Genomic DNA, 72089 nt, shown 5'->3' with positions numbered 1-72089 from the left:
GAAACGCCTGGCTGGGAAATCAGAGACCTGACTACCTCTCTGGAGGCTGACGTGAAACGCCTGGCTGGGAGACCTGACTACCTCTCTGGAGGCTGACGTGAAACGCCTGGCTGGGAGACCTGACTACCTCTCTGGAGGCTGACGTGAAACGCCTGGCTGGGAGAGCTGACTACCTCTCTGGAGGCTGACGTGAAACGCCTGGCTGGCGGATCTGAAAAAGGTGCAGGAGAGCTGACAACCTCTCTGGAGGCTGACGTGAAACGCCTGGCTGGGAGAGCTGACTACCTCTCTGGAGGCTGACGTGAAACACCTGGCTGGGAGAGCTGACTACCTCTCTGGAGGCTGACGTGAAACGCCTGGCTGGCGGATCTACGAGAGCTGACTACCTCTCTGGAGGCTGACATGAAACGCCTGGCTGGGAGAGCTGACTACCTCTCTGGAGGCTGACGTGAAACGCCTGGCTGGGAGAGCTGACTACCTCTCTGGAGGCTGACGTGAAACGCCTGGCTGGGAGACCTGACTACCTCTCTGGAGGCTGACGTGAAACGCCTGGCTGGGAGACCTTACTACTTCTCTGGAGGCTGACGTGAAACGCCTGGCTGGACAGAGACCTGACTACCTCTCTGGAGGCTGACGTGAAACGCCTGGCTGGGAGAGCTGACTACCTCTCTGGAGGCTGACGTGAAACGCCTGGCTGGGAGAGCTGACTACCTCTCTGGAGGCTGACGTGAAACGCCTGGCTGGGAGAGCTGACTACCTCTCTGGAGGCTGACGTGAAACGCCTGGCTGGGAGACCTGACTACCTCTCTGGAGGCTGACGTGAAACGCCTGGCTGGGAGAGCTGACTACCTCTCTGGAGGCTGACGTGAAAGGCCTGGCTGCGGATCTGAAAAAGGTGCAGGAGAGCTGTGTGAGCAGAGGGATTTTCTTGCCCCAATAACCTGAGACTGGTATCGGTCCCAGAGTCAGCGGAAATGCCTCGCGCAAACAGATTTTGTTTCCGGGCTGCTGAAGGATGTTCTCATTTACGTTACATTTACGTCATTTAGCAGACGCTCTTATTCAGAGCGACTTACAAATAGGTGCATTCACCTTATAGCCAGTGGGTTAACCACTTTACAATTATTATTATTATTATTTATTTTATTTTTTGGGAGGGGGGTAAGGGATTACATTATCCTATCCCAGGTATTCCTTAAAGAGGTGGGGTTTCAAATGTCTCCGGAAGGTGGTGAGTGACTCCGCTGTCCTGGCGTCGTGAGGGAGCTTGTTCCACCATTGGGGTGCCAGAGCAGCGAACAGTTTTGACTGGGCTGAGCGGGAACTGTGCTTCAGCAGAGGTAGGGGAGCCAGCAGGCCAGAGGTGGATGAACGCAATGCCCTTGTTTGGGTGTAGGGACTGATCAGAGCCTGAAGGTACGGAGGTGCCGTTCCCCTCACAGCTCCGTAGGCAAGCACCATGGTCTTGTAGCAGATGCGAGCTTCAACTGGAAGCCAGTGGAGTGTGCGGAGGAGCGGGGTGACGTGAGAGAACTTGGGAAGGTTGAACACCAGACGGGCTGCGGCATTCTGGATGAGTTGTAGGGGTTTAATGGCACAGGCAGGGAGCCCAGCCAACAGCGAGTTGCAGTAATCCAGACGGGAGATGACAAGTGCCTGGATTAGGACCTGTGCCGCTTCCTGTGTAAGGCAGGGTCGTACTCTCCAAATGTTGTAGAGCATGAACCTACAGGATCGGGTCACCGCCTTGATGTTAGCGGAGAACGACAGGGTGTTGTCCAGGGTGTTGTCCAGTTCTCGCCATGGATGAGAAGCCCCTGATTGATCGTGCCCACCGGTCACTGCGCCCAAGGCCACAGGACAGTGAGAGGCCCCCGTGACATCATTCAGCACTTTTTCCATGAGAAGATGTCGATTCTCTGAGCCCACAATACCACTCTGAGCTTTCAAGGACAGAGCTTCTCTATCTACCAGGACTACTCCCCCCACTGTGTCCAGGCAGCGCTCAGCTTTCGGGCAGGCCAAACGACAGCTACGCGACCATCCAGGTGTGAAGTACGGACTGCGATTCCCGGCCCACCTGTGGCTTTCTCATGATGTAAAAGACTACACTTTTGACTCTCCACAGGGAGGCTATGGCTCACATCAAGAAGTCTTGAACTCATAGATCAGAAACAGTGGCTTGTTAATAGTAACAGTAAGAAGCTGTAGCAGAACTATGTTTAGTTCTAACTGTATTATCCTATACAGTTCGGGAGGAGGCGAACCCACTCAGGCTTATTTGATGTGATCGAATGTTTTGATCATCTAGTTTGCTTGCCTTACAAGCGTTCAGTCCCTTTTATTGAATGTTATTAGGGTTTACGTAATTCCTTTGTTTATGTGTTTATTTACTGTCTCATTTACCTACATGTTTGGTTATTTGTTTACAGCATCCGTTGTCTCGACTCAGTAAACAGTAAATGTGCCGTTTTGATTTTATTGAAACGTTTTGGGGTTGTTCTATGTTCTATTTAGGCTTATACCTCGTTTGGGGAGGTATTGTCTGGGGTGGGGGGGGGTTGGAGGAAGGAGGTTGAATTGTTTATGTTGTCATTCTGTCATTCTATTCAGCTTCTTTTTCCAAGTATCTTTATATTATATTACATAATATTATTATATTATATTATACATTATAACATTTTATAGTAACATTATTACTCTGAGAATTATTCCTGGGGATTATTAGAAAAATAAATCTAAAAACCAGTTTTTGCTTTGGCATTATGGGGTATTGTGTGTAGATTGACGAGGAACATTTTTATATAATCAAGTTTAGAATAAGGCTGTAACGTAACAAAAATGTGGAAGTCAAGGAAAGAAATTCCACAAATTAACTTTTAACAAGGCACACCTGTTAATTGAAATGCATTCCAGGTGACTACCTCATGAAGCTGGTTGAGAGTATGCCAAGCGTGTGCAAAGCTGTCGTCAAGGCAAAGGGTGGCTACTTTGAAGAATCTCAAATATAAAATATATTTTGATTTGTTTAACACTTTTTTGGTTACTACATGATTCCATATGTGTTATTTCATAGTTTTGATGTCTTCACTATTATTATACAATGTAGAAAATAGTAAAAAATTAAGAAAAACCCTTGAATGGGTAGGTGTCCAAATTTTTCACTGGTACTGTACATGTACAGTGGGGAGAACAAGTATTTGATACACTGCCGATTTTGCAGGTTTTCCTACTTACAAAGCATGTAGAGGTCTGTAATTTTTATCATAGGTACACTTCAACTGTGAGAGACGGAATCTAAAACAAAAATCCAGAAAATCACAATGTATGATTTTTAAGTAATTAATTTGCATTTTATTGCATGACATAAGTATTTGATCACCTACCAACCAGTAAGAATTCCGGCTCTCACAGACCTGTTAGTTTTTTCTTTAAGAAGCCCTCCTGTTCTCCACTCATTACCTGTATTAACTGCACCTGTTTGAACTCGTTACCTGTATAAAAGACACCTGTCCACACACTCAATCAAACAGACTCCAACCTCTCCACAATGGCCAAGACCAGAGAGCTGTGTAAGGACATCAGGGATAAAATTGTAGACCTGCACAAGGCTGGGATGGGCTACAGGACAATAGGCAAGCAGCTTGGTGAGAAGGCAACAACTGTTGGCGCAATTATTAGAAAATTGAAGAAGTTCAAGATGACGGTCAATCACCCTCGGTCTGGGGCTTCATGCAAGATCTCACCTCGTGGGGCATCAATGATCATGAGGAAGGTGAGGATCAGCCCAGAACTACACGACAGGACCTGGTCAATGACCTGAAGAGAGCTGGGACCACAGTCTCAAAGAGAAACCATTAGTAACACACTACGCCGTCATGGATAAAAATCCTGCAGCGCACGCAAGGTCCCCCCTGCTCAAGCCAGCGCATGTCCAGGCCCGTCTGAAGTTTGCCAATGACCATCTGGATGATCCAGAGGAGGAATGGGAGAAGGTCATGTGGTCTGATGAGACAAAAATAGAGCTTTTTGGTCTAAACTCCACTCGCCGTGTTTGGAGGAAGAAGAAGGATGAGTACAACCCCAAGAACACCATCCCAACCGTGAAGCATGGAGGTGGAAACATCATTCTTTGGGGATGCTTTTCTGCAAAGGGGACAGGACGACTGCACCGTATTGAGGGGAGGATGGATGGGGCCATGTATCGCAAGATCTTGGCCAACAACCTCCTTCCCTCAGTAAAGCATTGAAGATGGGTTGTGGCTGGAGTCTTCCAGCATGACAACGACCCGAAACACACAGCCAGGGCAACTAAGGAGTGGCTCCGTAAGAAGCATCTCAAGGTCCTGGAGTGGCCTAGCCAGTCTCCAGACCTGAACCTAATAGAAAATCTTTGGATGGAGCTGAAAGTCCGTATTGCCCAGCGACAGCCCCAAAACCTGAAGGATCTGGAGAAGGTCTGTATGGAGGAGTGGGCCAAAATCCCTGCTGCAGTGTGTGCAAACCTGGTCAAGACCTACAGGAAACGTATGATCTCTAATTGCAAACAAAGGTTTCTGTACCAAATATTAAGTTCTGCTTTTCCGATGTATCAAATACTTATGTCATGCAATAAAATGCAAATTAATTACTTAAAAATCATACAATGTGATTTTCTGGATTTTTGTTTTAGATTCCGTCTCTCACAGTTGAAGTGTACCTATGATAAAAATTACAGACCTCTACATGCTTTGTAAGTAGGAAAACCTGCAAAATCGGCAGTGTATCAAATACTTGTTCTCCCCACTGTATATACATGTGTAAAAGACACCTAGGTCTCAATATATCTTCCCATGACTGTGTTTTTGTATTTTAATGAGTATATGTTTGAGAACAAGTATTTGATACACTGCCGATTTTGCATCGGTACACTGTGTCCTTAGCCCCGGGCTGCCGAACACTGCTTTACGCCGAGGGAATGTAGCTAGCTGGCTAACCTCGTCCCACACTGCGTGGAAGTGTCTGGGAACGAGATTACTAACTAGCACAAGCTAGTGTAGCCCTAGAGGAAGAGAGAGAACCAACTCACGGGAATATCTCTCCTTCCAGCAGGTGGAGTTTTTGTATGGAGGTCAATGAGCTGGTCCAGGTTGGTCAACAAAATGAATGGCTTACGTGCTACGTGATGTTTACTTTGATCGAATAGAAGTTTCGTAATGCTTAAGTTGTTCTGAGTGTACTGATAAGTAGGACACGTGACATACCGACAACTTTGAGAAAAACACTATAGGAGATGGCTTTGCAAATTCATAACATGATGCTAGTAGCATAGCATATCTCTCCATTGAATTGACGAGCGAACTCCAAATATCCAAAGTGAAAAACACATTTAAGGCGGTACTTACTGGTGTTAATCAGATCTCCCATCTCCTCCTCTTCATCTTCATCTTTCAACGTGACAGTAATCTCTCCCTCCTTCTTCACTCCAAAATCCTGCATCCTCCTCTATCTCTTCCTCCTCCTCTTTCACTCTGAACGCGTCTTCCTCTTCTTTCACTGTAACGTCTTTCTCTTCTTCTTTCACGGTAACAGCTTCACCCTCTACTTGTTTTTGTATTGTAACATCCTCCTCTTCCTCCTCCTCTTTCACTAGAGCTTCTATCTCCGTCCAGCAGACCTCCTCTTCTTTAGCAGGAGAGAGTAGCTTAGTGACCTCATGGTCGGGGATGTTAGCTAGCTAGGCTAGTGCTAACTTAACCAGCCAGCTAGCTGACCAATAACAACACACCGTAAATATGAAATTAAATGGGATAACTAACTAGACGGCAGAAGTGGGTTTAAAACACAGTGGCTAATATACACCGAAAGCGTCTAGAGCTTGAATCTTTCGGCTGTTGGCTAATCAGCTACGGAGGTGGTTGACTGTTGCCTCCCGTCCACTAGATTATACGTCACGCTTTCAGCATCGCCTGAAAGACACACATCGCCATCTGCTGACTGGAGTGGGTATCGCAGTTGAGGAAATATTTTTATTGACAAAGTATATTTTAAATGTATATAATTATATAATACTATTATATTGAGACATATATATTGTTATTTAGCAGACGCTCTTATCCAGAGATGAAAAATGAGAAAAATGTTGTAAATTGATTTGCATTTTTAATGAGGGAAATAAGTATTTGACCCCTTTGCAAAACATTACTTAGTGGCAAAACCCTTGTTGGCAATCACAGAGGTCAGACGTTTCTTGTAGTTGGCCACCAGGTTTGCACACATCTCAGGAGGGATTTTGTCCCACTCCTCTTTGCAGATCTTCTCCAAGTCATTAAAGGTTTCGAGGCTGACGTTTGGCAACTCGAACCTTCAGCTCCCACCACAGATTTTCTATGGGATTAAGGTCTGAGACTGGCTAGGCCACTCCAGGACCTTAATGTGCTTCTTCTTGAGCCACTCCTTTGTTGCCTTGGCTGTGTGTTTTGGGTCCTTGTCATGCTGGAATACCCATCCACGACCCATTTTCAATGCCCTGGCTGAGGGAAGGAGGTTCTCACCCAAGATTTGACGGTACATGGCCCCGTCCATCGTCCCTTTGATGCGGTGAAGTTGAAAGATTACCACCTGTGAAAGATGACCACCTGTGATAGATTACCACCTGTGATAGATTACCACCTGTGATAGATTACCACCTGTGATAGATGACCACCTGTGATAGATTACCACCTGTGATAGATGACCACCTGTGATAGATTACCACCTGTGATAGATTACCACCTGTGATAGATTACCACCTGTGATAGATTACCACCTGTGATAGATTACCACCTGTGATAGATTACCACCTGTGATAGATGACCACCTGTGATAGATGACCACCTGTGATAGATTACCACCTGTGATAGATTACCCACCTGTGATAGATGACCACCTGTGATAGATGACCACCTGTGATAGATGACCACCTGTGATAGATTACCACCTGTGATAGATTACCACCTGTGATAGATGACCACCTGTGATAGATGACCACCTGTGATAGATTACCACCTGTGATAGATTACCACCTGTGATAGCGAAACACTGTCCTCTCCATTACTCCAGCCAAATAGTATCAAATACTTGTTCTCCCCACTGTATATGCAGTTATCTTAGCCAGCCAGCTAACTTTAGCTATTTAGCCAACTAGCTATGTTATTTCTCCCCACTGTATATATATTGTTATTTAGCAGACGCTCTTATCCAGAGCGACTTACAGGAGCAATTAGGGTTAAGTGTCTTGCTCAAGGGCACATCGACAGATTTTTCACCTCTACTGTATTTTAGTCAATGCCACTCCTACACATTGCTCATCCTAATATTTATATATTTCTTAATTCCATTCTTTTACTTTTAGATTTGTGTGTATTGTTGTGAATTGTTAGATACTACTGCACTGTTGGAGCTAGGAACACAAGCGTTTCGCTACACCCGCAATAACATCTGCTAAATATGTGTACGTGACCAATACAATTTGATTTGATTTGAATTCACCTTTCAGCAGGACAATAATCTAAAACACACACGGACAAATCTCCAATGGAGTTGCTTATCAACAAGACAGGGAATGTTCCTGAGTGGCAGAGTTACAGTTTGGACTTAAATCTGCTTGTAAATCTATGGCAAGACTTGAAAATGGTTGTCTAGCAACGATCAACATCCAATTTGATAGAACTTGAAGAATTCTGAAAATAATAATGGGTAAATGTTGCACAATCCAAGTGTGCAAAGCTTTTAGAGACTCACCCAAAGAGACTCACAGCTGTAATCTCTGCCAAAGGTGATTCTACCATATATTGACTCAGCGGTGTGAATACTTATGTAAATGAGATATTTCCTGGATTTTCATTTTCAATACATTTGCAAAAATGTCTAAAAACATGTTTTCACTTTGTCCTTGTGTGTAGATGGGTGAATATTATTATTTTTTCAATCCATTTTGAATTCAGGCTGTGACACAGCAAAATGTGGAATAAGTCAATGGGTATGAATACTTTCTGAAGACACTGTATAGAGTTATAGAGAGTGTTTGGAACCACCAAGACTCTTCTTAGAGACTTTTCCAGGCCAAACTCTGTGGAGTTGGTTGTCCTTCTGGAAGGTTCTCCCATCTCTGCAGCACTCCACCAATCAGGCCTTTATGGTAGAGTGGCCAGACGGAAGCCACTCCTCAGTAAAAGACACTCCTCCGCCCGCTTGGAGTTTGCCAAAAGGCACCTAAAGGACTCTCAGACCATGAATGCCAAGCCTCACGTCTGGAGGAAACCGGGCACCATCCCTACAGTGAAGCATGGTGGTGGCAGGCATCATGCTGTGGATGTTTTTCAGCGGCAGGGACTGGGAGACTAGTCAGGATCGAGGGAAAGATGAACAGAGCAAAGTACAGAGAGATCCTTGATGAAACCTGCTCCAGAGTGCTCAGGAACTCAGACTCGGTCGAAGGTTCACCTTCCAACAGGACAACGACCCTAAGCACACAGCCAAGACAACGCAGGAGTGGCTTCAGGACATGTCTCTGAATAACCTTGAGTGGCCCAGCCAGAGCCCGGACTTGAACCCGATCGAACATCTCTGGAGAGACCTGAAAATAGCTGTGCAGCGACGCTCTCCATCCAACCTGACAGAGCTTGAGAGGATCTTCATAGAAGAATGGGAGAAACTCCCCAAATACAGGTGTGCCAAGCTTGTAGCGTCATACCCAAGAAGACTCGAGGCTGCAATCGCTGCCAAAGGTGCTTCAACAAAATACTGAGTAAAGGGTCTGAATACTCCAACGTCGTTTTAGAGAATTTGATAGTTTGTCCAACCGGCCTCAGAACCGCAGACCACATGTAACCACGCCAGCCCAGGACCTCCACATCCTGCTTCTTCACCTCCGGGATCGTCTGAGACCAGACAGCTGATGAAACTGAGGAGTATTTCTGTCTGTAATAAAGCCCTTTTATGGGGAAAAACTCATTCTGATTGGCTGGACCTGGCTCCCCAGTGGGTGGGCCTATGCCGTCCCAGTCCCACCTATTGCTGAGCCCCTGCCCAGTCATGCTGTCACGATCGTCGATAGATGAAGCGGACCAAGGCGCAGCGTGATAACCGTACATATTTTATTGAAGTACACACACGAACAAAACAACAAACCAAACGATACGTGAAGTCCTAGGTTAACACCAAAAACAAACCTTACGGAACAAGATCCCACAAAACAAAAGTGCCAAAAGGCCGCTTAAGTATGGTCCCCAATCAGAGACAACGAGCTACAGCCGTCTCTGATTGGGAACCACCCTGGCCAACATAGATATACACAATCTAGAACACCCCATAGACAACTAAACATAACAAGTCCACACCCTGGCTCAACATTTAAGAGTCCCCAGAGCCAGGGCGTGACACATGTGAAATCCATAGATTAGGGCCTAATTAATGTATTTCAATTGACTGATTTCCTTCAATGAACTGTAACTCATTAAAATCTTTGAAATTGTTGCATGTTGCGTTTAATTTTGTTCAGTGTGTGTATATATACTGTACAAGATGTACTGTACCAGTCAAAAGTTTTAGAACACCTACTCATTCAAGGGTTTTTCTTTATTTTTACTATTTTCTACATTGTAGAATAATAGTGAAGACATCAAAACTATGAAATAACACATATGGAATCATGTAGTAAAGGTAAATCATGCTGGTTAAGATGGACTGTCGTTTCTCTTGCTTATTTGAGCTGTTTTTGCCATAATATGGACTTGGTCTTTTACCAAATAGGGCTATCTTCTGTATACCACCACTACCTTGTCACAACACAACTGATTGGCTGAAACGCATTAAGAAGGAAAGAAATTCCACAAATTAACTTTTAACAAGGCACACCTGTTAATTGAAATTCATTCCAGGTGACTACCTCATGAAGCTGGTTGAGAGAATGCCAAGAGTGTGCAAAGCTGTCATCAAGGCAGCTTGAAGAATCTCAAATATAAAATATATTTTGATTTGTTTAACACTTTTTTGGTTACTACATGATTCCATATGTGTTTATTTCATGGTTGTGATGTCTTCTACTATTATTCTACAATAAAAAATAGTCAAAATAAAGAAAAACCCTTGAATGAGTAGGTGTGTCCAAACTTTTTGACTGGTACTGTATACAGGTGTGTTTACGGACATATTCAATCTCTCCCTATCCCAGTCTGCTGTCCCCACATGCTTCAAGATGGCCACCATTGTCCCTGTACCCAAGAAAGCAAAGGTAACTGAACTAAATGACTGTCGCCCGTAGCACTCACTTCTGTCATCATGAAGTGCTTTGAGAGACTAGTCAAGGATCATATCACCTCTACCTTACCTGTCACCCTAGACTCACTTCAATTTGCTTACCCCTCAATAGATCCACAGACGATGCAATCGCCATCACACTGCACACTGCCCTATCCCATCTGGACAAGAGGAATACCTATGTAAGAATGCTGTTCATTGACTATAGCTCAGCATTCAACACCATAGTACCCTCCAAGCTCATCACTAAGCTCGGGGCCCTGGGTCCGAACCCCCGCTCTGTGCAACTGGGTCCTGGACTTCCTGAATGGCTGCCCCCCAGGTGATGAAGGTGGAAAACAACACCTCCACTTCGCTGATACTCAACACTAGGGCCCCACAAGGGTGCGTGCTCAGCCACCTCCTGTACTCCCTGTTCACCCATGACTGTGTGGCCGCCACACCTCCAACTCAATCATCAAGTTTGCAGACGACACAACATTAGTAGTCTTGATTACCAACAATGACGAGACCGCCTACAGGGAGGAGGTGAGGGCTCCTGCACCGGGGGCAAACTACCAGCCTTCCAGGACACCTACAGCACCCGATGTCACAGGAAGGCCAAAAAGATCATCAAGGACAACAACCACCCGAGCCACTGCCTGTTCCCCCCGCTATCATCTAGAAGGCGAGATCAGTACAGGTGCATCAAAGCCGGGACCGAGAGACTGAAAAACAGCTTCTATCTCAAGGCCATCAGACTGTTAAATAGCCTTCACTAGCACATTAGAGGCTGCTGCCTATAGACAGCGACTATAAATCACTGGCCACTTTAAGAAATGGAACACTAGCCACTTTAATAATGTTTATCTTGCATTACTCATCTCATATGTATATACTGTATTCTATACTATTCTCACGAGTATCTTAGTCACTTTAATAATGTTTACATATCTTGCATTACTCATCTCATTATGTATATACTGTATTCTGTACTATTCTACAGTATCTTAGTCACTTTAATAATGTTTACATATCTTGCATTACTCATCTCATATGTATATACTGTATTCTATACTATTCTACGGTATCTTAGTCACTTTAATAATGTTTACATATCTTGCATTACTCATCTCATATGTATATACTCTATTCTATACTATTCTACTGTACCTTAGTCCATGCCGCTCTGTCATTGCTCGTCCATATATGTATGTATATATTCTTAATTCATTCTTACTAGTTTTGTGTGTTATTGGGTATATGTTGTGGAATTGTTAGATATTACTTGTTAGATATTACTGCACTGTCGGAGCTAGAAGCACAAACATTTCACTACACCCAATAACATTACTGCTACCGGTACCCCCTGTATATACTAGCCTCCCTACTGTTATCACCCGCTATAACATCTGCTAAAACACATGTTGTTACCAATAACATTACTGCACCGGTACCCCCTGTATATATAGCCTCCCTACTGTTATCACCCGCTATAACATCTGCTAAACACATGTTGTTACCAATAACATTACTGTACCGGTACCCCCTGTATATATAGCCTCCCTACTGTTATTTTATTTTACTTCTGCTATTTTTTTCTCAACACTTTTTTTGTTGTTGTTTTATTTTACTTTTTTTTATTAAGAAATAAATGCGTTTGTTGGTTAAGGGCTGTAAGTAAAGCATTTTCACTGTAATGTCTGCACCTGTTGTATTCGCGCATGTGGCCAATAACATTTGATTTGATTTGATCTGTTGAACACGTGTATGTGACCAATACCATTTGATTTTATTTTATTTGAAATAACAGACCAGCTCTAAAAATAAGTGGTGGGAAAAAAATATGTTTGCACCCCCTCAATGGACACACACCCTATTTTAATTAGCTCCATGGCTCAGTGGACACACCCCCTATTGGCCCCGTGGGGGCTCCTTGGCGATGGGAAGCCCGGACCTGACACAGGCTTCCAAACAGCCTCACCGCCCTGGATCCAGAGTTTCTGGTGACTTCATCCCTCGGGTCACCGCCCTGGATCCAGAGTTTCTGGTGACTTCATCCCTGGGGTCACCGCCCTGGATCCAGAGTTTCTGGTGCCTCTCATCCCTGGGGTCACCGCCCTGGATCCAGAGTTTCTGGTACCTTCATCCCTGGGGTCACCGCCTGGATCCAGAGTTTCTGGTACCTTCATCCCTGGGGTCACCGCCCTGGATCCAGAGTTTCTGGTACCTTCATCCCTGGGGTCACCGCCCTGGATCCAGAGTTTGTGGTACCTTCATCCCTGGGGTCACCGCCCTGGATCCAGAGTTTTCTGGTGACTTCATCCCTGGGGTCACCGCCTGGATCCAGAGTTTTCTGGTGACTCCATCCTGGGGTCACCGCCCTGATCCAGAGTTTGTGGTGCCCATCCATCTGTTGGGTTGGTAGGATGTGGAAAGAAGTAGGTTTTAAATTCATACTTATTACGAATCTGCACTAGTTTGAAAATACTATTATTATTTAATGAAAGAAATGAAAAAATATCACTTTTTGTCTGGAAATAAAATAAACGTTTCTCTCAACTGCTATACCCACTCCAGTCAGTAGATGGCGATGTGTGTCTTTCAGGCGATGCTTCTAGTGTGACGTATAATCTAGTGGACGGAACGTTTCTTCAACAACGACGAGTCAGCCACCTCGAGAGTTTGCTAGCCAACATGGTCGAAACGTTCAAGCTGATCAGACTGTTTCAGTGTATATTTGCCTCTGAATTTTAAACATACTAATGTCTTATAACTAGTTTCCGCATTTAATGTCATATTTACGTTTAGTCAGGTAACGGTAGCTGGCTTCATAAATTAGCCTATCACTAGTCTAGTCGCTAACTGCTAGCTAGCTAACATCGCCGACCATGAGCTCACTAAGCTACTCTCTCTCCTGCTAAAGAAGAGGAGGTCTGCTGGACGGAGAAAGAAGCTCTAGTGAAAGAGAGAAGGAAGAGGAGGATGTTACAATACAAAAACAAGTAGAGGGTGAGGCTGTTACCGTGAAAGAAGAAGAGAAAGACGTTACAGTGAAAGAAGAGGAGAAAGAGGGTCTGTGGCTGAACGTTGTCGTGAAAGAGGAGGAGGAGAGGAGGATGTCACAGTAACAAAAGAAGAGGAGGGTGGTTGAGACTGTTACAGTGAAAGATGAAGAGAATAAAGACGAGGCTTTTTTTTGGAGTGAAGGAGGGAGAGGTAACTGTCACGTTGAAGGAGGAGGAGGAGGGGGAAGAAGAAGAAGAGGAGGAGGAGACGGAAGATCTGATTAACAACAGTAAGTAACGTTACTGTCTTGGAAGGAGCAGTTGTTGAACTGATGCGTGTTTTTTTTAAAATGATGTTCTGAGCTTAAATATGTCGTTTTTTTAATGTAGGAATTGATAAAGCTACTCTGTAAGATGTGTATACCATCAACAAGCTGGCCAACAACAAAACGTTATTTGCACGCAAAATCACAACTTAAATGTCTCACAGACTAGCCCTCATCAATACTGCAAATCCATTGTACTACTGTGGAGGATTCCTAGCCCAATATTGACTGCGGTCAAGTGATGCGACACTCGCAAACGCGGTCAAGCCATCTGCTCTTCAGTTTCTTCCTTAATTTGCGTGCGGCGAATACACTTTACAGAAATTGCGTTTTTCCGGTAGGATAAATTGAGTTGGATGGACTCTAATTCACAGAAAAGTCGAGACGATAGTGTTATGTATGGTACGACGTGCTGTACGTCGTACTGTACGTTGTTATGGTTTACGACAGTGTGCTGCGTTACGGATGAATGGGTTGTCAGAATGCGTGGCACATGTCATTAAACGACAGAGTGATGTTCAATGTGAAACTGTGCAGATGTCCGTTCTTTTACAACTAGGCTAGATATAACATTGGCGCTAAGATGGCTGAATTCAGTTTACCACCGCCAGCACCATTCCTCGCCGTGCCTGGCGAACCTCCAGTCCCGTGGAATAACTGGCTTGATAGTTTTAACACTTATTTAGAAGCTATGGACTTTTTTCTACAATCTCCGACAAGCGGAGGACAGCACTGCTCCGTCACTGCCTTGGTACAGAGGGACAGAGGATTTTCAGAGCGCTTGGATCGGCTCCTACATTCACTGCTGCAGTCAGCCTCTTACGGAACCACTTCGCCGGGAAAGAGCGAGTGCTCCTCCGACGCTTCCGGCTTACGGAAGAGACACCAACGGCCGGGTGAGTCCATTCAAAGCTACGTGGCTAATCTGAGGGATTTGGCTAGCTCTTGTAACTACGGGACACTTCGGGACCGAGATCATCAGGGATCAGTTGATAGAGGGGACGTTATGTGAAAAGACAAGGGAGAAACTGCTTTTGGAATCGGATAATTTACAACTAGATGGAGCTATTAAAATAGCACTCCAGGTTGAAGCGGCGTTGGAATGCTCTTCTATGCTAACAGACAGCTCTGCAGCATACACTCGGCCCCCAGCCATTCTCACACAGCAGCTTCAGCCCGAGCAGGCGCACTACAACGATCATGCCGCTGCGCACGCCTCCCGCGTCGATAGCTGCATGGACACAGACACCGACATGCCCGTGCAGCAGGCACACAGACAAACAAACAGAACTAGCTGTGGCAACTGTGGGGCTAGCTCTCACAATTCAAGGGCTTCAAACTGCCCAGCCCGTGGGAAAATATGCAAGAACTGTTCAAAATACAATCACTTTGCGAAGTGTGTCGTTCTGCCCCCTGCTACTAAGCTCCACCCAGAACAGGCCCTTCGTTTCATCTCACTCTCAACATGAACACACGGAATCCGAACCGTCTCCACCAACCATGTGTCATTCAGGACATGCACTGTGCAGCTGGGTGAGGTGGGTTTGCCTTTGCTGCTGGATACTGGCGCTGCGGTGTCGTTGCTCAACCTTGCCACTTACTACAAGTTTTTCAGTCACCTACCACTCCAACAGCCCTCCACTGCCCTGTGTGGGTACGGTAGATCTAAGATAGACATTGTAGGCACCCTCCAGGTCCCAGTACACTACGGCACCAAACATCTGCCATCATTCACATTTCATGTTGCAAAGCGGGGTGCCAACCTCCTGGGCCTCGACCTCTTCACAGGCTTGGGATTCACACTGAGAGATGACAGTGGGTCAGCTATCTACCAGGTTACCTGCACATGGCAACAGAACTGGCCGACTCTGTTTGATGGACTGGGCTGCCTCACAGCCTTTACTCCACAGGCCCCTAGTGAATCCGGAAGTGACCCCAGTCATGCAGCCCCTGCGGCGCATTCCCTTTGCACTGCGTGATGATGTCACAAAAGATCTCCAGTCACAGTTGGATGCAGGCATCATTGAGCCAGTCAACGCTGCCCCCTGGATTTCAAACTTGGTCATTGCAACCAAAAAGTCCGGTGGAATCCGGACCTGTGTGGATCTCCGTGCTGTGAACAAGGCCGTTGTCCCCGGATAAGTACCCCTTGCCTACAGCTGAGGAGAGCTGACCGCACAATTCCATGGCTCCACGATCTTCACGAAGCTTGACCTTCGTCAGGGTTATCTTCAGGTACCCCTCCATGCAGCTAGCAGAGACCTCACGGCCTTTGTCACACACGCCTGGCGTGTTCAGATACTACACGCATGCCTTTTGGACTTAGCTCCGCCCCAGCTGCTTCCAGAAGGTGATGAGCACCATCCTCGCTGGAATACCTGGGGTGGCGGTCTATCTGGATGACATCGTGGTCCACGGCCCCGAACCTCCACATCCATGATTATCGACTCCACAGAGTATTCAGTGCTCTACTGCGGAACAACCTGACCCTGAACGGTGGAAAGTGCACCTTTGCAGCTCCAGCCGTCGAGTTTGTGGGCTTCCGCCTGTCGGCCAAAGGCATTGCCCCACTCATGTCGAACATTGAAGCCGTCCACCGGATCCCGAACCGACCTCAGCCTCTCAGGTGGCCTCATTCTTGGGCATGACAGCTTACTACCTCCGGTTTCTGCCCCACTACTCTCAGACCACAGCGCCCCTTCGCCAGCTCCTCAAGAAGGATGAGCCATGGGCCTGGACGGCAGCCTGCTCAGACGCGGTCCGCTCACTGAAGAGCCAGCTCACCACAGCCCCAGTCTTGGCTCACTTTGACCCCGTCTGCCACACCATTGTCACATGTGACGCCTCAGCTGGAGCACTAGGAGCTGTCCTCTCCACAGCTGCAGAATGGCATTGAGAGGCCGCCGCCTCGCCTCAAGGGCCCTGAGCCCCACAGAACAACGGTACTCTGTGGGCGAACGAGAAGCACTGGCCTGTGTCTGGGCGTGCTGAAAGGTGGCACCTCTACCTATATGGCCGTCTGTTCACACTCCGAACCGACCACCAGTCCCTCACAACGCTACTGTCAGCATCAGGAACTGGCCACAAGCCACTTCGGCTGCACAGATGGGCCGACCGCCTCAGACAGTATGACTATCAGCTGAAGTTCACTCCGGGGAGGGATAACGTGGTGGCAGACCTCCTCTCACGCTCCTTTGACGCTCCCTACTCCAACCGTCTTGCCAGACGACAACGAAACAGAGCTTGTACAAATGCTCTACGCTCCTCTTCAGTCAGTCGTCTCACTGGAGGAGCTGAAGCAAGCATCGGAACAGGATCCCACACTGTCTACCCTGCGCACCTACATACGCACTGGATGGCCAGCACATGTGCCGGAAGAGCTGGCGACTTTCGCCAGAGTGAAGCTGAACTTTCTTGCTGGGAAGAAGTCTGTGTCTCTCGAGGGTTTTGCACTGTGGTCCCGAGTGGCCTGCGTGCGCGTGTTCTATCCATGGCGCACGAGGTCACTTGGGCATAGTCAAGGTCAAACAGCGATGTCGAGACCTTGTGTGGTGGCCAGGCATCGACCACGACATTGAAGCCCTGGTCAGGGATTGTGCTGCATGCCTCCTCAGTGGGAAAAACAGGACAGTCCGCCCCACCCCCCTGCAGCCTCTCGCATGGCCGTCCCACCCCCTGGGAGCACATCAACTGGACATCTGTGGCGAGATCCATGGACACGCAGTCCCTCACCATCAGCGCTTCCTGGTGGTGGTGTATGACCTCCACTCTAAGTGGCCAGAAGTGGTTCCTGTCGGAACTGTCACAGCACAGGCCATCGTGGACATCCTAGACAGCCTGTTCACAAGGTGGGGCCTACCCCTCACCCTTACCACGGACAATGGGCCCCAGCTAACCTCTGCCGAGTTCTCCTCATATCTCAGCAACAAGGGAATCAAACACATCCGCACGGCCTACTACAACCCACAAGCTAACGGAGGGGTGGAACGCTTCAACCAAACGCTGAAGAACGGCATCAGAGCGCACCTGGTCCAGGGGTGCACGTTCCAAACTGCTTTGAATCAAACGCTAATGCACTACAGAGCAAGCAAACACACAACAACACAGGTCTCCCCGGCATCCCTCATGCTAGGTCGTGAGATGGAACTGCCACTGGACAGACTCAGAACACAGAGAGTAGCAGAACCGGCGACTAGGCGCACCCAAGAACAGCAGGCAGTGACCAGGCACCAAAGAGCAATGAAACAGCGTTTTGACAAGGCACACAGGGTGAAGAAGTCGATCATTCAAGTGTCAGACTGGGTCCGAGCCCGACGGCCTCAGCGGTGCAACAAAATGGCCTCATTCTGGTCGGACCCCTTGCAGGTCAGTCGACAACTGGGGCCCGCCACATTCATGATGAGCAATGGATCACGCTGGCACGCCAGCCGCCTCAGAAAAGTCCCTGCCCCTCAAGGAACACGAAGGCACACAAAACGGACATGCAGGCCAGAGACGCCACCGGATGGACCTCCTCCACCACTACCACCTGAGCCCCAGCCTCTGTGGGTTCCCCCAAGGGCCAGAGCCACAAGCGGTGACGGTGGAAGAAAGGCCTATGCAGGCACGAACTCGCCCACTGCTTATCTGGGGGACTACTTAACCTCTTTTTCATTCTTAGGCTCCGTTAGGTGTCTTAGTCAACCTCAGGTTAATGGACTGAACTGGCTAGTTTGGAGAGTCCATCCGTTTAAGGGTTAATGTTTATTTCTTACAGGTATCACTCTAGGTTCTTGCCCTATGGACATTTTATATATGGTACCAGTCCCTGGTTTTGGAAAGGGGGAAATGTTATGTATGGTACGACGTGCTGTACGCCGTACTGTACGTTGTTATGGTTTACGACAGTGTGCTGCGTTACGGATGAATGGGTTGTCAGAATCGTGGCACATGTCATTAAACGACAGAGTGATGTTCAATGTGAAACTGTGCAGATGTCCGTTCTTTTACAACTAGGCTAGATATAACAGATAGCTACAAATCATTCCAAACAAACCGTTTGAAACACAATTTATTCAATCTTCCATAATAAAAATGATACCAAATCATTTATTTTCATATTTCGCGTGATAAAAAATGACTTTGTCATGGGTAGAGTGAGGCTGCAGTATCCTATCAGGGTGCTGTTTAAGCAAATGTTAAATTGTTAAAGCAAAATGTGTTTACAGTCATGACATACACTATATATACAAAAGTATGTGGACACCCCTTGAAATTAGTGGATTTGGCTATTTCAGCCACACCTGTTGCTAACAGGTGTATAAAATCGAGCACACCGCCATGCAATCTCCATAGACAAAACATTGGCAGTAGAGAATGGCCCGTACTGAAGAGCTCAGTGTCTTTCAACGTGGCACCGTCATAGGATGCCACCTTTCCAACAGGTCAGTACGTCAAATTTCTGCCCTGCTAGAGCTGCCCCGGTCAACTGTAAGGGCTGTTATTGTGAAGTGGGAACATCCAGGAGCAACAACGGCTCAGCCGCGAAGTAGTCGGGCCACACAAGCTCACAGAACGCGACCCGCTGAAGCGCGTAGCGAGTGAAAATCCTCGGTCCTCGGTTGCAACACTCACTACCGGGTTCAAAACTGCCTCTTGAAGCAACGTCAGCACGAGCTGTTCGTCGGGATCTTCATGAAATGGGGTTTCCACGGCCGAGCAGCCGCACACAAGCCTAAGGTCACCATGTGCAATGCCAAGCGTCGGCTGGAGTGGTGTAAACGCTACAGCATACGATGACATTCTAGACATTTTGTGCTTCCAACTTTGTGGCAACAATTTTGGGAAGGCCTTTTCCTGTTTCAGCATGACAATGCCCCCGTGCACAAATCTAGGTCCATACAGAAATCGTTTGACGAGATCGGTGTGGAAGAACTTGACTGGCCTGCACAGAGCCCTGACCTCAACCCCATCGAACACCTTTGGGATGAATTGGAGTCTGCTAAATGACGCAAATGTGCCCTTGAGCAAGGCACTTAACCCTAATTGCTCCTGTAAGTCGCTCTGGATAAGAGCGTCTGCTAAATGACTAAAATGTAAATGTAAATGTAAATTGGAACGCTGACTGCGAGCCAGGCCTAATCGCCCAACATCAGTGCCCCGACCTCACTAATGCTCATGTGGCTGAATGGAAGCAAGTCCCCCGCAGCAATGTTCCAACATCTAGTGGAAAGCCTTCCCAGAAGAGTGGAGGCTGTTATAGCAGCAAAGGGGGGACCAACTCCATATTAATGCCCATGATTTTGGAGTGAGATGTTGGACGAGCAGGTGTCCACATACTTCTGGTCCTACTACTACTACTACTACTACTACTAGCAGGTGTCCACATACTGTTGGTCATGTAGTGTAGCTACTACTAGCAGGTGTCCACATACTGTTGGTCATGTAGTGTAGCTACTACTAGCAGGTGTCCACATACTGTTGGTCATGTAGTGTAGCTACTACTACTACTAGCAGGTGTCCACATACTGTTGGGCATGTAGTGTAGCTACTACTACTACTAGCAGGTGTCCACATACTGTTGGTCATGTAGTGTAGCTACTACTACTACTACTACTAGCAGGTGTCCACATACTGTTGGTCATGTAGTGTAGCTACTACTACTACTACTACTACTAGCAGGTGTCCACATACTGTTGGTCATGTAGTGTACCTACACAACTAGCAGGTGTCCACATACTGTTGGTCATGTAGTGTAGCTACTACTACTACTACTAGCAGGTGTCCACATACTGTTGGTCATGTAGTGTAGCTACTACTACAACTAGCAGGTGTCCACATACTGTTGGTCATGTAGTGTAGCTACTACTACTACTACTACTACTACTACTACGAGCAGGTGTCCACATACTGTTGGTCGTGTAGCTACTACTACTACTACTACTAGCAGGTGTCCACAGACTGTTGGTCATGTAGTGTAGCTACTACTACTACTACTACTAGCAGGTGTCCACATACTTTTGGTCATGTAGTGTAGCTACTACTACTACTACTACTACTACTACTACTACTACTACTACTACTACTACAAGCAGGTGTCCACATACAGTGGGGAAAACAAGTATTTAGTCAGCCACCAATTGTGCAAGTTCTCCACTTAAAAAGATGAGAGAGGCCTGTAATTTTCATCATAGGTACACGTCAACTATGACAGACAAAATGAGAGAACCAAAATCCAGAAAATCACATTGTAGGATTTTTAATGAATTTATTTGCAAATTATGGTGGAAAATAAGTATTTGGTCACCTACAAACAAGCAAGATTTCTGGCTCTCACAGACATGTATTTTCCGTAAGGCGCACTTAAAAGCCTTTAATTTTCTCAAAAAACGACAGTGCGCCTTATAATCCGGAGCGCCTTTATATATGGATCAATTGGTTAAATGGTTGATCCATACTGGTTGTACACGGCGCTCAAGGCGCTCTGTCAAAATGTTTCAGTATGAAAAAAAACAAAAACAATTTAATAATAATGAAATGTTTCAGTAGGACTAGTAAACTACAAAGCCGCACCGCTTGCAGCATTACGGCTTATGTGCTTACTCACAGTCCCACACCACTTGTGTGTGTGTATAAAGACCCCAAAATGGCAGCTTTCAAGAGACACGCTTACGACGCAGAGTTCAAGCTCAAGGCTGTCGGTCACGCAGTAGAATATGGGAATAGAGCAGCAGCGAGAGAATTCAACATTTAATGAATCAATGGTACGGAAGTGGAGGAAGCAAGAAGATGACCTGCGCCAAGTAAAGAAGACTAAACAGAGTTTCCGTTCAATTCGGACACTGAAGAAGAAGAATTTGAGGGATTCGTGGACGGGGAAAGCTTTACGTGTTATACGTAACTGAACAATGTTGAGTTATGCACTAATGTTTGATTTAGTGGTATCAGACTCTTTCTTTTACTACGTGTTTACTGAATCAGGGGAAAAGTTCCCCTCCACGTTTGGGAGAAGAGTGAGCAAGGCTGGGAGATATTGTTAATATGCACATTTAACGTTTGAACAACGTTACCATGGGAGTGAACGGAGTTGTCAGAACGCTTAATAAAGTTTATCTGACTGTTTTGTTGACATTCCCTTTAGCACAGCTCCATCTAGTGGATGCGTAACGCAACCCCAGTCAAACGTTTGACTGCAGTATCTTCTATTCTATGCGCCTTATAATCCGGTGCCCCTTATATATGAAAACAGTTCTAAAATAGGCCATTCGTTGAAGGTGCGCCTTATAATCCGGTGCGCCTTATAGTGCGGAAAATACGGTATATATTATAGGAGATCTACACTGTAGATCGTCATTTATTCTTTATTTTTCCTATTGCCATTATTTAGTTATTTCTATGTTAATTTTATATCCTGAGATTTTAGAGGATTCTGAAAATATTTTTAGCAGGGGGGGTCATGTATTGTATATCAGTACATTTAGTTTATTTATGTTTAAAATACTGATACCTGTTACGTGCAAACAGGAAGGGGGGAGAGGGGATATCCCTGTCTTGTGCCCATTTCTAAAGCAATTTAATCAGATAATGATTGTACGTTGCTTTGGATATAAGTGTCTGTTAAATGGCATATATTATTTTAAATAAAGCAGACTCCTTAATGGCAAATAAACCTGGTAAGTGTCTCGCAGCTCTCACAAAAGGAATCCATGCTAAACCAGTGAAAAAAATGAATCCATGCTAAACCAGTGAAAAAAATGAATCCATGCTAAACCAGTTTAAACCAGTTCTCATTTTAAAAGATAGAAAAGCGGTTATTAGAAACAACCCAGGAGAGGAGAGGACCTACTGCTGCCACTGTGGAAGGAGAAACAACCCAGGAGAGGAGAGGACCTACTGCTGCCACTGTGGAAGGAGAAACAACCCAGGAGAGGAGAGGACCTACTGCTGCCACTGTGGAAGGAGAAACAACCCAGGAGAGGAGAGGACCTACTGCTGCCACTGTGGAAGGAGAAACAACCCAGGAGAGGAGAGGACCTACTGCTGCCACTGTGGAAGGAGAAACAACCCAGGAGAGGAGAGGACCTACTGCTGCCACTGTGGAAGGAGAAACAACCCAGGAGAGGAGAGGACCTACTGCTGCCACTGTGGAAGGAGAAACAACCCAGGAGAGGAGAGGACCTACTGCTGCCACTGTGGAAGGAGAAACAACCCAGGAGAGGAGAGGACCTACTGCTGCCACTGTGGAAGGAGAAACAACCCAGGAGAGGAGAGGACCTACTGCTGCCACTGTGGAAGGAGAAACAACCCAGGAGAGGAGAGGACCTACTGCTGCCACTGTGGAAGGAGAAACAACCCAGGAGAGGAGAGGACCTACTGCTGCCACTGTGGAAGGAGAAACAACCCAGGAGAGGAGAGGACCTACTGCTGCCACTGTGGAAGGAGAAACAACCCAGGAGAGGAGAGGACCTACTGCTGCCACTGTGGAAGGAGAAACAACCCAGGAGAGGAGAGGACCTACTGCTGCCACTGTGGAAGGAGAAACAACACAGGAGAGGAGAGGACCTACTGCTGCCACTGTGGAAGGAGAAACAACCCAGGAGAGGAGAGGACCTACTGCTGCCACTGTGGAAGGAGAAACAACCCAGGAGAGGAGAGGACCTACTGCTGCCACTGTGGAAGGAGAAACAACCCAGGAGAGGAGAGGACCTACTGCTGCCACTGTGGAAGGAGAAACAACACAGGAGAGGAGAGGACCTACTGCTGCCACTGTGGAAGGAGAAACAACACAGGAGAGGAGAGGACCTACTGCTGCCACTGTGGAAGGAGAAACCACACAGGAGAGGAGAGGACCTACTGCTGCCACTGTGGAAGGAGAAACCACACAGGAGAGGAGAGGACCTACTGCTGCCACTGTGGAAGGAGAAACCACACAGGAGAGGAGAGGACCTACTGCTGCCACTGTGGAAGGAGAAACCACACAGGAGAGGAGAGGACCTACTGCTGCCACTGTGGAAGGAGAAACAACACAGGAGAGGAGAGGACCTACTGCTGCCACTGTGGAAGGAGAAACAACCCAGGAGAGGAGAGGACCTACTGCTGCCACTGTGGAAGGAGAAACAACACAGGAGAGGAGAGGACCTACTGCTGCCACTGTGGAAGGAGAAACAACCCAGGAGAGGAGAGGACCTACTGCTGCCACTGTGGAAGGAGAAACAACCCAGGAGAGGAGAGGACCTACTGCTGCCACTGTGGAAGGAGAAACAACACAGGAGAGGAGAGGACCTACTGCTGCCACTGTGGAAGGAGAAACAACACAGGAGAGGAGAGGACCTACTGCTGCCACTGTGGAAGGAGAAACAACAATGGGATTCATTACAATTTTTAAAGCTTCTATGAACATTTTATATAAATCAGATTAAAACAACAGTTGGATGGATCCTATAGCCTTCTTAGACTCAATAACTCTGAAGCAACTATCAGCAAGAACAAATGTATCTAAACCTACAGTACTGCCGGGAATTGGAGTTGAGACTTGATTCCCTTTTCCTCAAGTGTCTGTCTGATCGGAATGAATTTCTGGCGTTTTGTTCCTCAGCCTAGCAGACAGGTCCTGGACAAATCAAATGGCCCTGGACCTTGATCTCCTTCCATACCCCCCCCCACCCCACCCCGTGCTCTCGGAATCTGGACTTTGGTCTGATAATTCCACTTCTTAAAGATTACCATTTAAGGGTATTTAGCATTTTTCTGCTTCACTCCAATTCAATGGGATTGCTCCAGATCCTCCAGTGATACAGCCCTCCGATATCAGCTTGATCATGCAGCTGGAAAGGTCTCTGTTGTCCTCATGTTCCGGTAGGGACAAAATTCTCCTGTTGTTTTGTCTCCATCTGTTTTCTAGCTGATCCAGTTCATCTTCTAAAGTTTGCAGCTTTGTTTCCAGAAGGCCAATTTTGTTGTCTTGTTTGTCCACGCATCTGACAGATTCCACATTACTGTCGAGCAAATCCACCCTTTTAACAACAGATTGCAACAGTTTGTTTATTTTGGTGCGCATTGAGAGCATTTTAGCTATGTTTTCCTGGATATATTCAGCTGGTGAGCATTGAGAGCATTTTAGCTATGTTTTCCTGGATATCTTCAGCTGGTGAGCATTGAGAGTATTTTAGCTATGTTTTCCTGGATATCCTTCAGCTGTTTGTTGTGGTGAGCATTGAGAGTATTTTAGCTGTGCTTTCCTGGATATCCTTCAGCTGTTTGTGTTGAGCATTGAGAGTATTTTAACTATGTTTTCCTGGATATCCTTCAGCTGTTTGTTGTGGTGAGCATTGAGAGTATTTTAGCTATGTTTTCCTGGAAATCCTTCAGCTGTTTGTTGTGGTGAGCATTGAGAGTATTTTAGCTGTGCTTTCCTGGATATCCTTCAGCTGTTTGTGTTGAGCATTGAGAGTATTTTAACTATGTTTTCCTGGATATCCTTCAGCTGTTTGTTGTGGTGAGCATTGAGAGTATTTTAGCTATGTTTTCCTGGATATCCTTCAGCTGTTTGTTGTGGTGAGCATTGAGAGTATTTTAACTATGTTTTCCTGGATATCCTTCAGCTGTTGTTTGTGGTGAGCATTGAGAGTATTTTAGCTGTGTTTTCCTGGATATCCTTCAGCTGTTTGTTGTGGTGAGCATTGAGAGTATTTTAGCTGTGTTTTCCTGGATATGCTTCAGCTGTTTGTTGTGGTGAGCATTGAGAGTATTTTAGCTGTGCTTTCCTGGATATCCTTCAGCTGTTTGTTGTGGTGAGCATTGAGAGTATTTTAACTATGTTTTCCTGGAAATCCTTCAGCTGTTTGTTGTGGTGAGCATTGAGAGTATTTTAGCTGTGTTTTCCTGGATATTTTCAGCTGGTGAGCATTGAGAGTATTTCAGGTATGTTTTCCTGGATATCCTTCAGCTGTTTGTTGTGGTGAGCATTGAGAGTATTTTAGCTGTGTTTTCCTGGATATCCTTCAGCTGTTTGTTGTGGTGAGCATTGAGAGTATTTTAACTATGTTTTTCTGGATATCCTTCAGCTGTTTGTTGTGGTGAGCATTGAGAGTATTTTTAAATTTTTTTCCTGGATATCTTTCAGCTGTTTGTTATGTTGAGCATTGAGAGTATTTTAGCTGTGTTTTCCTGGATATCCTTCAGCTGTTGTTTGTGGTGAGCATTGAGAGTATTTTAGCTATGTTTTCCTGGATATCCTTCAGCTGTTTGTTGTGGTGAACATTGAGAGTATTTTAACTACAGTGGGGAGAACAAGTATTTGATACACTGCCGATTTTGCAGGTTTTCCTACTTAAGAAGCATGTAGAGGTCTGTAATTTTTATAATAGGTACACTTCAACTGCGAGAGACGGAATCTAAAAAAAATCCAGAAAAAAAAATGGTATGATTTTTAAGTAATTAATTTGCATTTAATTGCATGACATAAGTATTTGATACATCAGAAAAGCAGAACTTAATATTTGGTAGAGAAACCTTTGTTTGCAATTACAGAGATCATACGTTTCCTGTAGGTCTTGACCAGGTTTGGACACACTGCAGCAGGGATTTTGGCCCACTCCTCCATACAGACCTTCTCCAGATCCTTCAGGTTTCAGGGATGTCTCTGGGCAATACAGACTTTCAGCTCCCTCCAAAGATTTTCTATTGGGTTCAGGTCTGGAGACTGGCTAGGCCACTCCAGGACCTTGAGATGCTTCTTACGGAGCCATCCTTAGTTGCCCTGTCTGTGTGTTTCGGGTCGTTGTCATGCTGGAAGACCAAGCCACGACCCATCTTCAATGCTCTTACTGAGGGATGGAGGTTGTTGGCCAAGATCTCTTGCGATACATGGCCCCATCCATCCTCCCCTCAATACGGTGCAGTCATCCTGTCCCCTTTACAAAAAAGCATCCCCAAAGAATGATGTTTCCACCTCCATGCTTCACGGTTGGGATGGTGTTCTTGGGGTTGTACTCATCCTTCTTCTTCCTCCAAACACGGCGAGTGGGGTTTAGACCAAAAAGCTCTATTTTTGTCTCATCAGACCACATGACCTTCTCCCATTCCTCCTCTGGATCATCCAGATGGTCATTGGCAAACTTCAGACGGGCCTGGACATGCCCTGGCATGAGCAGGGGGACCTTGCGTGCGCTGCAGGATTATAATCCATGATGGCGTAGTGTGTTACTAATGGTTTTCTTTGAGACTGTGGTCCCAGCTCTCTTCAGGTCATTGACCAGGTCCTGCCGTGTAGTTCTGGGCTGATCCCTCACCTTCCTCATGATCATTGATGCCCCACGAGGTGAGATCTTGCATGGAGCCCCAGACCGAGGGTGATTGACCGTCATCTTGAACTTCTTCCATTTTCTAATAATTGCGGCAACAGTTGTTGCCTTCTCACCAAGCTGCTTGCCTATTGTCCTGTAGCCCATCCCAGCCTTGTGCAGGTCTACAATTTTATCCCTGATGTCCTTACACAGCTCTCTGGTCTTGGCCATTGTGGAGAGGTTGGAGTCTGTTTGATTGAGTGTGTGGACAGGTGTATTTTATACAGGTAACGAGTTCAAACAGGTGCAGTTAATACAGGTAATGAGTGGAGAACAGGAGGGCTTCTTAAAGAAAAACTGACAGGTCTGTGAGAGCCGGAATTCTTACTGGTTGGTAGGTGATCAAATACTTATGTCATGCAATAAAATGCAAATTAATTACTTAAAAATCATACAATGTGATTTTCTGGATTTTTGTTTTAGATTCCGTCTCTTACAGTTGAAGTGTACCTATGATAAAAATTACAGACCTCTACATGCTTTGTAAGTAGGAAAACCTGCAAAATCGGCAGTGTATCAAATACTTGTTCTCCCCACTGTATGTTTTTCTGGATATCCTTCAGCTGTTTGTTGTGGTGAGCATTGAGAGTATTTTAGCTATGTTTTCCTGGATATCCTTCAGCTGTTTGTTGTGGTGAGCATTGAGAGTATTTTAACTATGTTTTCCTGGAAATCCTTCAGCTGTTTGTTGTGGTGAGCATTGAGAGTATTTTAGCTATGTTTTCCTGGATATCCTTCAGCTGTTTGTTGTGGTGAGCATTGAGAGTATTTTAGCTGTGCTTTCCTGGATATCCTTCAGCTGTTTAGCATTGAGAGTATTTTAGATATGTTTTCCTGGATATATCCTTCAGCTGTTTGTTGTGGTGAGCATTGAGAGTATTTTAGCTGTGCTTTCCTGGATATCCTTCAGCTGTTTGTTGTGGTGAGCATTGAGAGTATTTTAACTATGTTTTCCTGGAAATCCTTCAGCTGTTTGTTGTGGTGAGCATTGAGAGTATTTTAGCTATGTTTTCCTGGATATTTTCAGCTGGTGAGCATTGAGAGTATTTTAGCTGTGTTTTCCTGTATATTTCAGCTGGTGAGCATTGAGAGTATTTTAGATATGTTTTTCTGGAAATCCTTCAGCTGTTTGTTGTGGTGAGCATTGAGAGTATTTTAGGTATGTTTTCCTGGATATCTTCAGCTGGTGAGCATTGAGAGTATTTTAGCTATGTTTTCCTGGATATCCTTCAGCTGTTTGTTGTGGTGAACATTGAGAGTATTTTAACTATGTTTTTCTGGATATCCTTCAGCTGTTTGTTGTGGTGAGCATTGAGAGTATTTTAGCAATTTTTTCCTGGATATCTTTCAGCTGTTTGTTATGTTGAGCATTGAGAGTATTTTAGCTGTGTTTTCCTGGATATCCTTCAGCTGTTTGTTGTGGTGAGCATTGAGAGTATTTTAGCTGTGCTTTCCTGGATATCCTTCAGCTGTTTGTTGTGGTGAGCATTGAGAGTATTTTAGCTGTGTTTTCCTGGATATCCTTCAGCTGTTTGTTGTGGTGAGCATTGAGAGTATTTTAGCTGTGTTTTCCTGGATATCTTCAGCTGGTGAGCATTGAGAGTATTTTAGATATGTTTTCCTGGATATCTTTCAGCTGTTTGTTGTGTTGAGCATTGAGAGTATTTTAGCTATGTTTTCCTGGATATCCTTCAGCTGTTTGTTGTGGTGAGCATTGAGAGTATTTTAGCTGTGTTTTCCTGGATATCCTTCAGCTGTTTGTTGTGGTGAGCATTGAGAGTATTTTAGCTGTGTTTTCCTGGATATTTTCAGCTGGTGAGCATTGAGAGTATTTTAGATATGTTTTCCTGGATATCCTTCAGCTGCTTGTTGTGGTGAGCATTGAGAGTATTTCAGGTATGTTTTCCTGGATATCCTTCAGCTGTTTATTGTGGTGAGCATTGAGAGTATTTTAGCTGTGTTTTCCTGGATATCCTTCAGCTGTTTGTTGTGGTGAGCATTGAGAGTATTTTAGCTGTGTTTTCCTGGATATCCTTCAGCTGTTTGTTGTGGTCAGCATTGAGAGTATTTTAGCTGTGTTTTCCTGGATATTTTCAGCTGGTGAGCATTGAGAGTATTTTAGATATGTTTTCCTGGATATCCTTCAGCTGCTTGTTGTGGTGAGCATTGAGAGTATTTCAGGTATGTTTTCCTGGATATCCTTCAGCTGTTTGTTGTGGTGAGCATTGAGAGTATTTTAGCTGTGTTTTCCTGGATATCCTTCAGCTGTTTGTTGTGGTGAGCATTGAGAGTATTTTAGCTGTGTTTTCCTGGATATCCTTCAGCTGTTTGTTGTGGTGAGCATTGAGAGTATTTTAGCTGTGTTTTCCTGGATATCCTTCAGCTGTTTGTTATGTTGAGCATTGAGAGTATTTTAGCTGTGTTTTCCTGGATATCCTTCAGCTGTTTGTTGCTCGTGTTTGCATCTCCAAGTTGTTCTTTCTCTTCTTCTCTGAGGGAAGCCGTGGCTTGTTGTTGTTTGAGTCACAGTGTCGCTTTTTACCCACAGATTGGTTTGCTGTTGTAATATAACTGACCGCTCACTCTCTCCCGGTTGCTTGGAAATATATTGATATATCAATTTTAAAGGCTTAATGTAAACTATGTTGTCTGGCTTCTACATGTAGTCACAGTTTTGATGGTACAAAACGGTACATTCATGCGCCAAGTTTATTTTTAATGTTGAAATGTTGTGAAAATTGGCCTTGGGTTATTGAGAATCTGATTGTGATTTAAAACCTCATAGGAAGACAGTTTTTTTTTATCATGTGGATAGTCTCTGTTAAACTAAATACTATCTTTGTCTTTGGCAGGAGACAGACCAGACTTTGAGGATTTAGAGCCAGAGACGTCCAAAGCAGCAAGACGACACCACTGCTCCCAGTGTGGAAAAGTATTTTCTCGTTTAGCTTCCCTGAAAAGACACAAAAGAATACATACAGGAGAGAAGCCTTATCACTGCTCCCAATGTGGAAAGAGTTTTACCCAGTTGGGAACCCTGAACATACATAAGAGAACACACTCTACAGAGAAGCCTTACCATTGCACCAAGTGTGGAGAGGGCTTTTCCCATTTAAGGTTCCTGAAAATACACGGGAAAATACATACAGGAGAGAAGCCTTACCACTGCTCCTACTGTGAAAAGGGTTTTACCAAGTTATGGATTCTTAAAGAGCATGAGAGGTCACACACAGGAGAAAAGCCTTTCCAATGCTCCCAGTGTGGAAAGAGATTTACCCATTCACGGAACCTCAAAGGGCATCAGAGAATACACACAGGAGAGGAGAGGACCTACTACTACTGCTCTCAGTGTGGAAAGCGTTTTGGTTGGTTAAAGGACCTGAAAAGGCATGAGAGAACGCACACTGGAGAGACCCCTTACCAATGCTCCCTGTGTGTAAAGGCTTTTTCTCGTTTAGCGTCCCTGAAGATACATAAAAGAATACATACAGGAGAGAAGCCTTACCACTGCTCCCAATGTGGAAGGAGTTTTAGCCAGTTAGGAAGCCTGAACATACATAAGAGAATACACTCTGGAGAGAAGCCTTACCGTTGCGCCGAGTGTGGAGACTGTTTTTCTCATTTAGGTTCCCTGACAATACATGAAAGAATACATACAGGAGAGAAGCCTTACCACTGCTCCTACTGTGAAAAGTGTTTTACCAGGTTAGGGCACCTAAAAGAGCATGAGAGGACACACACAGGAGAAAAGCCTTTCCAATGTTCCCAGTGTGGAAAGAGTTTTACCCATTCACAAACCCTCAAAGGGCACGAGAGAATACACACAAGACAGGAGAGGACCTACTACTGCTCCCAGTGTGGAAAGAGTTTTAGTTGTTCAAAGTACCTGAAAAGGCATAAGAGAACACACACTGGAGAGACCCCTTACCACTGCTCTCAGTGTGGAAAGAGTTTTACCCAGTTAGGGTGTCTTAACAAACATAAGAGAACCCACTCTGGAGAGAAGCCTTAGCGGTATACAATATATACTGTATACAGGGGTATTTGGAAATGGCCACCACGGGATGGTTTTTCAATACCGTTAAATCTATTTCTTTGAAGTTTTTCAGTACATTATAATTTTTGTAGCTACTTTTTAAGTATAGTTAATACCTGCAGTCAACTTGTGATTTAAGAGATAAAGCAGATTCGTTCTTCATGTCACCTTGTCAACATTATTTTACATTATGAAGCTTACCGTAGTTCCCCAGAACAGTTGAAGCATGTCACGCGTTTGTTTGTAAATAACACAACCGGAGAAATTGAGAGCAGGCGAGTCCAGCTGTGTATTGACAGGGGTCGCGTTTTATAATGAAAGTCAACAGTGTTTATTTTTCTTAGCTTCAATAGAGTGATCAGGGACCTGCAACTATAGTTTTCCTTCCCAGAAAATACGTTGGTGCAACACATTCGGCAGAAAATAGCTTCATTTTCATCAGATGACAACAGAAGTGCAAAGCTATTTGGCTGGCTGCCACACAAGCAAATGAGCGTACAATGAAACAGCAAGGTATTTTTTTGCTAAAACAACACATGGACATATTTTCCGTATTTCTAATAATTATCATAAAAGGAAGGTAGCCAGCTACATGTCCTAATGTTTTGCTTAAAGTTAATATTGCGTTCACCTGGAGAACAGTCAGGCTGGCTACACCGAGAACAGTCAGGCTGGCTACACCTGGAGAACAGTCAGCTGGCTACACCTGGAGAACAGTCAGGCTGGCTACACCTGGAGAACAGTCAGGCTGGCTACACCTGGAGAACAGTCAGGCTGGCTACACCTGGAGAACAGTCAGCTGGCTACACCTGGAGAACAGTCAGCTGGCTACACCTGGAGAACAGTCAGGCTGGCTACACCTGGAGAACAGTCAGCTGGCTACACCTGGAGAACAGTCAGGCTGGCTACACCTGGAGAACAGTCAGGCTGGCTACACCTGGAGAACAGTCAGGCTGGCTACACCTGGAGAACAGTCAGGCTGGCTACACCTGGAGAACAGTCAGCTGGCTACACCTGGAGAACAGTCAGGCTGGCTACACCGAGAACAGTCAGGCTGGCTACACCGGAGAACAGTCAGGCTGGCTACACCGAGAACAGTCAGGCTGGCTACACCGAGAACAGTCAGGCTGGCTACACCGACAACAGTCAGGCTGGCTACACCGACAACAGTCAGGCTGGCTACACCGACAACAGTCAGGCTGGCTACACCGAGAACAGTCAGCTGGCTACACCGAGAACAGTCACGCTGGCTACACCGAGAACAGTCAGGCTGGCTACACCGAGAACAGTCACGCTGGCTACACCGAGAACAGTCAGGCTGGCTACACCGAGAACAGTCAGGCTGGCTACACCGAGAACAGTCAGCTGGCTACACCGAGAACAGTCAGCTGGCTACACCGAGAACAGTCAGCTGGCTACACCTGGAGAACAGTCAGCTGGCTACACCTGGAGAACAGTCAGCTGGCTACACCTGGAGAACAGTCAGCTGGCTACACCGAGAACAGTCAGCTGGCTACACCGAGAACAGTCAGGCTGGCTACACCGAGAACAGTCAGCTGGCTACACCTGGAGAACAGTCAGCTGGCTACACCTGGAGAACAGTCAGCTGGCTACACCTGGAGAACAGTCAGGCTGGCTACACCTGGAGAACAGTCAGGCTGGCTACACCTGGAGAACAGTCAGGCTGGCTACACCTGGAGAACAGTCAGCTGGCTACACCGAGAACAGTCAGCTGGCTACACCGAGAACAGTCAGGCTGGCTACACCTGGAGAACAGTCAGCTGGCTACACCTGGAGAACAGTCAGCTGGCTACACCTGGAGAACAGTCAGCTGGCTACACCTGGAGAACAGTCAGCTGGCTACACCGAGAACAGTCAGCTGGCTACACCGAGAACAGTCAGCTGGCTACACCTGGACAGTCAGCTGGCTACACCTGGACAGTCAGCTGGCTACACCTGGAGAACAGTCAGCTGGCTACACCTGGAGAACAGTCAGGCTGGCTACACCTGGAGAACAGTCAGCTGGCTACACCGAGAACAGTCAGCTGGCTACACCGAGAACAGTCAGGCTGGCTACACCTGGAGAACAGTCAGCTGGCTACACCGAGAACAGTCAGCTGGCTACACCGAGAACAGTCAGGCTGGCTACACCTGGAGAACAGTCAGCTGGCTACACCTGGAGAACAGTCAGCTGGCTACACCTGGAGAACAGTCAGCTGGCTACACCTGGAGAACAGTCAGCTGGCTACACCGAGAACAGTCAGCTGGCTACACCGAGAACAGTCAGCTGGCTACACCTGGACAGTCAGCTGGCTACACCTGGAGAACAGTCAGCTGGCTACACCTGGAGAACAGTCAGCTGGCTACACCGAGAACAGTCAGGCTGGCTACACCGAGAACAGTCAGGCTGGCTACACCGAGAACAGTCAGCTGGCTACACCTGGAGAACAGTCAGGCTGGCTACACCTGGAGAACAGTCAGGCTGGCTACACCTGGAGAACAGTCAGCTGGCTACACCGAGAACAGTCAGCTGGCTACACCGAGAACAGTCAGGCTGGCTACACCGAGAACAGTCAGCTGGCTACACCAAGAACAGTACCAAGTAGCTACACATAGTCTGATGCAGAAATTACAATAAGAAGCATTTTGGTAAACATTTACAAAACGCAGCAAGATATTGCTTATGCGTTTTATATATTTTTCCTGCATGAAAAAAACTGAATTCTGCATTTTGTTAACTTGTGGGTTTAACATCCTCAGAATTGAGCATGCATCAGTCCCAACAGCTGTGGTCCTTTGTAGCTCAGTTGGTAGAGCGTGGCGCTTGTAAAGCCAGGGTAGTGGGTTCGATTCCCCCCACCCATATGTAAAATGTATGCACTCACTAACTGTAAGTCGCTCTGGATAAGAGCGTCTGCTAAATGACTAAAATGTAAGTGTAATTATGATCCAATAGCCAGTAGCCTGCTGTAAGTGTAATTATGATCCAATAGCCAGTAGCCTGCTGTAAGTGTAATTATGATCCAATAGCCAGTAGCCTGCTGTAAGTGTAATTATGATCCAATAGCCACAGTAGCCTGCTGTAAGTGTAATTATGATCCAATAGCCAGTAGCCTGCTGTAAGTGTAATTATGATCCAATAGCCAGTAGCCTGCTGTAAGTGTAATTATGATCCAGGAGGGGATAAGCCCTACCACTGCTCCCTGTGTGGAAAGACGTTTTCCCAGTCAGCAGACCTGAAATGGAGAAGACAGGAGGAGAAGACCTACCACTGCTCCCTGTGTGGAAAGACCTTTTCCCAGTCAGCAGACCTGAAATGGAGAAGACAGGAGGAGAAGACCTACCACTGCTCCCAGTGTGGAAAGACCTTTTCCCAGTCAGCAGACCTGAAATGGAGAAGACAGGAGGAGAAGACCTACCACTGCTCCCTGTGTGGAAAGACCTTTTCCCAGTCAGCAGACCTGAAATGGAGAAGACAGGAGGAGAAGACCTACCACTGCTCCCTGTGTGGAAAGACCTTTTCCCAGTCAGCAGACCTGAAATGGAGAAGACAGGAGGGGAAGACCTACCACTGCTCCCTGTGTGGAAAGACCTTTTCCCAGTCAGCAGACCTGAAATGGAGAAGACAGGAGGAGAAGACGTACCACTGCTCCCTGTGTGGAAAGACCTTTTCCCAGTCAGCAGACCTGAAATGGAGAAGACAGGAGGAGAAGACGTACCACTGCTCCCTGTGTGGAAAGACCTTTTCCCAGTCAGCAGACCTGAAATGGAGAAGACAGGAGGGGATAAGACCTACCACTGCTCCCTGTGTGGAAAGACGTTTTCCCAGTCAGCAGACCTGAAATGGAGAAGACAGGAGGAGAAGACGTACCACTGCTCCCTGTGTGGAAAGACCTTTTCCCAGTCAGCAGACCTGAAATGGAGAAGACAGGAGGAGAAGACGTACCACTGCTCCCTGTGTGGAAAGACGTTTTCCCAGTCAGAGGACCTGAAATCACATGAGAGAATATAATAATAATATGCCATTTAGCAGACGCTTTTATCCAAAGCGACTTACAGTCATGTGTGCATACATTTTATTTATTTATTTTTTGTGAATGGGTGGTCCCGGGATCGAACCCACTACCTTGGCGTTACAAGCGCCGTGCTCTACCAGCTGAGCTACAGAGGACCAGAGAGAGGCTGTGTTCTGACTTGTGTTTTTGACTGAGAATTTGTGTTTTTTGTTTCGTGCAACACAAAACTAAATTGTATATATGAAAGCTTCCTCAAAAATAGGCCTACATCTGTTTTTATTTTTCATCTCAAGACATGGTCATATCTACATTCAGATTACAATTCATAAAATGTGTCTTTTTATTTTGATTATGATCGTGATTGGATACAACTATAAACTATATATGTTGTTTATTATGATTTGGAATGTAAATGGTTAAATGGATATATAAAACGCATGTGCATTTCTTAATGATAAACTTCAAAACCTCTTTGAATTTAGTAGTTTTGTTTTTAATTTAGATAATTCGTGTAGTACTCATCAAGCTAAATGAATATGAAAATGTGACGACGTTGTTCTGGTACCAACAAGTGGTTGACATGAAGAAACATTCACTACCAGCGGGAATGTTCCGAGAGGGTGCAAAGCCGTCATCGAGGCAAAGGGTGGAGAATCTCATATATAAAATATATTTTAATTTGTAAAACACTTTTTTTGTTTACCACATGATTTCGCATGTGTTGAGGTCTTCACTATTATTATACAATGTAAAAATTAAAAATAAAGAAAAACCCTTTGAATGAGTAGGTGTGTCCAAACTTTTGACTGGTAGTGTATATGATGTATTGTTACACCATGGAGGAGCGGTATGGAGGAGCGGTACGGAGGAGCGGTATGGAGGGGCGGTATGGAGGAGCGGTACGGAGGAGCGGTATGGAGGTGCGGTATGGAGGAGCGGTATGGAGGAGCGGTATGGAGGAGCGGTATGGAGGAGCGTGCACGGAGGTGCGGTACGGAGGAGCGGTACGGAGGAGCGGTACGGAGGTGCGGTATGGAGGAGCGGTATGGAGGAGCGGTATGGAGGGGCGGTATGGAGGAGCGGTATGGAGGAGAGGTATGGAGGGGCGGTATGGAGGAGAGGTATGGAGGAGCGGTATGGAGGAGCGGTACGGAGGTGCGGTACGGAGGAGCGGTACGGAGGAGAGGTACGGAGGGGCGGTACGGAGGGGCGGTATGGGAGGAGCGGTATGGAGGAGAGGTATGGAGGGGCGGTATGGAGGAGCGGTACGGAGGTGCGGTACGGAGGAGCGGTACGGAGGTGCGGTACGGAGGAGCGGTACGGAGGAGCGGTACGGAGGAGCGGTACGGAGGAGAGGTACGGAGGAGCGGTACGGAGGAGCGGTACGGAGGAGCGGTACGGAGGAGAGGTACGGAGGAGCGGTACGGAGGAGCGGTACGGAGGAGCGGTGCGGAGGAGCGGTATGGAGGAGCGGTGTGGAGGAGCGGTGTGGAGGAGCGGTATGGAGGAGAGGTATGGAGGGGCGGTATGGAGGAGAGGTACGGAGGAGCGGTATGGAGGAGCGGTACGGAGGTGCGGTACGGAGGAGCGGTACGGAGGAGAGGTACGGAGGGGCGGTATGGAGGAGAGGTACGGAGGAGCGGTATGGAGGAGCGGTATGGAGGAGCGGTATGGAGGAGCGGTATGGAGGAGCGGTATGGAGGAGCAGTATGGAGGAGCGGTATGGAGGAGCGGTATGGAGGAGCGGTGTGGAGGAGCGGTATGGAGGAGCGGTATGGAGGAGCGGTGTGGAGGAGCGGTATGGAGGAGCGGTGTGGAGGAGCGGTATGGAGGAGCGGTATGGAGGAGCGGTATGGAGGAGCGGTATGGAGGAGCGGTATGGAGGTGTGGTATGGAGGAGCGGTATGGAGGAGCGGTATGGAGGAGCGGTATGGAGGAGCGGTATGGAGGTGCGGTATGGAGGAGCGGTATGGAGGTGTGGTATGGAGGAGCGGTATGGAGGAGCGGTATGGAGGAGCGGTATGGAGGAGCGGTATGGAGGTGCGGTATGGAGGAGCGGTATGGAGGTGTGGTATGGAGGAGCGGTATGGAGGTGCGGTATGGAGGAGCGGTATGGAGGAGCGGTATGGAGGAGCGGTATGGAGGAGCGGTATGGAGGTGCGGTATGGAGGAGCGGTATGGAGGAGCGGTATGGAGGAGCAGTATGGAGGAGCAGTATGGAGGAGCGGTATGGCGGAGCGGTGGGAGACACACTTATTGGCACCCTTGATAAAGATGAGCAAAAACGACTCTATAAAATAAATAATTCAAATACTGAGCTACTTACATTTACATTTTACATTTTAGTCATTTAGCAGACGCTCTTATCCAGAGCGACTTACAGGAGCAATTAGGGTTAAGTGCCTTGCTCAAGGGCACATTTACGTCATTTAGCAGACGCTCTTGTCCAGAGCGACTCACAAATTGATGCATTCACCCTATAGCCAGTGGGATAACCACTTTACAATTTTTTTTGGGGGGGTAGAAGGATTACTTTATCCTATCCCAGGTATTCCTTAAAGAGGTGGGGTTTCAAATGTCTCCGGAAGGTGGTGAGTGACTCCGCTGTGGGGGGTAGAAGGATTACTTTATCCTATCCCAGGTATTCCTTAAAGAGGTGGGGTTTCAAATGTCTCCGGAAGGTGGTGAGCGACTCCGCTGTGTGTGGGGGGGGGTAGAAGGATTACTTTATCCTATCCCAGGTATTCCTTAAAGAGGTGGGGTTTCAAATGTCTCCGGAAGGTGGTGAGCGACTCCGCTGTGGGGGGGGGGGGGGGTAGAAGGATTGCTTTATCCTATCCCAGGTATTCCTTAAAGAGGTGGGGTTTCAAATGTCTCCGGAAGGTGGTGAGTGACTCCGCTGTCCTGGCGTCGTGAGGGAGCTTGTTCCACCATTGGGGTGCCAGAGCAGCGAACAGTTTTGACTGGGCTGAGCGGGAACTATGCTTCCGCAGAGGAAGGGGAGCCAGCAGGCCAGAGGTGGATGAACGCAATGCCCTCGTTTGGGTGTAGGGACTGATCAGAGCCCGAAGGTACAGAGGTGCCGTTCCCCCTCGCTGCTCCAAAGGCAAGCACCATGGTCTTGTAACGGATGCGAGCTTCAACTGGAAGCCAGTGGAGTGTGCGGAGGAGGGGGGTGACGTGAGAGAACTTGGGAAGGTTGAACACCAGACGGGCTGCGGCATTCTGGATGAGTTGTAGGGGTTTAGTGGCACATGCAGGGAGGCCAGCCAACAGCGTGTTGCAGTAATCCAGACGGGGAGATGACAAGTGCCTGGATTAGGACCTGTGCCGCTTCCTGTGTAAGGCAGGGTCGTACTCTCCGAATGTTGTAGAGCATGAACCTGCAGGATATTGTATGCAACAACAAAAGATGAAATTATATTTTATACTAATTCAACTGCTCAAAGAAAGAGATTTTGTTTAACACGTAATTCTCAACAGGTAGGGGTCTAAATTATTGTCACCCATGTTTTCAATAATCCAGCCCTCTCCCCTTGGGAGGAGAGCGACACTCAAAATGTTTTATGAGATTGGAGAACACATTGGGAGGGATCTTAGACCATTCCTCCATGCAGAATCTTTCCAGATCCTTGATATCCTTCGTCTGTTCTTATGGACTGCCCCTCTTCAATTCAAACCACAGGTTTTCAATGGAGTTCAAGTCCGAAGACTGAGATGGCCATTGAAAAATGTTGATTTTGTGCCCAATTAACCATTTCTTTGTGGCCAAGTTTCAGCCTTCTGGCTAAAATATCCTGGTACTGGGTAAAGTTTATTTATTTTATACAGTACTTTTTGCTCATCTTTATCAAGGGTAACAATAACTAGTCACTTGAATAATGTTTACATATATTGCACTACTCATCTCATATGTATATTCTGTATTCTATTCTATAATATTCTATTCAAAATTGAGAAGAAAAAAACGTTTCCCTAAACTGCGTTACCCACTCCAGTCAGTAGATGGCGATGTGGGTCTTTCAGGTGATGCTGCTTTCGTGACGTATAATCTAGTGGACGGGACGCTTTTTCAACAACTGCAGCCTCCTCGGTAGCTTGCTAGCTAACATAGACGAAACGTTCAAGCTCTTTAGACAATTTCGTTGTTTATTTGTCAATATGTTTTAAACACAGTTCTGTGGAAACAACTAGCTAGGTTACCACATTTACTTTCATATTTACGTTGTTATTGGTCAGCTAGCTGGCTGGTTAAGTTAGCACTAGCCTAGCTAGCTAACATCCCCGACCATGAGGTCACTAAGCTACTCTCCTCCTGCTAAAGAAGAGGAGGTCTGCTGGACGGAGAAAGAAGCTCTAGTGAAAGAGGAGGAGGAAGAGGAGGATGTTACAATACAAAAACAAGTAGAGGGTGAGGCTGTTACCGTGAAAGAAGAAGAGAAAGACGTTACAGTGAAAGAAGAGGAAGATGCGTTCAGAGGAAAAGAGGAGGATGCAGTTTTTGGAATGAAGGAGGAGGAGATGACTGTCACAGTGAAAGAAGAGGAAGACGTTTTTGGAGTTAAGGAGGAAGGGGAGATTACTGTCACATTGGAGGAGGAAGAAGAAGAACAGAAGACTGGAGATCTGATTAACACCAGTAAATACAGTGAGTACTATCTTAAAAACCGGGGCACAAACTCTGCAGTTGTTGAACTAATGTGTGAATTTAAAACGGCATTCTACACTTGAATATGTTTTTGTACTCTAGGAATTGTTCATGGCGTCCTCCAGTGATTTTTGAACTTTTCATGTTGAAAAGCGACATATAAATACAGTAAAGTATTGCAATGACCCAAGCTGGGTCATAAAGGAACAAAAGACGGACACCAGGTGTGCAGGGCAGAACACAGGTTTATTCCTAAACTGGGCTATTGTTCAGGCCGCAGCCCACGCCGCTAAATTCCGAACGTACACAAATACACAATGTCAAGTTAAGTGGCAGGCTCATCGGAGCGGATCAGGATCCCGAATAGAAATAGAGAGATGAGACAGTAACCCCTATTTATGCATTTCAAACCCCCGCGGGATTACCCATCATACCCCCCCGCGGGATTACCCATCCACTCCTAGAGTATATATATAAATACAGTAAAGTATTGTAACACACTGAAGGGAAAAAAAATATGAACTTGAAAGTAGTGTTTTACATCCTTGTGGATAAACAGACGGAAAAAAGGGACTTAGAAAACATCTACCAGGTAGAAACACAATCATGTTGAAGACCCCCTACAACCAACTGATGTCTGATGCCACATCATATAGTATATTATTATTATAACCAACTGATGTCTGATACCACATCATATAGTCTATTATTATTACAACCAACTGATGTCTGATACCACATCATATAGTATATTATTATTATTATAACCAACTGATGTCTGATACCACATCATATGGTCTATTATTATTATTACAACCAACTGATGTCTGATACCACATCATATAGTATATTATTATTATAACCAACTGATGTCTGATACCACATCATATGGTCTATTATTATTACAACCAACTGATGTCTGATACCACATCATATAGTCTATTATTATTATTACAACCAACTGATGTCGGATACCACATCATATAGTCTATTATTATTATTATTATTATTATTATCATAGCCAACTGATGTCTGATGCCACATCATATAGTATATTATTATTATCACAACCAACTGATGTCTGATAACACATCATATAGTATATTATTATTATTACAACCAACTGATGTCTGATAACACATCATATAGTATATTATTGTTATTACAACCAACTGATGTCTGATACCACATCATATAGTCTATTATTATTATTACAACCAACTGATGTCTGATACCACATCATATAGTATATTATTATTATTACTACAACCAACTGATGTCTGATGCCACATCATATAGTCTTATTACTACAACCAACTGATGTCTGATACCACATCATATAGTCTATTATTATTACAACCAACTGATGTCTGATACCACATCATATAGTCTATTATTATTACAACCAACTGATGTCTGATACCACATCATATAGTATATTATCATTATAACCAACTGATGTCTGATACCACATCATATAGTCTATTATTATTATTACAACCAACTGATGTCTGATACCACATCATATAGTCTATTATTATTACAACCAACTGATGTCTGATACCACATCATATAGTCTATTATTATTATTACAACCAACTGATGTCTGATACCACATCATATAGTATATTATTATTATTACTACAACCAACTGATGTCTGATGCCACATCATATAGTCTTATTACTACAACCAACTGATGTCTGATACCACATCATATAGTCTATTATTATTACAACCAACTGATGTCTGATACCACATCATATAGTCTATTATTATTACAACCAACTGATGTCTGATACCACATCATATAGTCTATTATTATTACAACCAACTGATGTCTGAAAACACATCATATAGTATATTATTGTTATTACAACCAACTGATGTCTGATACCACATCATATAGTCTTATTACTACAACCAACTGATGTCTGATACCACATCATATAGTCTATTATTATTACAACCAACTGATGTCTGATACCACATCATATAGTATATTATTATTATAACCAACTGATGTCTGATACCACATCATATAGTCTATTATTATTATTACAACCAACTGATGTCTGATACCACATCATATAGTCTATTTTATTACAACCAACTGATGTCTGATACCACATCATATAGTCTATTATTATTATAACCAACTGATGTCTGATACCACATCATATAGTCTATTATTATTATCAACCAACTGATGTCTGATACCACATCATATAGTCTTATTATTATTATTATTACAACCAACTGATGTCTGATACCACATCATATAGTCTATTATTATTACAACCAACTGATGTCTGATACCACATCATATAGTCTATTATTATTACAACCAACTGATGTCTGATACCACATCATATAGTATATTATTATTATTATTATTATTATTATTATTATTATTATTATTATTATTATCATAACCAACTGATGTCTGATGCCACATCATATAGTATATTATTATTATTACAACCAACTGATGTCTGATACCACATCATATAGTCTATTATTATTATAACCAACCAACTGATGTCTGATAACACATCATATAGTATATTATTATTATTACAACCAACTGATGTCTGATACCACATCATATAGTCTATTATTACAACCAACTGATGTCTGATACCACATCATATAGTATATTATTGTTATTACCACATCATATAGTCTATTATTATTACAACCAACTGATGTCTGATACCACATCATATAGTCTATTATTATTACAACCAACTGATGTCTGATACCACATCATATAGTCTATTATTATTATTATTACTACCAACTGATGTCTGATACCACATCATATAGTCTATTATTATTACAACCAACTGATGTCTGATACCACATCATATGGTCTATTATTATTACAACCAACTGATGTCTGATACCACATCATATAGTCTATTATTATTACAACCAACTGATGTCTGATACCACATCATATAGTCTATTATTATTATTACAACCAACTGATGTCTGATACCACATCATATAGTCTATTATTATTACAACCAACTGATGTCTGATACAACATCATATAGTATATTATTATTATTATTATAACCAACTGATGTCTGATACCACATCATATAGTCTATTATTATTACAACCAACTGATGTCTGATACCACATCATATAGTCTATTATTATTACAACCAACTGATGTCTGATACCACATCATATAGTCTATTATTATTATTACAACCAACTGATATCTGATACCACATCATATAGTCTATTATTATTACAACCAACTGATGTCTGATACCACATCATATAGTATATTATTATTATTATAACCAACTGATGTCTGATACCACATCATATAGTCTATTATTATTACAACCAACTGATGTCTGATACCACATCATATAGTCTATTATTATTACAACCAACTGATGTCTGATACCACATCATATAGTCTATTATTATTATTACAACCAACTGATGTCTGATACCACATCATATAGTCTATTATTATTACAACCAACTGATGTCTGATACCACATCATATAGTATATTATTATTATTATAACCAACTGATGTCTGATACCACATCATATAGTCTATTATTATTACAACCAACTGATGTCTGATACCACATCATATAGTCTATTATTATTACAACCAACTGATGTCTGATACCACATCATATAGTCTATTATTATTACAACCAACTGATGTCTGATACCACATCATATGGTCTATTATTATTACAACCAACTGATGTCTGATACCACATCATATAGTATATTATTATTACAACCAACTGATGTCTGATACCACATCATATAGTCTATTATTATTATTACAACCAACTGATGTCTGATACCACATCATATAGTCTATTATTATTACAACCAACTGATGTCTGATACCACATCATATAGTCTATTATTATTATTACAACCAACTGATGTCTGATACCACATCATATAGTCTATTATTATTACAACCAACTGATGTCTGATACCACATCATATAGTATATTATTATTACTAAACCAACTGATGTCTGATACCACATCATATAGTCTATTATTATTATTAACCAACTGATGTCTGATACCACATCATATAGTCTATTATTATTATAACCAACTGATGTCTGATACCACATCATAGGGTCTACATTTTATCTCTGGGACCCTTAGGATGACATCAGAGCAAGATTACTGAATGTAAGTACATTATTTACCTTCAGAGGTGAATGTATCAAACCAGTTGCCGTGATACGTTTTTTGTTGTTGTGCACTCTCCTCAAACAATAGCATGGTATTTTTTCACTGTAATAGCTACTGTAAATTGGACAGTGCAGTTAGATTAACAGGAATGTAAGCTTTCTGCCCATATAAGACATGTCTATGTCCTGGAAAGTTTGCTGTTACTTACAACAGTCATGCTAATCACATTAGCGCACGTTAGCTCAACCGTCCCGTATACGGGTCACCGATCCTGTAGAGGTTAACTCATGAGTTCTAGAATATCCATTGTCCTATTTTCCAACAAGTTATTTACAACTATTATTATATCAATCCATCATGACCCCAAGTTGTTCTGCGTTGGGGCTTAGTTCAGCTTCATTTCCATGAACCGATTCGCTGAACCGATTCCATGAACCGATTCGCTTCTTTTTCCCATTCCAGCAACATTTCCCAACATTTTCTTTCCAAGTGAACTTGAGTCTCACTGTAAATAGGAGGACCGGTTCTCCTAGTTTCATTTGAATTGTTTTGAAGCCTCTGTGTTTTTCTTCTACTTCAGTGGTGTCGGTCCGGATATATGGAAATCTTTCACCTTTCATAGATTAAGTTTTCATTTTTTTCTCACCAGCGTCAGAATGTCATTTTTTTTGTCTGAAGGAATCTAGCTAATATACCTCTTGGCGGAGCTCTCGTATCTGGCCCAGTCGATGGGCGATTTCAATGGCAAACGGAACAATGTTTTTCTTCCCCCAACATCTGGCCGATGGATTTTTCTAGAATCATTTCAGCGTCATCTACTGTTTCACAGCCCTCTACAAACTTGAAGAAGCGCAAATTATTTCGCCCACTTCTCCGTTCTGCATTTGTTCCTTGTCTTTCAGTTTTGAGATGGTCTTTTGGTCATTTTAATCATATCAAGTAGTGAAACCATATCACCTCATTCTTGCCCACTCTTGCTTCTTCTTCTTCTAGCCTTGTGTTGATGGCAGCCATATCTTCTAGCCTTGTGTTGATGGCAGCCATATCTTCTAGCCTTGTGTTGATGGCAGCCATATCTTCTAGCTTTGTGTTGATGGCAGCCATATCTTCTAGCCTTGTGTTGATGGCAGCCATATCTTTTTGGATTGGAGTGACATCACTGCTAATCTTTTCATCTTTAGCAGTTAGAGCCTTATTTCCTTGACAAACCTCCTTCAGAATTCAACAGGGTTCCTTTATCAACAGGTTGTGGTCCTATATCAACAGGTTGTGTTCCTTTATCAACAGGTTGTGTTCCTTTATCAACAGGTTGGGTTCCTTTATCAACAGGTTGGGTTCCTTTATCAACAGATTGGGTTCCTTTATCAACAGGTTGGGTTCCTTTATCAACAGGTTGTGTTCCTATATCAACAGGATGGGTTCCTTTATCAACAGGTTGTGTTTCATTCAGGTCGCTGTTTAACTAAATACTTTGTTTGTCTTTGGCAGGAGAGAGACCAGACTCTCACTCTGACACCAGTAAGAGTCCTTCAGGGGAACCAGACCCAGAGACTCCCAAACCAGTGAGACGCCACCACTGCTCCCAGTGTGGAAAGAGTTTTTCACGAACTCATGAACTAATATTACATGAAAGGACACACACAGGGGAAAAACCACACAATTGCTCCCAGTGTGGAAAGAGTTTTGCCCAGTTAGGGAACCTGAAAAAACATAAGAGAATACACTCTGGAGAGAAGCCTTACCCATGTTCCCATTGTGGAAAATATTTTAGGTTGTCAGAACACTTAAAATCACATGAGAGGACACACACAGGGGAAAAAACACACAGTTGCTCCCAGTGTGGAAAGAGTTTTTCCCATTTAGGGAACCTAAAAAAACATAAGAGAATACACTCTGGAGAGAAGCCTTACCCCTGTTCCCATTGTGGAAAGAATTTTAGGTTATTACAAAACTTAAAATCACATGAGAGGACACACACAGGGGAAAAACCACACAATTGCATCCAGTGTGGAAAGAGTTTTTCCCATTTAGGGAACTTGAACAAACATAAGAAAATACACTCTGGAGAGAAGCCTTACTGCTGTTCCCAATGTGGAAAGAATTTTGCTTTGTCAGAAAGCTTAAAATCACATGAGAGGACACACACAGGGGAAAAACCACACAATTGCTCCCAGTGTGGAAAGAGTTTTTCCCCATTCAGCGACCCTCAATCAACATAAGAGAATACACTCAGGAGAGAAGCCTTACCACTGTTCCCAATGTGGAAAGAATTTTGCGTTGTCAGATAACCTGAAGGAGCACGAGAGGACACACACAGGAGAAAAGCCTTACCAATGCTCCCAGTGCGGAAAGAGATTTTCAAGATCATCAGACCTTAAAAAGCATGAGAGGACACACACAGGAGAAAAGCCTTACCACTGCTCCCAGTGTGGAAAGAGTTTTACTGACTTAGATAGCCTGAACATACACAAGATAATACACTCTAAAGAGAAACCTTACCATTGTTCCCAGTGTGGAAAGAGTTTTAGCAAGCTAGGGAACCTGAAAAGGCATGTGGACATACACACACAGGGGAGGATAAGCTCACAGTTTGGAAAGAGTTTTAGTTAGGGAACCTAATTGTGGAAAGACATTTTCCCGGACAGGGGATCTGAAATCACATGACAGAATAGACAGGCTGTGCTCTGACTGATGGTTGACTGACTGTATTTTATTTTGATTATGGATTTTGATTCATTGAATACAAGTATGAACCCTTATTATTCCACCAGGTGCTGACTTGTAAAAATAAAAAATTGAAATTTGATTAATGCAACATTATCTGAATAAAAATGTATATAACTATGTTTGGTTTCATTGAGTTAATTTGTGTACTAGTCTCCAAGCTAAAGGTGTATGCACATGTCATAATGATCTGATAAATTGTTAACATGAAAAACATTCACTACCTCATGAATGTTCCCATCAGTATTATTCCACCATGTCGGAGACAACACCGGTGCTGATTTGTAAAACACATTTGATTTAATGCAACATTTTTATCTGAATAAAAATAAAAAGAGTATTTTTTAAACCGTGTTAGCCACTAATGGACATTCATTATATACGTCTATGGACTAACAGAAATGAGCTCTTCTGATTGGGTGAATGGATGGCTGGAAGGTAGATGACACAACGTGTCAGTCAGAACATCAGGAGAGGTCTTCTGATTGGGTGAGTGGATGGCTGGAAGGTTGATAACATAACGTGTCAGTCAGAACATCAGGAGAGGTCTTCTGATTGGGTGAGTGGATGGCTGGAAGGTTGATAACACAACGTGTCAGTCAGAACATCAGGAGAGGTCTTCTGATTGGGTGAGTGGATGGCTGGAAGGTTGATAACACAACGTGTCAGTCAGAACATCAGGAGAGGTCTTCTGATTGGGTGAGTGGATGGCTGGAAGGTTGATAACATAACGTGTCAGTCAGAACATCAGGAGAGGTCTTCTGATTGGGTGAGTGGATGGCTGGAAGGTTGATAACATAACGTGTCAGTCAGAACATCAGGAGAGGTCTTCTGATTGGGTGAGTGGATGGCTGGAAGGTTGATAACATAACGTGTCAGTCAGAACATCAGGAGAGGTCTTCTGATTGGGTGAGTGGATGGCTGGAAGGTTGATAACACAACGTGTCAGTCAGAACATCAGGAGAGGTCTTCTGATTGGGTGAGTGGATGGCTGGAAGGTTGATAACACAACGTGTCAGTCAGAACATCAGGAGAGGTCTTCTGATTGGGTGAGTGGATGGCTGGAAGGTTGATAACACAACGTGTCAGTCAGAACATCAGGAGAGGTCTTCTGATTGGGTGAGTGGATGGCTGGAAGGTTGATAACACAACGTGTCAGTCAGAACATCAGGAGAGGTCTTCTGATTGGGTGAGTGGATGGCTGGAAGGTTGATAACACAACGTGTCAGTCAGAACATCAGGAGAGGTCTTCTGATTGGGTGAGTGGATGGCTGGAAGGTTGATAACACAACGTGTCAGTCAGAACATCAGGAGAGGTCTTCTGATTGGGTGAGTGGATGGCTGGAAGGTTGATAACACAACGTGTCAGTCAGAACATCAGGAGAGCTCTTCTGATTGGGTGAGTGGATGGCTGGAAGGTTGATAACACAACGTGTCAGTCAGAACATCAGGAGAGCTCTTCTGATTGGGTGAGTGGATGGCTGGAAGGTTGATAACACAACGTGTCAGTCAGAACATCAGGAGAGGTCTTCTGATTGGGTGAGTGGATGGCTGGAAGGTTGATAACACAACGTGTCAGTCAGAACATCAGGAGAGCTCTTCTGATTGGGTGAGTGGATGGCTGGAAGGTTGATAACACAACGTGTCAGTCAGAACATCAGGAGAGCTCTTCTGATTGGGTGAGTGGATGGCTGGAAGGTTGATAACACAACGTGTCAGTCAGAACATCAGGAGAGCTCTTCTGATTGGGTGAATGGATGGCTGGAAGGTTGATAACACAACGTGTCAGTCAGAACATCAGGAGAGCTCTTCTGATTGGGTGAGTGGATGGCTGGAAGGTTGATAACACAACGTGTCGGTCAGAACATCAGGAGAGGTCTTCTGATTGGGTGAGTGGATGGCTGGAAGGTTGATAACACAACGTGTCAGTCAGAACATCAGGAGAGGTCTTCTGATTGGGTGAGTGGATGGCTGGAAGGTTGATAACACAACGTGTCAGTCAGAACATCAGGAGAGGTCTTCTGATTGGGTGAGTGGATGGCTGGAAGGTTGATAACACAACGTGTCAGTCAGAACATCAGGAGAGGTCTTCTGATTGGGTGAGTGGATGGCTGGAAGGTTGATAACACAACGTGTCAGTCAGAACATCAGGAGAGGTCTTCTGATTGGGTGAGTGGATGGCTGGAAGGTTGATAACACAACGTGTCAGTCAGAACATCAGGAGAGGTCTTCTGATTGGGTGAGTGGATGGCTGGAAGGTTGATAACACAACGTGTCAGTCAGAACATCAGGAGAGGTCTTCTGATTGGGTGAGTGGATGGCTGGAAGGTTGATAACACAACGTGTCAGTCAGAACATCAGGAGAGGTCTTCTGATTGGGTGAGTGGATGGCTGGAAGGTTGATAACACAACGTGTCAGTCAGAACATCAGGAGAGGTCTTCTGATTGGGTGAGTGGATGGCTGGAAGGTTGATAACACAATGTGTCAGTCAGAACATCAGGAGAGGTCTTCTGATTGGGTGAGTGGATGGCTGGAAGGTTGATAACACAACGTGTCAGTCAGAACATCAGGAGAGCTCTTCTGATTGGGTGAATGGATGGCTGGAAGGTTGATAACACAACGTGTCAGTCAGAACATCAGGAGAGCTCTTCTGATTGGGTGAATGGATGGCTGGAAGGTTGATAACACAACGTGTCAGTCAGAACATCAGGAGAGCTCTTCTGATTGGGTGAATGGATGGCTGGAAGGTTGATAACACAACGTGTCAGTCAGAACATCAGGAGAGCTCTTCTGATTGGGTGAGTGGATGGCTGGAAGGTTGATAACACAACGTGTCGGTCAGAACATCAGGAGAGGTCTTCTGATTGGGTGAATGGATGGCTGGAAGGTTGATAACACAACGTGTCAGTCAGAACATCAGGAGAGGTCTTCTGATTGGGTGAGTGGATGGATGGAAGGTTGATAACACAACGTGTCAGTCAGAACATCAGGAGAGGTCTTCTGATTGGGTGAGTGGATGGCTGGAAGGTTGATAACACAACGTGTCAGTCAGAACATCAGGAGAGGTCTTCTGATTGGGTGAATGGATGGCTGGAAGGTTGATAACACAACGTGTCAGTCAGAACATCAGGAGAGCTCTTCTGATTGGGTGAATGGATGGCTGGAAGGTTGATAACACAACGTGTCAGTCAGAACATCAGGAGAGCTCTTCTGATTGGGTGAGTGGATGGCTGGAAGGTTGATAACACAACGTGTCGGTCAGAACATCAGGAGAGGTCTTCTGATTGGGTGAATGGATGGCTGGAAGGTTGATAACACAACGTGTCAGTCAGAACATCAGGAGAGGTCTTCTGATTGGGTGAGTGGATGGATGGAAGGTTGATAACACAACGTGTCAGTCAGAACATCAGGAGAGGTCTTCTGATTGGGTGAGTGGATGGCTGGAAGGTTGATAACACAACGTGTCAGTCAGAACATCAGGAGAGGTCTTCTGATTGGGTGAATGGATGGCTGGAAGGTTGATAACACAACGTGTCAGTCAGAACATCAGGAGAGGTCTTCTGATTGGGTGAATGGATGGCTGGAAGGTTGATAACACAACGTGTCAGTCAGAACATCAGGATAGGTCTTCTGATTGGGTGAGTGGATGGCTGGAAGGTTGATGACACAAAGTGTCAGTCAGAACACAAGGAGAGGGTTTGAGAGCCTTTGACCTTTATATTTTAATTAGTTTGCTTCTTTAGTCATTTTCTAGTGCCTTCAGATGGTATTCATACCCCTTGACTTATTCCACAATTTGGTTGTTACAACCTGTATTCAAAATAAATTAAATTATTTGTTACATGTTTTTAGAAGTTTTGCTAATTTAATTTAAGGTGACAGTGACACCATTCAATACCGCCTTGCACACACTTGTCTATGTCTAGCTGGTCTAGGGTGTAATCATTAGTCCATCAGTTGCAAACGAGAATCTTTCAACAGAATCATCGGAATGAACACACCCCTGATCACCCGCACACACAGTTCCCTTTCATAGCAGCCACATACAAACAGCATGATCACTTTCATAGCAGCCGCATACAAACAGCATGATCCCTTTCATAGCAGCCGCATACAAACACATGATCACTTTGCTCATGGTATAGTTCCTTCTCACATCTACGCGCTCTCCTCCTCTCACCTCTTCCCTTCTCTTGTGGACTTCAATGCACAACACATCAGCTGTATGTGACCAGGCAGAAAAACCTTTCCAAGCCAAACCGCTACACAGCCTACATCGTTGTCCCCATATTAGCTAAAGTAACGTCCTAGTCAACATATCTAAGAACTAACGCGTGAGTAAACCCGCTATAATCATACAGTAACATTACAGTGTATAGTCAGTTAGCAGTTTAGCAGATAATCCAGTGCTTTATGGTTATGGTTCAGCTGTATAGGATAATCCAGTGCTTTATGGTTACGGTTCAGCTGTATAGGATAATCCAGTGCTTTATGGTTATGGTTCAGCTGTATAGGATAATCCAGTGCTTTATGGTTATGGTTCAGCTGTATAGGATAATCCAGTGCTTTATGGTTAAGGGTTCAGCTGTATAGGATAATCCATTATGGTTATGGGTTCAGCTGTATAGGATAATCCATTATGGTTATGGGTTCAGCTGTATAGGATAATCCAGTGCTTTATGGTTATGGGTTCAGCTGTATAGGATAATCCATTATGGTTATGGGTTCAGCTGTATAGGATAATCCAGTGCTTTATGGTTATGGGTTCAGCTGTATAGGATAATCCAGTGCTTTATGGTTATGGGTTCAGCTGTATAGGATAATCCAGTGCTTTATGGTTATGGGTTCAGCTGTATAGGATAATCCAGTGCTTTATGGTTATGGGTTCAGCTGTATAGGATAATCCAGTGCTTTATGGTTATGGGTTCAGCTGTATAGGATAATCCAGTGCTTTATGGATACGGGTTCAGCTGTATAGGATAATCCAGTGCTTTATGGTTACGGGTTCAGCTGTATAGGATAATCCAGTGCTTTATGGTTATGGGTTCAGCTGTATAGGATAATCCAGTGCTTTATGGTTATGGGTTCAGCTGTATAGGATAATCCAGTGCTTTATGGTTATGGGTTCAGCTGTATAGGATAATCCAGTGCTTTATGGTTATGGGTTCAGCTGTATAGGATAATCCAGTGCTTTATGGTTACGGGTTCAGCTGTATAGGATAATCCAGTGCTTTATGGTTATGGGTTCAGCTGTATAGGATAATCCAGTGCTTTATGGTTATGGGTTCAGCTGTATAGGATAATCCAGTGCTTTATGGTTATGGGTTCAGCTGTATAGGATAATCCAGTGCTTTATGGTTATGGGTTCAGCTGTATAGGATAATCCAGTGCTTTATGGTTATGGGTTCAGCTGTATAGGATAATCCAGTGCTTTATGGTTATGGGTTCAGCTGTATAGGATAATCCAGTGCTTTATGGTTATGGGTTCAGCTGTATAGGATAATCCAGTGCTTTATGGTTATGGGTTCAGCTGTATAGGATAATCCAGTGCTTTATGGTTATGGGTTCAGCTGTATAGGATAATCCAGTGCTTTATGGTTATGGGTTCAGCTGTATAGGATAATCCAGTGCTTTATGGTTATGGGTTCAGCTGTATAGGATAATCCATTGCTTTATGGTTATGGGTTCAGCTGTATAGGATAATCCAGTGCTTTATGGTTATGGGTTCAGCTGTATAGGATAATCCAGTGCTTTATGGTTATGGGTTCAGCTGTATAGGATAATCCAGTGCTTTATGGTTATGGGTTCAGCTGTATAGGATAATCCAGTGCTTTATGGTTATGGGTTCAGCTGTATAGGATAATCCAGTGCTTTATGGTTATGGGTTCAGCTGTATAGGATAATCCAGTGCTTTATGGTTATGGGTTCAGCTGTATAGGATAATCCAGTGCTTTATGGTTATGGGTTCAGCTGTATAGGATAATCCAGTGCTTTATGGTTATGGGTTCAGCTGTATAGGATAATCCAGTGCTTTATGTTTATGGGTTCAGCTGTATAGGATAATCCAGTGCTTTATGGTTATGGGTTCAGCTGTATAGGATAATCCAGTGCTTTATGGTTATGGGTTCAGCTGTATAGGATAATCCAGTGCTTTATGTTTATGGGTTCAGGACACTCAGCTAAAAGCAGTAGAATGTCACAACACACTTTGGAGACATTTACAGTATATGAGTGATTATGTGTCATAACCTACTAACCTTTCGGTTACTGGCACAACGCTCTTAACCACTAAGCTACCTGCCGCCCCAAAGTCTCGTCTAACGCTTGTTTCTTGGTGAACGATTTACTTTCCATATTTCTTCATGCACAATACAAACAAAAAAACATGATGGGTGATTGGGCGGGGGGTTCGCACATTGTAGTCGCTGGTTCTAATCCCCGAGCCGAGACGGTGAAAAATCTGCCGACGTGCCCTTGAGCAAGGCACTTAACCCTAATTGCTCCTGTAAGTCGCTATTGGTTTAGTTTCTAACCAAGCACACTGGTTGTTCATTCTGTTGGTTTAGTTTCTAACCAAGCACTCTGGTTGTTCATTCTATTGGCATAGTTTCTAGCCAAACACACTGGTTGATCAATTGATAATGATGGTAAAACAGGTCCCAGTTGATATTGATGGTAAAACTAACTCAAAAAGGGCACTAAAATGATCAGGGTGAAATAAACGGTAAATCCAAAGGTATAAATCATGAAGTGAAGAGGTATAAATCATTCTAGCCCCATCTTAACTTAACCCCTTATGTACCATTCTAGACCCATCTTAACTTAACCCCTTATGTACCATTCTAGACCAATCTTAACTTAACCCCTTATGTACCATTCTAGCCCCATCTTAACTTAACCCCTTATGTACCATTCTAGACCAATCTTAACTTAACCCCTTATGTACCATTCTAGCCCCATCTTAACTTAACCCCTTATGTACCATTCTAGACCAATCTTAACTTAACCCCTTATGTACCATTCTAGCCCCATCTTAACTTAACCCCTTATGTACCATTCTAGACCCATCTTAACTTAACCCCTTATGTACCATTCTAGCACCATCTTAACTTAACCCCTTATGTACCATTCTAGACCAATCTTAACTTAACCCCTTATGTACCATTCTAGCCCCATCTTAACTTAACCCCTTATGTACCATTCTAGACCCATCTGAACTTAACCCCTTATGTACCATTCTAGCACCATCTTAACTTAACCCCTTATTTACAATTCTAGCCCCATCTTAACTTAACCCCTTATGTACCATTCTAGCCCCATCTTAACTTAACCCCTTATGTACCATTCTAGCCCCATCTTAACTTAACCCCTTATGTACCATTCTAGTAGCAAACCAACAATTGGCCACTAGGTGTCATTATAGTAATTAAAGCGATTCCATATAAATATATAAACATGTTCCATATATTTATATTCAGTAGTAAATCACCAAAATAAGTTCTATACATATTTTATTTTACATACAAACCAAATGCTAGGCTAGAAGCATGGGGTGATAATGTCTTGATGATTCTTTCTAGTGGAGATTAGTTTCTGAATTGCCTGGCAGGGCTGTGGGACAGTGGATGTGTAGGAATAATTCAAATGGAACTGTTAACAGGCATTACCCGGGATTAATGTGAATAACTAACAGCTATCAACCAATCAGCATCCAGGATCCACATTTTGTTAAATAATGAGGGATCTAGTCTGGATTCAACCTCATAGGAAAACAGTTTTATCATGGAGGTTTCATTCCGGTCTCTCTGTTTAACTAAATACTCTGTTTATCTTTGTCTTTGGCAGGAGAGAGACCAGACTCTCACTCTGACAGCAGAAAGAGTCCTTCAGGGGAACCAGACCCAGAGACGCCTAATCCAGCGATGCCACACCACTGCTCCCAGTGTAATATGGGTTTTAAGTGGTTATGGAAGCTAAAAGAGCATGAAAGGAAACACACAGGAGAAAAGCCCTTCCACTGCTCCCAGTGTGGAAAGAGATTCTCACGATCACATGACCTAAAATCACATGAGAGGACACACACAGGGGAAAAACCACACAATTGCTCCCAGTGTGGAAAGCTTTTTTCCCATTTAGGGAACCTGAACAAACATAAGAGAATACACTCTGGAGAGAAGCCTTACTCCTGTTCCCATTGTGGAAAGAATTTTAGGTTGTCAGATAACCTGAAGTCGCATGAGAGGACACACACAGGGGAGAAACCTTACCATTGCTCCCTGTGTGGAAAGGATTTTACCAAGTTAGGGAACCTGAAAGATCACGAGAAGAAACACACAGGAGAAAAGCCTTACCACTGCTCCAATTGTGGAAAGAGATTTTCAACATCATCGGACCTAATAAAGCATGAGCGGACACATACAGGGGAGAAATCTTACCATTGCTCACAGTGTGGAATTAGTTTTTTACGATCACATGACCTAAAATCACATGAGAGGACACACACAGGGGAAAAACCACACAGTTGCTCCCAGTGTGGAAAGTGTTTTTTGCAGTTAGGGAACCTTAACAAACATAAGAAAATACACTCTGGAGAGAAGCCTTACCCCTGTTCCCATTGTGGAAAATTCTTTAGGTTGTTAGATAACATGAAGGCACATGAGAGGACGCACACAGGGGAGAAACGTTACCATTGCACCCTGTGTGGAAAGAGATATGCACGATCATATGACCTAAAATCACATAAAAGGACCCACACATGAGGAAAAAACCACACAATTACACACACAGGGGAAAAAACACACAATTGCTCCCAGTGTGGAAATAATTTTACCCAGTTAGAGAACCATTGTGAAAATATATTTTCAGGATCACATTACCTAAATTCACATCAAATCAAGATTTATTTATACAGCACATTTCAATCAATGTGCTTTACAGAAGAAAAAAAATGAACAAAACATTTTAAATGAAATATTTACACAACAAACATAAGATAAAAACTAAAGAATAACAAAAGAAAATGAAGGACTAAAAAGCTCCCTGAGGAAAAGCAAAGCTAAAATGGTGTGTCTTAAAATCTCTTTTAAATATGTCCAGTTTCGTTCCCCCTCAGGTTCTCTGGCAGGCTATTCCAGAGGCTGGGGGCATAGTAACTAAAGGCTGCCTCTCCATGCCTCCTGGTCCTGGGCTTTGGGATAGTTGAAAAGGCCAGTGCCAGAGGACCTGAGGGACCTACTGGTTACATAACTCAAAATTATTTCTGAGGTGTATTGGGGTGCACAATCGTGGATTGATTTAAAAACCAATAGAATAATCTTTAAATTAATTCTAAAACTCACAGGCAGCCAGTGAGACCTTAAAACCGGTGTAATGTGTGCTCTCCGTCTGGTCTTGGTCAGTACCCGTGCTGCAGCATTCTGTATGTTTTGCAGTTGACCAATGGCTTTCTTGGGTAGACCAGACAGGAGAGCATTACAGTAGTCAAGCCTGCTTATAATAAAAGCATGGATGAGTCTCTCTGTATCAGCCTGAGAGAGAAACAGACGCACCTTGGTAATGTTTCTCAGGTGGTAAAAAGCTATTTTGGTCACATTCCTAATGTGAGTTCAGAAACTAAAATAACATCTAGGTTTTTTTACCTGGTGTTTTTATGCCTGTGAATTAACATGTGACTAGATTCTCTGTGCTTTGGCTCCAACAATAATTACCTCAGTCTTGTCTTGATTTAGCTGGAGGAAGTTGTGAACCATCCAAGTATTTAAATCAGTCATACAGTCTAATCATTTATCTGTGGAGCTAAAATCCTCTGGAGACACAGAAATGTAAAGTTGTGTATCGTCTGAGTAGCAGTGAAAATCAATGCTGTGCTTTCTGATAACGCTGCCAAGGGGTAACATACATGTACTGAACAGTACCGGACCCAAAATCGAACCTTGTGGAACGATTTTAATAGCTAGCATTTCGATGAATAGATTTTACATTTGATATTTTAGTCATTTAGCAGACGCTCTTATCCAGAGCGACTTACAGTTAGTGAGTGCATACACATTTTTTTTTTTTTTTTTTTCATTATATAAATAGGTACGCTTTAAGATATGGTGACAGAGGACACCCTTGTTTAACTCCTCTTGACAGTACAAAACGAAGTAGCTACTATTTACTATTTACTATTTTACACCTGGGGTTCCTATACATTACTTTTACCCATTTTAAAAGATGCTCACTGAAATTGAAAAAAAAAATCCAGGCATTTATATATAAAATCCAGTTTTTACTTTATCAAAGGCCTTTTCAGAATCCGCTATGAATACCAGGCCGGGCTTCTTAGATGTTTCATGATGTTCTATTATTTCTAGTAGTTGTCGTATATTGTCTCCAATGTATCGTCCATGTAGAAAACCTGTCTGATCGGGATGAACAATACCTGGTAAAACCTTTTTAATTCTGAGCGCTACGCATGTCGCTAGTATTTTTGCATCACAACACTGAAGTGTTGGCCTCCAGTTTTTTTCGGTGGACTGGATCTTTATTTTTGCCAACTTCATCTAAGGATGTAGAGTGAGTTTCCTGTAAACACTATATGTTATATTCCTTTTCTTTTAGCTACATAAAGACTGATCTTATTTTCTTGTAATCTGCTAAACCGTTACAATTATACCTGGCTATACTTATTTCACCCCTTACTATAACTAGATACTATTCTCAGTCTAAATCTACCACAATTTGTGCTTGTAAAGTTACTGCCGTAAGAGGTATTATGATGGTCAGAATAATAGAGATTTCCAAAATGTCTGATGTTTAGAATTCAAGAAACAGCTTCTAGCAAAAAATATTGTTTGATTCCCCGTTTGCCCGTTTGCCTGTGAGCCCAATGTCACAGATGATAGAAAATTGAGTCAAGATATTATATGTGTAGTAGATCTGAGTAGGTTGATGTGTGTTATATTGGATGTGATTTAGTGAGGGGGTGTATGATAATATACAGAGGACCTATGGATCTGAGTAGGTTGATGTGTGTTATATTGGATGTGATTTAGTGAGGGTGTGTATGATAATATACAGAGGACCTATGGATCTGAGTAGGTTTATGTGTGTTATATTGGATGTGATTTAGTGATGTCTGGATAGGACTAAGACTATAATAAATAAATAACCTGGACAATTTGCATGGTTGAGTGTCTATGTGTGTAGCATGGAGTTAGTATAGCCTGATGATAACTGTAATCCATATCGAATCGACATCGTAGTTGCACCATAGCTACATTAAACATCATTTTCATATAAAAAAACCACATCCCAGCATTTCCATAGTAATTGACGTTTCACGTGATCATGAAAGAGACGTTGCATTACTATAGAGAACGGCTTCACTACAGTACCAATGTATCCCGTGACAAGATGTTATAATTCCCCAGCGTCCCTGTTCTGATATCTAAACATAGATAAACATGTAGACAGACATACAAAAGATAGACAAACAGAAAACATATTAAATTATAGAAAAGTTCTCAACAATAGAGAGAGAGGGGGACGGAGAGGAGAGAGAGAGAGAGAGAGAGAGAGAGGGACGGAGAGAAGAGAGGGAGAGAGAGGGGGGAGATGAGAGAGAGAGAGAGAGAGAGAGAGAGAGAAAGAGACGGAGAGAGAGAGGAGAGAGAGAGAGAAGAGAGAGACAGAGAGAGGGAGAGAAGAGAGGGAGAGAGAGAGAGAGAGAGAGAGAGAGAGAGAGAGAGAGAGAGAGAGAGAGAGAGAGAAAGAGAGACGCTGTGTGCGCTTATCAACTCCATAGTGTTCAGATATTGACAGTAGTTTTTTCCGTAACGTTAAATTTAGTAGAAACATGGTGTTATGGAGTTGTGTCTCCGTTTATAAAGAGTTTGTCCACAATGAGAACGGCTCTGTTGCCTCTGGATACGGTTGACTGGTTTTGGAAAGTTGGGACTCGCAAAATTTGGTTTATGGTAGAACAATCTCTGCAGCACTCCACCAATCAGGCCTTTATGGTAGAGTGGCCAGACGGAAGCCATTCCTCAGTAAAAGGCACATGACAGCCCGCTTGGAGTTTGCCAAAATGCACCTAAAGGACTCTCAGACCATGAGAAACAAGATTCTCTGGTCTGATGAAACCAAGATTTAACTATTTGGCATGAATGCCAAGCTTCACGTCTGGAGGAAACCAGGCACCATCCCTAAGGTGAAGCATGGTGGTGGCAGCATCATAGTGTGGGGATGTTTTTCAGTGGCAGGGACTGAGAGACTAGTCAGGATCGAGGCAAAGATGAACGGAGCAAAGTACAGAGAGATTGTTGATGAAAACCTGCTCCAGAGCGCTTAGGATCTCAGACTGGGGCGAAGGTTCACCTTCCAACAGGACAATGACCCTAAGCACACAGCCAAGACAATGCAGTAGTGGCTTCAGGACAGGTCTCTGAATGTCCTTGAGTGGCCCAGCCAGAGCCTGGACTTGAACCTGATCGAACATCTCTGGAGAGATCTTTGTTGAAGCACCTTTGGCAGCGATTACAGCCTCGAGTCTTCTTGGGTATGACCCTACAAGCTTGGAACACCTGTATTTGGGGAGTTTCTCCCATTCTTCTCTGCAGATCCTCTCAAGCTCTGTCAGGTTGGATGGGGAGAGTCGCTGCACAGCTATTTTCAGGTCTCTCCAGAGATGTTCGATCGGGTTCATTTCTGGGCTCTGGCTGGGCCATTCAAAGACATTCAGAGACTTGTCCAAAACAGTTTGGACCTACTCAGTACTGTTACACCATGTAGGAGCAGTTTGGACCTACTCAGTACTGGTACACCATGTAGGAGCAGTTTGGACCTACTCAGTACTGGTACACCATGTAGGAGCAGTTTGGACCTACTCAGTACTGGTACACCGTGTAGGAGCAGTTTGGACCTACTCAGTACTGTTACACCATGTAGGAGCAGTTTGGACCTACTCAGTACTGGTACACCATGTAGGAGCAGTTTGGACCTACTCAGTACTGGTACACCATGTAGGAGCAGTTTGGACCTACTCAGTACTGGTACACCATGTAGGAGCAGGTTGGACCTACTCAGTACTGGTACACCATGTAGGAGCAGTTTGGACCTACTCAGTACTGGTACACCATGTAGGAGCAGTTTGGACCTACTCAGTACTGTTACACCATGTAGGAGCAGTTTGGACCTACTCAGTACTGGTACACCATGTAGGAGCAGTTTGGACCTACTCAGTACTGGTACACCATGTAGGAGCAGTTTGGACCTACTCAGTACTGGTACACCATGTAGGAGCAGTTTGGACCTACTCAGTACTGTTACACCGTGTAGGAGCAGTTTGGACCTACTCAGTACTGGTACACCGTGTAGGAGCAGTTTGGACCTAGCTGCCTTAGTATGGTAGGTTGTTTTAAATTCTCACTCATTAAAGATATTCATTAATCAACACATGCTTCTCTTTGTACGTCTCAATATAATATTATTTAATGAAATAAATGAAAAATATACTTTTTGTCTCAAAATAAAATGAACATTTCCCTTGACTGTGTTACCCTTCCCACCCAGCAGATGGCGATGTGCCTGTTTCAGGCGATGCTGCCAGTGTGACGTATAATCTAGTGGACGGGACGCTTCTTCAACAACAACAGCTAGTCAATCACCTCCGTAGCTTCATAGCCAAAAAAAACATTGAAGCTCTTTAAACGCTTTCGGTGTATATTAGCCACTGTGTTTTAAACACACTTGTCGTATCTACTTGCTAGTTACCCTATTTAATATTTACGTTGTTGTTAGTCAGCTAGCTAGCTGGCTGGGTATATTAGCACCAGCCTAGTCACTAATGCTAACTGGCTATCTAGCTAACATCCCAACCATGAGCTCACTAAGCTACTATCCTCCTGCTAAAGAAGAGGAGGTCTGCTGGACGGAGAAAGAAGCTCTAGTGAAAGAGGAGGAGGAAGAGGAGGATGTTACAATACAAAAACAAGTAGAGGGTGAAGCTGTTACCGTGAAAGAAGAAGAGAAAGACGTTAAATTGACCGAAGATGAAGAAGCTTTTAGATTGAAAGAGGAGGAGGATGTCACAGTGAAAGAAGAGGAAGACGCGTTCAGAGTGAAAGAGGAGGAGGGGGAGATGACTGTCGCAGTGAAAGAAGAGGAAGACATTTTTGGAATAAAGGAAGAGGGGGAGATTACTGTCACATTGGAAGAAGAAGAAGAGACTGGAGATCTGATTAACAACAGTGAGTAATATCTTAAAAACAGGAGCACAAACTCTGCAGTTGTTGAACCGATGTGTGGTTTTAATGGGCCATTCTAATAAAGGTCTAAACTTTAATATGTTGTTTTGTAGGAATTGTTAAATCTACAAAGAGTGGGGGGCGGCCAACAAAACGTTAATGGATCAAATGCTTCACATTATATATTTCACTACCTTTGTAAACATCTGAATATCTCTTTCTGTAGTGCTTTACTCAGTGTCTGTGCTTGATATCACATAAAAGCATAAAACAACTTGTGTGTGACTTCAAATGATGAAGTGGACAGAATCAAGACAAAGAAGGATCATTTTGATCTGGATAAAATTTATAAAAAAATAATTACTACAGGTTATTTAAAATCCTTAAGAGTTTATTGACGCATCTAAGTAACATAATGAAAAATAATCTCCATCAAAATCCGTCAGTTGAAGCTAGAGATATTGAGACGCAGCATGGGCTGAGTCTTAATCCACCACATCTGCCTATGTTGGAAGTAAGGGGTTAAATATGTCAAAAAATATTTCCTGAGTTTTCTTATATCTCCATCGTTAAGACAGTGGATGAATCAAATGACCCTCCATCGTTAAGACAGTGGATGAATCAAATGACCCTCCATCGTTAAGACGGTGGATGAGTCAAATGACCCTCCATCGTTAAGACGGTGGATGAATCAAATGACCCTCCATCGTTAAGAAGGTGGATGAATCAAATGACCCTCCATCGTTAAGACGGTGGATGAATCAAATGACCCTCCATCATTAAGACGGTGGATGAATCAAATGACCCTCCATCATTAAGACGGTGGATGAATCAAATGACCCTCCATCGTAAAGACGGTGGATGAGTCAAATGACCCTCCATCGTTAAGACGGTGGATGAATCAAATGACCCTCCATCGTTAAGACAGTGGATGAATCAAATGACCCACCATCGTTAGGACAGTGGATGAATCAAATGCATTATTATCTAAATATTGGACAAAATGTGGGCTACAGAGAGAAAAAGAATTGTTCAATTTGAAGCCATATGGCATAAAATATTACAAGCACTGGAGATATTCAAAGGATGAGGAAGGAGATAAAATCAGATTGTGAGACAAACAGGATGGGTGGATATGGTGGGAACATGTGGGTCTGAGCAGGTGGAATGTCAATGTTTGTAGTAAATGTTTAGTTGTCAATTGTCTTTGTCTAAGTATGTCGTTGTAGTAAGAAAAAGACAATCTTTCAAAAACATACAGTATATATTTTTTAAAAATAGAGAGATATTCACGGGTCCAAAAGACGAAATAATTTCTACAAAATGAAACAAAACATACATAAAGAACTGGTTTAGATTCTTAAATAGACCTACAATAACAATAATAATAATAAAACTAATCATAAATACGAAAATAAATAATACGAATTTGAGAAATTGCATCAAACCTGAATAGCGAGTTGAACAAAGTTTTCTCATCTATAATCAGCTAAAACATTTCTAAGAATTGAAAAATCTGTCGATGTGCCCTTGAGCAAGGCACTTAACCCTAATTGCTCCTGTAAGTCGCTCTGGATAAGAGTGTCTACTAAATGACTAAAAAAATAATAATACAAAAAATAAAACATTCCCCTTGTAGACTTCTTTTCACTCCTCCTCTAACTGTCGTTTAGTTAAATGAAAAAGGCCTCCATCTTCGCAATGAACAGTAACCTAGGCCAAGGCTCCGTTCACTCGCTCCCTCTCTCTCCTCAGCAGCAGGCGCACGTGACGTGAGCAGTCGGTTTCAGCTGGACATAAGCTATACGTTTTATGGTGTTGCAATGGTCTGACATAGATAACAAGCTCCACGCGGTCATCAGGAGGGGTCCAGTCGGTAAATACATTTTAATTGCACATACACCAGACTCGTGGCAATTATATCAGATCCAAGACAAAAGTCAGAATTTAGGACCCGGATCCCGGGTCGGATCTTGGAATTCCGGGTCTGTTAGACCTATGCAGACCTTTAGCACCAACTCCTCTGTAAAGTACAAATGAACAATAAAAGGGGACATGAATAGCCATGACGACATGTAGAGAGAAAAGTACAGCCACTAGCTAGCATGTACAGCATTCACAAATCAACAGATACAAAGTTAATGACTGACAGGAATACATATCACAATATCATGGTGGGAAACCATTATAAAACACTGGCAGTAATATCAGGAATGGAACTATTCAGATTCTGGAACTATTCGGATTCTGGAACTATTCGGATTCTGGAGCTATTCAGATTCTGGAACTATTTCGATTCTGGAACTATACAGATTCTGGAACTATACAGCTTCTGGAACTATTCAGATTCTGGAACTATTCAGATTCTGGAACTATACAGATTCTGGAACTATACAGATTCTGGAAATATACAGATTCTGGAACTATTCAGATTCTGGAGCTATTCAGATTCTGGAACTATTCAGATTCTGGAACTATTCAGATTCTGGAACTATTTCGATTCTGGAACTATACAGATTCTGGAACTATACAGCTTCTGGAACTATTCAGATTCTGGAACTATTCAGATTCTGGAACTATACAGATTCTGGAACTATACAGATTCTGGAAATATACAGATTCTGGAACTATTCAGATTCTGGAGCTATTCAGATTCTGGAACTATTCAGATTCTGGAACTATTCAGATTCTGGAGCTATTCAGATTCTGGAGCTATTCAGATTCTGGAACTATACAGATTCTGGAACTATACAGATTCTGGAACTATTCAGATTCTGGAACTATTTAGATTCTGGAACTATTTAGATTCTGGAACTATACAGATACTGGAACTATTCAGATTCTGGAACTATTCAGATTCTGGAACTATTCAGATTCAGGAACTATTTAGATTATGGAACTATTCAGATTCTGGAACTATTTAGATTCTGGAACTATTTAGATTCTGGAACTATTTAGATTCTGGAACTATTTAGATTCTGGAACTATTTAGATTCTGGAACTATACAGAATCTGGAACTATACAGATTCTGGAACTATTCAGATTCTGGAACTATACAGATTCTGGAACTGTTTAGATTCTGGAACTATTCAGATTCTGGAACTGTACAGATTCTGGAACTATTTAGATTCTGGAACTATACTGATTCTGGAACTATTTAGATTCTGGAACTATACAGATTCTGGAACTATTCAGATTCTGGAACTATTCAGATTCTGGAACTATACAGATTCTGGAACTATTTAGATTCATGAACTATTCAGATTCTGGAACTATACAGATTCTGAAACTATACAGATTCTGGAACTATTCAGATTCTGGAACTATTCAGATTCTGGAACTATACAGATTCTGGAGCTATTCAGATTCTGGAACTATACAGATTCTGGAACTATACAGATTCTGGAACTATACAGATTCTGGAACTATTTAGATTCTGGAACTATTCAGATTCTGGAACTATTTAGATTCTGGAACTATTCAGATTCTGGAACTATTCAGATTCTGGAACTATTCAGATTCTGGAACTATTTAGATTATGGAACTTTTTAGATTCTGGAACTTTTTAGATTCTGGAACTATTCAGATTCTGGAACTATACAGATTCTGGAACTATTTAGATTCTGGAACTATTCAGATTCTGGAACTATTCACATTCTGGAACTATTCAGATTCTGGAACTATACAGATTCTGGAACTATACAGATTCTGGAACTATTCAGATTCTGGAACTATTCGGATTCTGGAACTATTTGGATTCTGGAACTATACAGATTCTGGAGCTATTCAGATTCTGGAACTATAGAGATTCTGGAACTATAGAGATTCTGGAACTATAGAGATTCTGGAACTATTCAGATTCTGGAACTATTCGGATTCTGGAACTATTTGGATTCTGGAACTATACAGATTCTGGAGCTATTCAGATTCTGGAACTATACAGATTCTGGAACTATTTAGATTCTGGAACTATTCAGATTCTGGAACTATTCAGATTCTGGAACTATTCAGATTCTGGAACTATTCAGATTCTGGAACTATTCAGATTCTGGAACTATTTAGATTATGGAACTTTTTAGATTATGGAACTTTTTAGATTATGGAACTATTCAGATTATGGAACTATACAGATTATGGAACTTTTTAGATTATGGAACTTTTTAGATTCTGGAACTATTCAGATTCTGGAACTATTCACATTCTGCAACTATTCACATTCTGGAACTATTCAGATTCTGGAACTATACAGATTCTGGAACTATTCAGATTCTGGAACTATTCAGATTCTGGAACTATTTAGATTCTGGAACTATTCACATTCTGGAACTATACAGATTCTGGAACTATACAGATTCTGGAACTATTTAGATTCTGGAACTATACAGATTCTGGAACTATACAGATTCTGGAACTATTCAGATTCTGGAACTATACAGATTCTGGAACTATTTAGATTCTGGAACTATTCAGATTCTGGAACTATTTAGATTCAGAAACTATACAGATTCTGGAACTATACAGATTCTGGAACTATTCAGATTCTGGAACTATTCAGATTCTGGAACTATTTAGATTCTGGAACTATTCCGATTCTGGAACTATTTAGATTCTGGAACTATTCCGATTCTGGAACTATACAGATTCTGGAACTATACAGATTCTGGAACTATTCAGATTCTGGAACTATTCAGATTCTGGAACTTTTTAGATTCTGGAACTATTTAGATTCTGGAACTATTCAGATTCTGGAACTATTCAGATTCTGGAACTATTTAGATTATGGAACTTTTTAGATTATGGAACTTTTTAGATTATGGAACTATTCAGATTATGGAACTATACAGATTCTGGAACTATACAGATTCTGGAACTATACAGATTCTGGAACTATTCAGATTCTGGAACTATTCAGATTCTGGAACTATTTAGATTCTGGGACTATACAGATTCTGGAACTATTCACATTCTGGAACTATACAGATTCTGGGACTATACAGATTCTGGAACTATTTAGATTCTGGAACTATACAGATTCTGGAACTATACTGATTCTGGAACTATTCACTAAACAGATTCTGGAACTATTTAGATTCTGGAACTATTCAGATTCTGGAACTATTTAGATTCAGGAACTATACAGATTCTGGAACTATACAGATTCTGGAACTATTCAGATTCTGGAACTATTTAGATTCTGGAACTATTTAGATTCTGGAACTATTTAGATTCTGGAACTATTCCGATTCTGGAACTATTTAGATTCTGGAACTATTCCGATTCTGGAACTATACAGATTCTGGAACTATACAGATTCTGGAACTATTCAGATTCTGGAACTATTCAGATTCTGGAACTATTTAGATTCTGGAACTATTTAGATTCTGGAACTATTCAGATTCTGGAACTATTTAGATTCTGGAACTATTCAGATTCTGGAACTATACAGATTCTGGAACTATACAGATTCTGGAACTATACAGATTCTGGAACTATTCCGATTCTGGAACTATACAGATTCTGGAACTATTTAGATTCTGGAACTATTCAGATTCTGGAACTATTCAGATTCTGGAACTATTTAGATTCTGGAACTATTCCGATTCTGGAACTATACAGATTCTGGAACTATACAGATTCTGGAACTATTCAGATTCTGGAACTATTCAGATTCTGGAACTTTTTAGATTCTGGAACTATTTAGATTCTGGAACTATTCAGATTCTGGAACTATTCAGATTCTGGAACTATTTAGATTATGGAACTTTTTAGATTATGGAACTTTTTAGATTATGGAACTATTCAGATTCTGGAACTATTCACATTCTGGAACTATTCACATTCTGGAACTATACAGATTCTGGAACTATTTAGATTCTGGAACTATTCAGATTCTGGAACTATTCAGATTCTGGAACTATTTAGATTCTGGGGAATTATATCTAATGAAATTAAACACGTGGACTGTTTCATCGTATTTCTGAAGTCTCCAAAAAAACAAACATTTCAATGTATTATACTCAAAATGTCAAGGGTTTGTCACACAGTTCCTTGACTGTTTAATGGTAAAGCAAGCATGTATCCAGGTAAGCATTGACAGATTCCAATGGCAAACATAAAGATGGCAGAATTCAGATATGACGTCATTATTTTTTTCCACTGAGTTTGTAAACTACAATTCAATGTGCCAATAAATCAGCACAATAAACTTTTTTATTTCTTTATTTTTGGGGCGTCTTGAAGCTAAAGTTGTTAATGACGACACTAAAAAGGAGTAACGTGGAGGAATGTACAATACGGCCAACTTAGCAAAAAAAGGGAATTAGTGGTAAGTGCAGAGGGCTGCCATCTCTATGCGTCTCCGCCATTGATATTGATGGTATAAAGGTACAAATATTATGAAAATATAACAATTTTTGAAATCAGTCATGACAAATAAAGGGACATTCCGTATACAAATAAACAGTTTCCATCCAACGTTATACACAATAAGCATTTATATTCTAGACACGTCCAATACCTGTATATTCAACAATAAACCATATTATTCTAGACACGTTCAATACCTGTATATTCAACAATAAACCATATTATTCTGGACACGTTCAATACCTGTATATTCAACAATAAACCATATTATTCTAGACACGTCCAATACCTGTATATTCAACAATAAACCATATTATTCTAGACACGTCCAATACCTGTATATTCAACAATAAACCATATTATTCTAGACACGTTCAATACCTGTATATTCAACAATAAACCATATTATTCTAGACACGTTCAATACCTGTATATTCAACAATAAACCAACCAAAATATCTACTAATACATTTTCTTTCTGATACAAAAATGTTTCTAGTAATCCTGTTTACGTGGACACATCTGCCTGATGGCACTCTGATAAATGCAGAAAATTGCCTTTTCAAAATAAAACCTCTACCACAGCGAGCATGTTATTTTTGTGAAGCATATTTTATTCTGAGTTCAGACATAGCTCAGTTGGTAGAGCATGGCGTTTGCAACGCCAGGCTTGTGGGTTCGATTCCCACGGGGGGCCAGTGACTACAATGTAAATAACGTTTTTATGTGAAATTGACTTCTAAGACAATTTACATTGTTGTTCCCAACTCACTTCATTCACGGTAAACAGGGAGGCTCGCTTGGCTGGTGCTGGATCACATGATCAAATACATCACTGGATCTATCACCTGTTCTAATCACTGTTCAACTGAAGACCCATCTTAACTTAACCCCTTATGTACCATTCTAGCCCCATCTTAACTTAACCCCTTATGTACCATTCTAGCCCCATCTTAACTTAACCCCCTTATGTACCATTCTAGCCCCATCTTAACTTAACCCCTTATGTACCATTCTAGACCCATCCTAACTTAACCCCTTATGTACCATTCTAGCCCCATCTTAACTTAACCCCTTATGTACCATTCTAGACCCATCTTAACTTAACCCCTTATGTACCATTCTAGCCCCATCTTAACTTAACCCATTATGTACCATTCTAGCCCCATCTTAACTTAACCCCTTATGTACCATTCTAGCCCCATCTTAACTTAACCCCTTATGTACCATTCTAGCCCCATCTTAACTTAACCCCTTATGTACCATTCTAGACCCATCTTAACTTAACCCCTTATGTACCATTCTATCCCCATCTTAAATTAACCCCTTATGTACCATTCTAGCCCCACCTTAACTTAACCCATTATGTACCATTCTAGCACCATCTTAACTTAACCCCTTATGTACCATTCTAGCACCATCTTAACTTAACCCCTTATGTACCATTCTAGCCCCATCTAAACCCCTTATGTACCATTCTAGCCCCATCTTAAATTAACCCCTTATGTACCATTCTAGCCCCATCTTAAATTAACCCCTTATGTACCATTCTAGCCCCACCTTAACTTAACCCCTTATGTACCATTCTAGCCCCATCTTAACTTAACCCCTTATGTACCATTCTAGACCCATCTTAACTTAAGCCCTTATGTACCATTCTAGCCCCATCTTAACTTAAGCCCTTATGTACCATTCTAGCCCCATCTTAACTTAACCCCTTATGTACCATTCTAGCCCCATCTTATCTTAACCCCTTATGTACCATTCTAGCCCCATCTTAACTTAACCCCTTATGTACCATTCTAGACCCATCCTAACTTAACCCCTTATGTACCATTCTAGCCCCATCTTAACTTAACCCCTTATGTACCATTCTAGACCCATCTTAACCTAACCCCTTATGTACCATTCTAGCCCCATCTTAACTTAACCCCTTATGTACCATTCTAGCCCCATCTTAACTTAACCCCTTATGTACCATTCTATCCCCATCTTAACTTAACCCCCTTATGTACCATTCTAGCCCCCATCTTAACTTAACCCCTTATGTACCATTCTAGACCCATCTTAACTTAACCCCTTATGTACCATTCTAGCCCCATCTTAAATTAACCCCTTATGTACCATTCTAGCCCCACCTTAACCAACCCATTATGTACCATTCTAGCACCATCTTAACTTAACCCCTTATGTACCATTCTAGCACCATCTTAACCCAACCCCTTATGTACCATTCTAGCCCCATCTAAACCCCTTATGTACCATTCTAGCCCCATCTTAAATTAACCCCTTATGTACCATTCTAGCCCCATCTTAAATTAACCCCTTATGTACCATTCTAGCCCCACCTTAACTTAACCCCTTATGTACCATTCTAGCCCCATCTTAACTTAACCCCTTATGTACCATTCTAGACCCATCTTAACTTAAGCCCTTATGTACCATTCTAGCCCCATCTTAACTTAAGCCCTTATGTACCATTCTAGCCCCATCTTAACTTAACCCCTTATGTACCATTCTAGCCCCATCTTATCTTAACCCCTTATGTACCATTCTAGCCCCATCTTAACTTAACCCCTTATGTACCATTCTAGCCCCATCTTATCTTAACCCCTTATGTACCATTCTAGCCCCATCTTAACTTAACCCCTTATGTACCATTCTAGCCCCATCTTAACTTAACCCCTTATGTACCATTCTAGACCAATCTTAACTTAACCCCTTATGTACCATTCTAGACCCATCTTAACTCTTAACCCCTTATGTACCATTCTAGACCCATCTTAACTTAACCCCTTATGTACCATTCTAGACCCATCTTAAATTAACCCCCTTATGTACCATTCTAGACCCATCTTATACTAACCCCCTTATGTACCATTCCTAGCCCCATCTTAACTTAACCCCTTATGTACCATTCTAGACCCATTTTACAGGGATTACCCATGAATCATGACTATCAACCAATCAGCATCCAGGATCCACATTTACGGTTTTATAATGAGGGATCTAGTCTGGATTAAACTTCATAGGAAGAAGAGCAGGAGATTTCATTTAGATATCTCTCTGTTTAACTAAATACTCTGTCTTTGGCAGGAGAGCGACCAGACTCTCATTCTGACAGACGCAAGAAGAGTTCTTCGGGGAACCAGACCCAGAGACAGCCAAACCAGTGAGACGACACCACTGCTCCCAGTGTAGTTTGAGTTTTAAGTGGTTATGGAAGCTTATACAGCATGAGGGGACACACACATGGGAGAAACCACACCCCTGCTCCCAGTGTGGAAAGAGATTTACCCTGTTAGGGAACCTGAAAAAGCATAAAGGAATACACACAGGAGAAAAGCCTTTCCAATGTTCTCAGTGTGGAAAGAGATTTACCCAGTTAGGGAACCTGAAAAAGCATAAAGGAATACACACAGGAGAAAAGCCTTTCCAATGTTCCCAGTGTGGAAAGAGATTTTCAGGTTTACAGCACCTAAAATCACATGAGAGGACGCACACAGGGGAGAAACCACACCATTGTGCCCTGTGTGGAAAGGATTTTACCCAGTTAGGGAACCTAAAAAAGCATGAGATGAAACACACAGGCGAAAAGCCTTTCCAATGTTCCCAGTGTGGAAAAAGATTTTCACGATCACAGGAACTAAAATCACATGAGAGGACACACACGGGGGATAAACCACACCACTGCTCCCATTGTGGAAAGGGTTTTACCCAATTAGGGAACCTGAACAAACATAAGAGAATACACTCTGGAGAAAAGCCTTACCACTGCGCCCAGTGTGGAAAGCGTTTACCCAGTTAGGGAACCTGAACAACCATAAAATAATACACACAGAAGAAAAGCCTTTCCAATGTTCCCAGTGTGGAAAGAGATTTACCCTGTTAGGGAACCTGAAAAAGCATAAAGGAATACACACAGGAGAAAAGCCTTTCCAATGTTCCCAGTGTGGTAAGAGATTTTCACGATCAGAGCACCTAAAATCACATGGTAGGACACACACTGGAGAGAAACCACACCACTGCTCCCAGTGTGGAAAGAGATTTACCCAGTTAGGGAGCCTGAAAAAGCATAAAGGAATACACACAGGAGAAAAGCCTTTCCAATGTTCCCAGTGTTGAAATAGATTTTCAGGTTTACAGCACCTAAAATCACATGAGAGGACGCACACAGGGGAGAAACCACACCATTGTGCCCTGTGTGGAAAGGATTTTACCCAGTTAGGGAACCTAAAAAAGCATGAGATGAAACACACAGGCGAAAAGCCTTTCCAATGTTCCCAGTGTGGAAAAAGATTTTCACGATCACAGGAACTAAAATCACATGAGAGGACACACACGGGGGATAAACCACACCATTGCTCCCATTGTGGAAAGGGTTTTACCCAGTTAGGGAGCCTGAACAAACATAAGAGAATACACTCTGGAGAAAAGCCTTACCACTGCGCCCAGTGTGAAAAGAGTTTTACCCAGTTAGGGAGCCTGAACAACCATAAGAAGAGAATACACTCTGGAGAGAAATCTTAACATACTTTCCTGGACAGAGGACCTTAAATCACATGACAGAATAGAGAGGCTGTGTTCTGACTTATTTATTTATTTTTAAATGAAATCACATTGTTTATGATATTGTCCCCTGTAGCTCAGTTGGTAGATTATGGCGCTTGCAACGCCAGGGTTGTGGGTTCCTTTCCCACGGGGGCAAGTATGAAAATGTATTGACTCACTAACTGTAAGGCTCTGGATAAGAGCATCTGCCAAAATGACTAAAATGTAAAAAATATGAAATCCTACTCAGAAATAGGCTTACTTTTGTTTGGATTTTTTCCTCTCGAGACATGATCATGTTTAAAATCAAATTACAATTTTAAAAAAGTTTAATTTGGATTGATGGAATACAAGTACTGTATGAACCCTCAGATGTTCATTATATGATTTGGATATTTAAAA

General features: G+C 43.1%; 2 pseudogenes; one reads left to right on the top strand and one right to left on the bottom strand.

Annotated features, from left to right (window-relative positions):
* LOC123487102 overlaps window positions 1–5400 on the bottom strand; it is a 16398-nt pseudogene extending 10998 nt beyond the window's left edge.
* A 34043-nt stretch (window positions 5401–39443) lies between these two features.
* On the top strand, window positions 39444–46845 carry LOC121562646 (annotated as a pseudogene).
* The last annotated feature ends 25244 nt before the right edge of the window (window positions 46846–72089 follow it).

Source organism: Coregonus clupeaformis, unplaced genomic scaffold, assembly GCF_020615455.1.
Source record: "Coregonus clupeaformis isolate EN_2021a unplaced genomic scaffold, ASM2061545v1 scaf1455, whole genome shotgun sequence".
Lineage (NCBI taxonomy): Eukaryota > Metazoa > Chordata > Actinopteri > Salmoniformes > Salmonidae > Coregonus > Coregonus clupeaformis.
Note: the sequence above shows the minus strand (reverse complement) of the source record. Positions and strands in the feature narration are given on the sequence as shown.